This window comes from Crocodylus siamensis, chromosome 8 (assembly GCF_052110815.1).
Source record: "Crocodylus siamensis isolate JL-2025a chromosome 8, ASM5211081v1, whole genome shotgun sequence".
NCBI classification, from domain to species: domain Eukaryota; kingdom Metazoa; phylum Chordata; order Crocodylia; family Crocodylidae; genus Crocodylus; species Crocodylus siamensis.
This window is the reverse complement of record NC_143402.1, coordinates 74289245-74361333: the sequence shown is the minus strand read 5'-3', so window position 1 is coordinate 74361333 and position 72089 is coordinate 74289245. Positions and strand designations below refer to the sequence as shown.

The 72089-nt window shown below is 42.7% G+C and overlaps 1 protein-coding gene across 1 annotated transcript; it reads left to right on the top strand.

Annotated features, from left to right (window-relative positions):
• The first annotated feature begins 13837 nt into the window (after positions 1–13837).
• On the top strand, positions 13838–71832 carry CACNG4 (calcium voltage-gated channel auxiliary subunit gamma 4). Its single transcript, XM_090061063.1, has 4 exons — positions 13838–14373; positions 52713–52796; positions 64693–64833; positions 67379–71832. Exons 1-4 carry the CDS (start codon positions 14151–14153, stop codon positions 67912–67914), a joined length of 984 nt encoding a protein of 327 aa, XP_089917189.1. The 5' UTR covers positions 13838–14150; the 3' UTR covers positions 67915–71832.
• The last annotated feature ends 257 nt before the right edge of the window (positions 71833–72089 follow it).

Below are 72089 nucleotides of genomic sequence, written 5' to 3'. Positions count from 1 at the left end.
TGGTCTTTTAATCAGGCGCAAAAATCCTGGTATCTCAACAGATTATTTTAAGAAGAATTCCAGCTCAATTCTGCAAAACCAAGATGATCAGAGAGCTGGGAAGACCTTGGATCAGGATCCAGCCTCTTGAGTTTGAACTCAATCTCTGATCACTTCAATGTCGCCTGCTTGCTAACCAGCACAGAAATAATGACCACTTTTCTTTTACCTTCCAATTTCCTACTTTAATGGACTAAGTACTTATAGGGCTTTTCAAAGTGAGTTACAGGGGTGTGCTCCCTAAAGAACACATCTCTGATGAATAATTGGTTAGAGCTCTAATAAAAAAAATCATTTTACCTCTCAACCTGTGCAGCAGAATTTCTATTCCACTGTATTATTATCCACTCAAGATATTCAGACTTTGCTTTAGGAAAGTTATTTTAGATGGATTAAAAGATAAAATATGTAGAATTTTATCATGATTGGTTTCAATATTTAAGACATCCTAAAAACATGCCTCTTTCAATCTCCTCTCTATGTTCATTTTGAAGGACTTTTTAGGTGAAGATGCAGTGTATGTGCAGCAAATTATTTCGTCTCAATGGTCTAGGTAATTCTCCAGTCTCTAGACATACCAGTGATGCATTGTTTTTAAAAACAATAAGCTCTACAACAGATTGGCTCATTTTATACTTCGTGTGATTTCAGTAAGCATCATGATGCTGTGCTGCAAAAGGCTTTCCCTTAGGTCTAGGGAGAAAGGAACATTTGTTGGAAACAGGATTTTTTAAAAGACATTAAAGACACTGATAGTCTTTGTTTGTGTGGAATGACAGAAAATGGTTCTTTTGACTCATCTTCAGAACGCTGAGGATTCTGGAAGTAAATGTACATTCACACATGGATGCATGGGTGCACACATGTACATGCACACATTTCTTTCTATTTTGTGCATTCCCAGCATGATGTGAGAGCTGAAAAGGCACCTTGTTCTTTCCACTCTGCACACAATGCTGCATTGCAAGAATTCAGTGTGTGCATAGAGGAGATTGAGAGGAAACAGAGTCGCAAACCATATGACCCTCCATAAACTTTGGTTATTTCCTGCAGACATTTCTGTGGAAGTGAATGCTCCTGGTTCCTGTATATCTCGCATTCTGTACCTGGCTACATTTGCTTCAGGCTGAATTGGACTAAACCTAAGTCAGCTCATCCTTATGATTTTCCATCATCATAAAGGCACTGTCATGGTGCAGGGTCCCCAGGAATGGCTGTGATGCCCTAGGGCTCCGTGACCATGCCAGCTTTGCCCTGCAGGCACCTTCTAGTCTCGCCTGCCATGTCTTGTTGATTAAGATAATAAGTAAGGAGGCTGCCCACGAGTTTCTGTGGCCACAGTCCTTTCGAACCCCACTAAACCTTGTGTCTCCCTAGATCCCTTGCCAGGTCCCACTCCAAGTCAGTGTTTCACAAAATACCCTAACCTTAACCTTAATAGCTAGATGCATGGCTCAAAAACCTCCCCTTTACCACACCCCATGCCTCGCAGGTAGTATATATAAATATTGTCCCTCTAATGAGGTCTTGGATGAACTCAACCTCCAGCTGACACTGGGCCCCTGGCCCCTGTCGCTGTGCCTCTGGCACTGGGCTCTCTGTGCTCCTATCATTGCACCCATCTGGCACTGGAGCTCTACACAACAGTGTGCCCCAATGAGCTCTCCTCCTCCCCTATTAGCCTCATCCTGGTCCACTGGTACAAACTGACAACAGAAACACAAGCTCCTGAACTACAACATAACAATAACAATGGAGGCCACACTTTGCCCCTTGAAAAAGGTAAACTCTTCCCTTATTATTGTGTGCCTCCTAGCCCCAGATACCTTATAAGCTCCTGAAGCCCTATTAATCTTGCAGGCAGCAGATCAGGCAATCAAACATCCCCAGGTAGCTCTTTCACGCAGCAGCTGCTTTCCCTGGTGGATGCCAGAGAACTCACCCCCCTGCCAGCCCTAGCTCTGGGGCTTATTCGTGCCCAGGGACCTGCTTTCTTCTGGTCAGTTGACCATGTGCAGGTGCCAGCTAATTTCCTCATTACCCTGATGCCCAGGCAACCTGTAGCTGTGGAGCTTTGCCTTGCTCAGAGGGCTCTCTAGCTAGGCTGCCTCTGCCCTTAAAGGGGCAGGTGTGTGGCACCTGCACACAGTCAGCTTAGCACTCTGCAACAGATACAAAGTTTGTTGCCTCACTCCAGTACTTGCCTCCCACTGTAGTCTCATCTGTGTACCACATACCTGTGCCCACTGAAGCTCATCGCAGGACTCAGAACAAACTTGTTAACTTGATGCTTCTCCCACACTGCCTTGCCCTTTTCTGTGTCCTTCCAATAACTTTAAGAGTTTTAACTTATCCTCCTGACAGGTTTTTAAATGTAGCATTTAAGTTTGCAGTTAATTTTCCAGCCATGAATGCCTACAGTCAAATTGACTTAATAAGGGGTAAATTATTATGAATTAAGGAAAGCAATTATGTATGATGCATAAAAGGCACAATGACCCTTAGACTTACAGGTCCGTACAAGGTAAGCCATATTAGTGCATTCTTCGTTTTAACATAAATTTGATTTGTATTTAATGTATTAATTGCGAGGCCAACAATGACCTGTCATATGTTAAAACATGATCAAGCAAATACATGAACAATATCTTCCCCTTCTTGTAGCTATTATAGCAAAGATACACCTACATACTGTAACATATTCAGATTCCTCTATGCATTTTGTAAAGGAATACTGTAAATGGCACATTCTCTACATAGAGTTTTTCAAACACAGCATATTTAATGTTTTTAATGTGCAAGTCTCCAACAAAATTTTGTAAAGAATTTGTTAGTATATAAAAAACTATATACTTGGACTTAATTATAGGGAAACAGCATTATTATCAAACCTGTCTCGTCACATCAGTCTTGGATATCAATTTCTAGGCTCAGATGACAAACAGTGGAAGCTATTTTTCCAAGAGCAGCATCTGGCTTCTTGGCAAGCTTGTAATGCTGTTATCTTTAAAGCTTCAGAGTTGCTTTTGAGCACATTTTATTTATTATAAAGCAATTGCGTTGTCTTACTTCCCATAACTAAAGTCTGATAATATTTAATATCCTAAAGGAAATAATAAAATTGAGAGCATGATGTTGCCTGTAAAATGGTGAATGAATAACTTTTTCCAGTACAAAATTGTTTCTTTACGTTAAAAGATAGTCAGAAACAATGAATAGTCACCCAAGTATTATTCTGGAAATGACAAAACAAAGATTTGCACCTCATCACTCTTCCAACAAAATCAAGGTCACTTTGTCTTTCCAAGCTATTCAATTATATAATGTGGTGAAGACCTTCCTGTCCATAGTTCAGTGATGGATGACATGAACCCTTTGTACAGATTGCAATCTCCTCAGATAAAAGGCATTATATCCCAGCAAGACATTATGAATACAATAACACAAGAAAGAGAATAATTAGGTGGCTTAAGGCACTGTCTTGGGAGTCAGGAAACCTGAGTTCCACCTTTGGTTTTGCCAGAGGTCCTCTATGTGACCCTGGGCAAGTCATTTGAGCCCATTTCAATGATATCCTTACGGAGTTAATTGAACAAATCATTCTGAAAACCTGGGCCTTAGGGCCCTGATTGTGCAATGTGAACAATTTTGCTGCGTTTACCATTTAATTATGCCGGTTACACCATGGTAAGAGTAGGTGCAAAAGCAAAGTGGTTAAAGGTTTGAGTTAGAGCCTTCATCTGGATTTGTGCCAAGGGCTGCCCCTCACCTGACCCACCTGTAAATGGATATCTGCACAAAGATAGCTAGATGTGAGGCTAGACACATTCTCTCCTTGTTGGCTCCTGGAACTAGCTTGCATTAACCATGCTAGTCTCAAAAAGACCTTTAACCTACATATTATGTATCTGATTTTTTTTCACGATGATCTGCTTCCATAGTTCATTCCTCAGATTTCCTCACTTTAGAGATCTGTGCAGAAATGAATTTCCATTTCTCATTTGGGAGCTGAATCCCACCATTATTCCGGGTATAAAAGAAAAAGATGCCTGACATTGCACAAGATGCAGTGTGTGATACATAACAATCTACATGATACATAAAACCTATTTTGCATATACGTATGAAAATACATAAGGTTTATCGGCAATAACAATAGCCAATTACACCGATCTACTTATAGTTTCAGAGTATTCTCAGAAATGCATTCTAACACAGACAGAAGGCAGTCGTATAGCTAAAAGCTTGGAAATGGCAAGGGAAAATAAGAAGAAAAGACTGTTTTAGGATGTAATGTTGGTCAGACTATAGCTACATCAAAAGCTTTATTTGATGAAGCAATACTTTTCATTTAGAAAAAGTCATGCAGTCTTTTCTCAAACCATTTGCAAAAAATATGTTTAAGGAACAGTTTGGAATGATCTTAGGCTGCGTCCACATGATGATGGAGGTTTGTTGCCCTGGGGACAAGTAGCAGTGGCACTACTTGTCCCCAGGAAACACCCATACCATGCACCCTCTAGCACATGGCAGGTTACCCTGGGAGAGGTAGCGAAGGCTGGGTCCAGCAACTGTGATGGCCTCAGCAGTCTTACCCAGGGTCCCAGGGGCTAGGAAAGATGCAGCTGTGGTGCTCCTGCAGCTGGGAGCCTGGCCAGCAGTTGGGGTAAGAAAAAACCCCCTGTGATGCAAGGTAGCAGCACAGGGAATGCCTGAATGTGCAGTGTGTGGCACCACAGATGGGTTTGCAGCAAGAGAAGGATATGATTCAGGAGTCTGATTTTGAACACTGTGACATTTGAAGGTATTCATATTCAAGTTTACACATCTATAGTGGGACAAATATTTTGTGTCTGGACATCACTCCCTAGGTTGTAAATCTGTTGGCATTAAATGAAATGGTGAGTTTTACAGTCAGAGGGTATGGATGCCTTTGTCTGTGCAGTGCTTACTAACATTTGGACCCTGATCCTGATTGGGGACTTAGGATGCTACTGCAGTACAAATAATAACGGGTCTACTGCATGCATTCAGAGTTTTAGCACTGAGTTAGTGGCGTTATTATATGGCTCAGTCTTAGTGATCTTGTAAGCAACATTTTCTAGCCAGAGATGTACATAACAGGTAGGCACCCTTTTTTACATGTGCAGTTCATAGGGCTTTTACATCAGCAAAATCTATATGTTTTTGATATTGAGAAATTTAAGTACTTCTGCCATGCTCCCACCAAGAATGGAGATTATTCAATGGCTGGTCTTAATGAATACAAAATCCTTAGAAAATCACTAGAGCCAGGCTTCAATGTAAAACACTCCACCAGCTTTCAATAGTAGAATACAATATTAGCTGCCATACAATCTACTTCATGCATTTCAAAAGAATACAAAATGTTTTTAAACTACAAAAAAAAAAATAGCTTGGAGAGAAAATTAATGTCTGCCTTGGATGCATCTCAGCGTAACCCTTAGTGGGTCTCAGGCTCTAAAATAAGGCCTTGCCTAGCAGAAAACAGTAGCTTTCCATGTGAAGGGGCAAAACCCCCAAGACTCACATATTGCACAAAGGATTTTGAATGTTTCCTTTCCTTAACCAAATGCTATTTATTTCAACGTTCCTTGAGCCATATTCCTTTCTAGTCTTCTGAGTAACTGAGCCACAAACTGAATCTCCATTCTGAGATCACAGAAGGACAGCAGAAGTTTTCAGTGATACCCTGCGGCTGCTACATTTCACCCTTTTGTGGGGAGATTGGCTGGTGGATTCACTTGGTTTGGAAACCAACCAGGCTCGTGGTGCCCTGCCTCAATTCCACATTTGCCGCAGGCGCACAACTCCCTGGGCCGCAGGCGTTCGGTACCTCTCCAGAGCTCTCTGAACACTTACCCTGATTTCTGCAGCTGATGCTAAATACACAATACTAGGCATGGCCAGGTTGAAAATACTATAAAAAACAGCCTCTATTCTGTTGCATCCATGTTTTATTCTCCTGCTCTGCCTAAGCCCATGAAGCATGTGTTTATGTGGCCACATTTTAAATAAAGATTTTATTGAACTTTCTCAAATAGTTGGTTCAATCTCAGCAAAGCCCTACTACAGGCACAAGCATCCTCTTAGCAAGGGAAACCCTCCTAGCCCCAAGCCTAGCTCTAGTGCTAGGAGTTCGATCACCTCAACATGAAACCTAGTTGGGGAGCCCTAGAATCCAACCCACAATCCTCAGCACCCCCAACCCGCATCCAAGCAAGGGAAACACTATTGGCCCAAAAACCTAATCCTACTGGGACCCCTGACCCTAACCCTAGTCTAGGGAGCCTGCCTGCCACTAGTTGGCATTTCATTTTCCCTGCACAGGGTCTACCATCCTTAGGAAAAAGCTATTCCTTTAGGGGAGTATACCTTGCTTACCTTGCTTCCACTGAAATTCAAAGTACATCTCGCTGATCCATTTGATTTTGAAAACCTTCATTATCTGTATTTGTTTATGGGCATATCTGTAGCACTTCCAGATGCTTCAGTGTCAGAAAATTCATGATTTTTTCCCATTCTGAGACAGGAGAACATGAATTCTTCTTCTAGTTGAGGCCTGAAGTCCTAATTTAGCTTACTTAGGAAGTCTGACAAAGCTGGGTCTAGAACTCAGGGCACCTGATTCACAAATACACACCCAAATCCTATATGCTATATTAAATTTTTGTTCAGAAAAAAGGGATATGATTTTTTTTCCAAAAAAAGACAGAGTCAAAATGGAGTGGGGATTTCAGGATGTTACCTATGGCTATGGGGATAGTAACACATCCTACTTGAGAAGTTGTTAGGAGGCTCCATTAGTTAGTATCTGTAAACAAAGCTTTAAAGAAGAAAAGTGCTAAATAAGTGCTGAGTTAGTAATATTGTTGGAATATGAAAATTACATTTTAATTCATATTCCCAATTCCTTCTTCCATGAGCTGAAATGTTTTTGTTTGTTAGCAACGGTGCAAATATAACTTATTAACATGAATTGATATAGGTCAATCTTTTATTCTTTCCCATTTTTCTTCTCATTTAGATTATCTTCTACAGGCAAGTTTTTCTGGTGAGCTGCATCTTCTTGTCTAACTGTCACGTAGCTTGATCTTTAAAATTTCATTGTTGAGCTTAAATGTCACAGTGTTTATGCAGATGAGTTTTAAGATTGTTCTGTTTTTCCTCCCACAATTCCACTTCCATTGCTTCCAAATTATAAACCCTTTCATTTAGTGACAGTGAAAATTTTGTTGTATTTATCCAGCTCCTTTGAAATAAATTTCAGTGTCTTCAGGTGATTTGTATTTTAAAAAGAGATCAGGGACCATCTGATATTCAAGCTCTGACTTCATACGTACTCGGGCAAAACTCCATTGAATTCAACAGAAAATGCACCTCACACCTTCAGATACTATTTAAACTTCAGCTGACTGATAACAGCAATCTGGTCATGTAAAGGCACACAACAAGTGTTGAAAATAGTTTCTGCCTTCAGGTCTTACACTGAAATCTTGTCCACACAGATGGTTGCATTCAGGAACAGTTTCTCCTCATTAACACTTTGAGGACACTTATTCTGGAAGAAGAATATATTGGCTGTGTCCAGATGAGCATGGTCGTGCGGTATGCAGACTCAATTGCAGCACCACACACCACGCATTCAGGCATCCCCTGCACTGCTACCTTACAGCATGGGGAAGGGCTTTTGACCCTGGGAGATCCTGGGGTCGAAAAAGCCGGGCAGTGCATGCAGCAGCATCACACGCCGCCCAAAACCAGAGCCTGGCCCACCAGAGCCATGCTTCAGCTACTGGCCAGGCTCCCACCTGCAGATGCATCTAACCCAGCCCCCAGGATCCCAGGTAAGGTTGCTGGCCCCAGCCTCCCCTACTGCACCCAGGACAACCTGCTGCACACCACAGTGTGTGCGGCACAGGCATTCCCCGGGGACAAGTAGCAGCGGTACAAGGTGTCCTGCTGCCACTTGTCCCCAAGAAACCAAACATCCATGCTTGTCTGAACATGGCCATTGGTTCTGTTTAGCTGAAGTTAGGCCTTGCCTACCCTTAAACAGGCTTGCTGATACACTTACACTGTATTACCAACCTCCCTCCCTGGTGGAGAGAGTTCCTACCACCAAATTGGTTCTTCTGCTATTATACATTTTGCCAGCTCCCCAACAAACCAGCAGAAGGACTTTTTTCTAGCATGGCTATCTCAGTTGTACTGGCAAAATGTATGTGTAGAGGATGTCCCACTGAGTTAAGTGAAACCGGAAAAAGACTTTCTTACTCCTATCCCTACATGGCTAACCCATGTAGACAAGCCCAAAGCCCACCAAACCATATGTCTCCAGTGTATGTTCATTCTAATGAGGCTATAAAGAAGAGAACATTCAAAGATGATACTACTGAATTAGCAGGTAGATAGATATTCTGGGGCAAATATATGCACACCAAGATGAAACAAAGATGATCCTTTGTCAGGTGGAACAGTGACAGGTAGACCATATTGACCAAGGCTAGTAAGTTAGGGTGCCTGCTTTTTCAAAGCCCAACTTCTTAGACCTTAGGGCCCTGATTTGCAGGGGGTAGATGCTTTGTACTTTCTGAAAATTGGACAATTTGAAGCATCTCAAGTTGAGAACCTGAAAATTGGGACGTCCAAAACCAGCAGTCACTTTTGAGAAGTGTAACCCAAGTTTTCTCTCCGCTTACGTGTTGAATATTTGATACTGAAAGCCAAGGCAAAGATCAGAAACCTGATACAAGAAAATCAAGCTTGAAATAGAGAGAGAAACACAGAAAGACTAACAGTAAATAAACAGGAAAGCAAACAAAACAAGCAAATAAAGTAAGATGCCATGAAGCTGGCCGTGTCCTGAGTACCAGAATTGAAATGTTGAATCAAAAGGGTGGAATTTCTGTCTTTTAATTTTGCTTTTTTAAAAAACCTGGGAAACGAAATATATACAGATGTGTGAAAAATATTATTATGGTTCTAAAGTCAAGTATGCAATCACGTAAATGAAGATTTTTATCGTGATGTACATGTCCGAAAGAGCAAATAAAGGCTGCAGAGTCAATCTTAATTTTGGCATTTCTTAGCTTCCAATCGCTTCATGTTACAACCTTCATTAAGGTTCTACTAAGATATTTTGTGTATGTAATGTAACTATTATGTCTTTTCTTCTCTCTACTGACCCTTTAAATTTCCTAGGACTCTGCCATCTGCACAGAAGACAGACACTCTTTTCAACTTTTCTGTTCAGTGTAAAACTTGCCCTTACATTTTTTTTTATTCAAACTCTCCTTCATTTCCTTGTGGGTATCAGAAAGGGAGGCAGAATACTGGAGCAGGAATAACTCATGGAATTAAGTATTTGGTGATGAACATTTTTATTTGGTGATGAACATTTTAAGCAAAAACTGGCTCTGAAGGAACTATAATATCTAGGTAGATTAAGAAACAGATTTTTAATTTGTCTTTTAAAAAAGGGAGCAGCATTTGAAATCTGTTTAAAGTTGGAATACTGAACGATGAAGTCAAAACAGTCCCTGCACTCATCTACACAAACTGCACTGAGAAGTGTTATATTCCTGGCAGTTTGTAGCTCCGGTCCTCCCACTCCTTAACTCCAACACATTCACTGTCACTTTTACTCAATGCAAATGCATTAGCGATCAGCACAGATTTCCAGTCATCTGACTGTAATGAAGACAAAAGAGGGGCAGGACTGCCTTGTTAACTTACAGTCAGAACCAGGGAAGTGAAGTAGTGGTGACATGGTAAAAATTGTTTAGACATTTCTCCCATTGGTTGTGCCTCAATTTCAGATCCTGATCCACACGCCTTGTCTCTAAAAGAAATTAGGACCCAGACCTCCTGCCTAGAAGACTGTTCCACAGTGTCTTTACCTAATTTCTATGCCAGGGAGCAGCACTTTTTACTCCTTTCCCCTGTTAACTAGCAGCTAAATCTTATTTGAATATAATTTCTCTTCCTCCAGTACACATGAGTTCATGGATAGCATCCTTTGGATCAATTTGATGCAAGTTGATGTGCAGCTGAAATTGAAGCAACACTCCCCAACAAAGCCTAAGCCACTGTAGGGAAAACACGTCTTTTAAAAGCTTCAGTTTTGAAAAAAATGCATTCTCCACTTGCAACAGATACTGAGAAGGTTAATGGATTACAGATACATCTGGGAACTAACACATCAAAACTTATTTTTGCACAGAAACTCCATTGTGGCTTTTGGAAGCATTGCAGATCTCAGCTGCCTGCAAGAATCTCAAAGTTCATTGCATAAATCCAGAGTATTTGTGCCAGTGGATGTTTCTTCACCAAGCTGCCTGTCTTCTAATATTTTGCTACACTAATATTTTGCTCTTGTAATTCTGTGTTTCTTCAGTGAAAACTGAACAGCTTATAGTGCTCCTCCAGGTGATAAAAATCTATCTTCAGGTAAGTGTGGCATTATCCAAAGCAACAGAAAAGATGACTTCAATTCTTTTCTGGATTAATTTTACAGTTTGTCTTTGGCCTTGAAATCAAACATCCCCTTTCTGGCTTGTACCCTAAGTAGTTTCTGTGGACGACTAGCTTTGAATTTCCAGCTAATCAGCCAGTTCCTTAGCACTACCAAGACACTTACAAATCTTTTATCAGTATGGTAAATTCCTTCAAGGTTTTTAGCTGATGTATATTTGTTCAGTACATATGTCAACAATTTGAAACACATTACTTGCAATGCTGACTTTGTAAAATGTGAAGTTTTGGTTCCTCGCAGTCCCTTTAGGTTTCCCTGCTGGCAACTGAAAGTAAAAGCATCATAGACTTCCAACCTTGGTACCAAAATAGATGGATTGCACCAATTTGGCCTCCCCCTTTTGTTTCAGTTAGGGTTTTTAGTAACAAGCTGTACACATGTTGGTGTAGCGCATCCTAGTGCTGCAAAAAGGCTGCAAAAACAAGTATGGACTCTTCGAAGCACATCAGAGTACCACGGTGTAGTACAGCATCTCACCACTTTATCGACTATGAGATTCAAACCATTTATGTTGCAGAGGATGAAAAATGTTCTCTCATTAAGCTACCAAATTCTTTTCTGAACTGCACCGTTTGCTTTTTTTGTATTCGCCCTATTGTCAAAACTCAGAGTGAGGCTCCCATTTCTTTTAACCATTCAAAGACAGCTTCTATCATTCGAGAGCTGGTAGAAACTGGCATGTTAGAAAACCCAACAAAATATTCTTGGATTGTAACTTGGCTTTTGTGACCTCACTTGCTGCTTCGGCAGAAACAAATCAGACAATCATTATCCTCTGTTCTTGTTTACTTCTGTCTTGGGAGCAGTCGAGTATAATAGAATAATACCTGGGAGCTTTCAAAGCCGGAATAATTTCCGTCTTGATCCTATTCAAATTCTTGGGAACACTTTTATTTTGAGTATTTTTGTCCAGAATTATGACAATGAATTTCCTTCCAGGGAATTCATCAGACGCATTCGTTCACCATGAAGTCAGGTTCTCCAAGAAGCTCCACCAGTTTCAAACATTTCCCACTGTGGCATGAATAGAGCTTGTCTGCTAAACCCCATAAGGAAATGTTTTCTATTCTGTACAGTTTGATCCAGTCACAAAGCCTTTGCAAAACCACTTGTTGTGTAAGAGAATTCGTTTGGTGCTAACTTTCTTTATTAATCATATGATCTTGCTGCCATCCCATTCTCTATGCGTATATGACAGCTGTTAATGTGGGGTGCTCATTTCTCATGTTTCATTACGATACTCAGCATAGTTTTCAGTCCTGAATGCCAGTCCTGGTGAAAGCAAAACCTACAGTTAAAACACCTTGCAGCAAAAGCAATAAACAGAATCAACTGAACTGGAATAAAGAAGCCAATCTGGCTTCACGTTTGCTGTTTGAAAGCTGTAGAAAATGGAAAGATGAGTTGTATCACTGCCCAATGGAAACTCCTTATGGCTCTTTTGCACTAGCCCAGCATTCACAAGCAAGTGACAAGCTCTGTCACTGACTACCAGGCACAAAGCAATACCTTGGAGAACATCAGTGCTTAGAGTTTCCCACTTTTGCAGGTTCCTCTGTATTCCTTCAGTAACTGTGCAGTCACTTTTTAAGCCAGATGCATCCACAGATGGACCAGCCTCAGCCAGTGACTTTGTTCTTGTTCCCTTCTTCCATGAATAAAAGCTATTGGAAAAAATGATGCCTTCTTTATTTAAGAAGGTTACTTTTAGAGACAGGAGCACTGATGTCCTGGTCAAATTCACTATTCACAACTGAAAGTCAAACAGTTCACATCAGAAATCTTAAATGTACACACACACACACACACACACACACACAATTTTTATCACACTGTTGGCATCTCCTTCAGCTTTTCTCCTGTGCATCCAGCTCCAGAAAAATGTGTCCTTTTTTTAATGAAGTGATAGTGGTCAAAGCTGAAAGTGACAGTAACAATGATTCACACTGTCACTGAAGACGACTCGCCAACCGCACGTGTACGGCTCATCTAGGAACTTCTAAACAGGTGACACAAATGCCCTCGTTCAAAAAGAAGGCACCACCTGTTGTCTGGTGTTGCCTAACCGGCAAGTTCTGCATCATAGCCAATTTACCAATTTTGACAAAAAAACCAATTACTGCCAGAATAAATATTTCACATTTGCCAATTTGCTTTTTTTGATGCCCCTAATTTCCCTTTAGTGTACGTGGCTCTCTACTTGTCCTGTTCTTAAAGTCAACTAAGTTACTTAACCTTCATATTTGAAACATATTACACCTGCAAATCAAATACCCGCTTCCATTGCCCACTCCCATGGTTGTCATATACCACCCTCCACTAAAAGCCTCTACTTGAAAAGGACCATACCTTGAGACCCCAGGAAGAGCATTTTGTGCCCAGACATTTTGTTGTCTAACATCTCTCCCAACTGAATAGCTGGACCAATAAAATATATTACCAAATAAACCTTGCTTCTGAGATGAAATGGTCAGAAGTGGAAAACAGGACAAGAAGGCAAACTGCTGAAGAAACATTCTAGGCCAATGTAGCAAAACCGCTGCATCTTGGCTTGGTCAGACCAATTATTTTGTTAGCCTAAACAGTTCTCCGTCTTGTTTTTCAGGGCATTCTGTTAGTTCCTTCTGTTTTAAAGAAATCCCATTTCTAGGACTTTCACTATTAAGCAGCTGACCCAAAGCCAATTGGGTCAGTCTTTCCATCTTCTTCAATGGGTTTTGGATCAGACTCAGCATCAATAACCTACATGGCCATTTGAGGGATCTGGGCCAAACCCTTGCACTGAGCTCTGAGGCTTTTTTGCTTACACTCTCCTGCACTGCTTCTGCCAGGAAGGTGGCTGTCAGCAGCGGGCAATTGCTCTGTGGGGAAGCGTCCTGTCTTTCCTCCCTGTGTGGGCTCTGGGTGAGGTGCGTTTCACATGCCTTTGCCCCTTTCCTTGCAAGGACAACATCAAGCATTGAGGCGAGGTGGCTGCCAAGATGGTGCGGGAGAGGTGCTAAAGGCAAGGGCGATATTTTGTATGGCTGGGACAGACCCCGGCAAGCTTCGGGTATGGCACCGCCCTGCATCTCTTCTTTGCTCCTTTCTCTCCTGCCCCTTCCTGCACAGGAGACCTCCCCCTCGCCTCGCACACGACCCGCCCGGGGCTCCTTTCCCAATGGCCCCCTCGCCCTTCCCGCGGAGGCAGGCTGAACAGCCCATAGGAGCCCCTCCGCCTCGCCTTGCACATGAGCAGCCCCTTGCACAGGTGGGGGGCAGCGCTCTCCCTCTCCCCCCGCCCGGGCTCTTCCTCCAGCAGCCACAGCCTCCCCTGGCTTGTCCCCACCCACCGCCCTGCCTCCCTGCCTGCCTCCAGCCTCCGGCCGGCCGGCCGGCCGTCCCTGCCGGCGGCGCGGGCGGGTCCCGCGGGCTGCGGCGGCGGCGCGGAGGGCCGGGGCCGCCCCGCCTGTGCCCGGGGGGCAGGTGGGGGCCGCCCCCGGCGCGAGGCGGAGCCCGGCGGGGCAGGCTCCTGTCGCTGCCCCCGAGCCCGGGCGGGGGACTATGAAGCACCATGGTGTGGTGTGACCGGGGGGTCCAGATGCTGCTGACCACGGTGGGCGCCTTCGCCGCCTTCAGCCTCATGACCATCGCCATCGGCACCGACTACTGGCTCTACTCCAGCGCGCACATCTGCAACGGCACCAACGTGAGCATGGACGAGGCGCCGGGGCAGCCCAAGAAGGCGAGGGGCGACCTCACGCACTCCGGGCTCTGGCGGATCTGCTGCATCGAAGGTAGCGGCCGGGCGGCGGCGGCTCCCGCGGGGGGAAAGTAACTTCCCGGCGGGGCCGCCCGCCCCGGGCAGCCGGACCGCGCGGGCGGGGAGCAGGATGCCGCTGTTGCCGCGGCAACCGGCATCGCCGCGATTGCTATGGGAACCGGACCCCCGGCGGGGAGGCCTGGCCCTGCGCGGGGCGCCCGCCAGGGAAGCGGGACCCGAGTTCTCCCTCCGCCTGCCTGTGCGCGGAGCGCCCGTCGGGCCCCGGCCCGCCCGGTCCTCGCTCCCGGAGCCGGCAGCCCTCCCCCGGGCGGCTCCAGGGGTGTCCCTCCGGAACAGTCATGGGCCGGGGGGGTTCTGATCTCGATAAATAAGAGTATCCGAATAACAGTCATGGGGGGGAGGGGGATAAGAGCATCTGATGTTGATAAATAAGGGTATCTGAATAAAAGTCATGACGAGGAAGGGGGATGCAAGTATCTGATCTCAGTAAATAAGTGTATTTGAATATTGGTCATGGTGTGGACGGGGATAAGAGCATCTGATGTTGATCAATAAGAGTATCGGAATAATGGTTATGGTGGGGAGTGGGGGGTGAGAGTATCTGAACTCGATAAATAAGAGTATCTGAATAAAAGTCATAGTGGGGGGGATGAGCGTATCTGAACTCAGTGAATAAGAGTATCTGAATAGAAGTCATGGTGGGGAGGGGGGATGGGAGTATCTGAACTGATAAATAAGAGTATTTGAATATTAGTCATGGTGGGGAGGGGGATAAGAGCATCTGAAATTGATAAATAAGAGTATCTGAATAAAAGTCATGGTGGGGAGAGGGGTGAGAGTATCTGAACCCAATAAATAAGAGTATTTGAATAAAAGTCATGGGGGGAGGGGGGATGCAAGTATCTGATCTTGATAAATAAGGGTATTTGAATAAAAGTCATGGTGGGGAGGGGGATGACAATCCAAGCACTAACAATGGTGCCAGCCTGGCCTCATCTCCCTCTGTCAGGGGGGTTTGTCTGGAAACAACCTGGGAAGGGGGAGGTGGTTATTATAATGAAGGCACCCATGGGTGTTTAGAGGATTTGGCACAACAGACAAAAGCTCCACAGAAGGGAGACAACATCTGTCAGCCAAGTGCGCTAAGCATCTGGCTGTAGGGAATCAGTACATCTGAGGGGATGCCATGCACAGTGCATCACAGGGCTAAGGCATCTCAGCTGCCTGGTTAATACTCCAGCCTGTGGGGAGTTCATGTAGCCTCAACGGCAGCAGATAAGAGTGAAGCTTAGAGGAAAGCTGTTGATTTATTCTTATTTTTATTTTATTTTTTGCTCATGCTTCTTTTTGGCTCTTGGGGGTGGGGGAATAAAACCGAAGCTTAGAAGAAAGCTGTTGATTTTTTTTTTTCTTGCTAGTGCTTCTTTCTGGCTGTTGGGGTTGGGGGTGTGCTGGAGTCTTGCTTTCCAGAGGAATGCACTTGGCATATCAGCTTCAGTGAACCTAATTCAATCAGCACAACTTAGCACACATGAACTTTACAAACCTGGTTTTCTGGCTTATCCTAAATGACAGACAGCTCGGTACAGACAAGCCCAGCAATAGTTCAGAGGCTTGCGGTTATACTGTAGACATTTTTTTTTCCTCCTCAAAGCAGCCGTGGCATACTACAAGCACCTCTGACTCTCTGAGCTGTTATAATCTTCCCCTCCGATTAACTGATATAAGGCTACAGAGTGATGATGATTTTTCTCTAGCAAATGAAAGGCCTGCTACATGGTAATAGTCTGCACAAGTGCCCAAGAAGAAAAATGCTTTTCATACAAATATAAATAGACGGAAGAACAATAAAAGTTTGAATCAATATTTCTAGGATACCAATACTAGAAATAGCAATGCTTTGTCTTAGAAGTCATTAAAGAACCCCGAGATGTACCCCAACGATTATTATTATTAGTGGCTGATTACATCTGGAAAGCATGGGTCCGATCCTGAGCTTGTGTAGGACGTGCTGAGCACTCCCACGTCCCCTGAACACAGCGAGCCAAACCTCGGGATCCTTTCCAAGTTTGGTCTAAAGACCTCAGTGCACATTCAGTGAAAAATAAGGTGGACCAGACCTCCCGGGAGTCTGCAGGATGAGACGACTTTGCAAGACTGGCTCTGTCAGGTCTGCAGTGAAACGCTGGCCCCCTACAGTCACTGTAGTTTTACCACTGACTTCTGTGGGATCAGGATTTCACCTTCTTCATTAAGCAATCTCATTATTAGGAGCCTAAAACTCTTCCCTTTGAAACTGATAGGAAACATTAACTTCAACTAGACCTACAGTAGACCCTGTAGAAAACTGAAGAATTCAACAAGCTCATGGGAGCGGGGCAAATATGGCAAATAACTGTCTGCTAATATTTGTTCCCACTGTGCTGTGACAATACTTTTGCCTTTTTGGGCTGGGTTTAGACATCTGATCAATCAGACTTTACTTCTACAAGTGGTTAGAAAGAAAATTTCACATCTGTGAGTTGTATTTGAATCCTGAACTCTGCCAATGCAGTGAATATAAATGACACCAGATGACTTATCTGACCAATCACAACAGGACAACAAGATGACAATGAAATTAGAATATTCATAAATAACAAAGCTAAAATTTAAAAAAGATGTGTCAAATAAATTGAAAGGCCAAATAAATCTAAAAAATATATTACCTAGTCAGGTATAAATAGAAAGGACAGTGTATTCTTCAAATAATTATTGACACATTAATCATTCTGCTCTAACTCTTCTTGAAAAAATATTTTAGGTATATGAAAAGACTTGATTAAAGTCCTATCATGTTGTTTGCATTGCCGTATTGTAGATTTTTGTTTGATAAAATGAGAATTACTGAAGAGAAATCTAAAGAAGCTTTGTTGGCTCTGAACGTCAGTCAACCTGCTGGGTCGTTCTTTTCAGCATCGTAACGCAACACGTACCGTTCTGATGAGCCTGACACTGGAAAACATTGTCGGGTTATGAATGTTTATGTATAATTTAACAAGCCTGACTTGAAGACCTATTTTTAGGTCTGTGTGTTTTAATAACAATAAAAATCTACTTCATTTTTACGGCTTTACCGCTATCTTGCTCTTATCTCAAAAAGACAAATATAAGATACAAATATTCAGAAGCTGGAAACACCTAAATGAACAGTGCTATGAATAAACCATTACGTTTTGAGTTCAGCTAAAATGTGTCCTCTAAACTGTCTTTAAATTCTGACCATAAAAATTTACACTCAATTTTTGAACTGTTACTTATTCATACCTCAGCCTCCAAATTTGCAAGTTGAAAAGACTGAAACAATATGAGCAGTGATCGCATCTTCCCTGACCTGTATAACTTCTTCAGCATTTGCTGACTTCCCACAAAGTGTAACGCTTTTTAGTACAAATTGACAATGTAATAATAGATTTTAGGACTCCAGCAAAGTCTTTTTTGGTTCTGTAAGTTGAGGTACATGTAGTTCTAATCGATACTGTAGAACTGTCTAGAGGACAGATCCTTTGCACTATGAAAATTTACACCAACTGAAGATCTGCCCCTAGAAGCTGATGCGTCCAACCCTGCCAAGAATGCTTTCTATTACAAATAATCTACTGGAAGTCAAATTATGTTCAATTAGGCAGATGCCAAAACTACTCGTAATTTTTGACAGCTTTTATCATCTTAATGGTGCATGTATCACACAGAAAACCTTACAAAATTTTACTTTAGAAGAGTAGCCACAGTTTAATGTATGTATTTAGCACTAACCTGGAAAAATGGGTATACTGTATATTTTAAAACCATTACCACCTTCTCCCATGAAAATTCTTCTCTCTCTGAAGAGTCACAGTGAAATCAGTGGAGCTGTTCACAGTGGACTGATCCCCTACTGAGCCCTCTGACATGAGGATTGGAAATGGAAGATCTTATTTGCTATCGCAGAGGGCTTTAGTGAATGTTGAGGTTATGAACAGCCTTTGAACTATTCCCTCTGGCCACTGTGCTATGTTTCTCAGTCATGATCCATACTGTGGAATTAGTTGCTTAACTCTCAAGGTATTGTTTTGTGCTCCATGACAAGATAACAGGAAAAAGAATTAAACCAATCACTTATAGTTCAAACAGTAATATAAATAGATATTCACGACACTTCTGGTACAGAGAAATGAACATGCACATGGGTATTGTTGAATGTACATGTTCTGCTTCCACTGATAATCTTCCAAACAAGAGAGAAATGGCTTGAACAAGCATTGGAGGCAAGCAGATAAAGGAGGCTGCCACCCAAGGTGAATATTGTAAAATCAAGTTTGTGTTTCTCATTTAAAAAGATGCATCATGAGCACTTTTCTGGATTCACACAGTGCCACCCACAACCGTGATGTCCCAGGAAAACACAGCCAGAAGCTACTTGCAGTACCAAGGGTTGTATCTTCCAATTCAAATGCCTAGCACAAATTTATTATTTAGCCTTTTGCCTAAGATCAAGTGGTGTTTGCTTTAATTTAGTATCAGGCATTCACTCGCTTGAGGATCACATCAGTGGACTTAAGAATACAAGAGGTGCTTCCAGTCTCTGAATTCTGCTGTCATATGAACCTATATACATGCTGGACAAATAGCTGAATATGGAAAACATATGGATGTGTGCCTGCCTTTGAAGTACTTCCTTTCTGTATGCTATTACCTGTTTCTTGGGCACTGTGCATATTCTGCAGGTATGGCTTTAGCCCTGGGGCTTGCAAATTTAGCACTAAATCTTTTCAAACAAAACAAAATGCATTTGAAAAATTCTCCCTAAAACATCAGCCCAGATTTCATTGAACTCCATCACTTCTCCTTTTTCTTATGACTAACATACATGCTTACTTCCTCCCATGTTAAGAAAGAGTTTGGGATGAACAGATCATTTTTAACCACTTCCATGGATCCAGGATCATCTTTGTCACAGCATTTGGTGCAGTGAGAATTGGTTGAATGGTATTGGTTGTGTTTTGATGGGTTTTTCTTTGTCTGGGCAGTCTTTTTAAGCTCATTCGTTCATTTTATGGAATTTAATTTGCCGTTGTGGTTTTTCAATAACTGGGGGAAACTTTACAGAAACTGTAAGCAGAACCTACACCCATCTGATTTCTAGAGAGCATAATTATCTGAACGCATCTCTTTCTACATTTGTGAAAAATGTCAGAATACATCACGGAATTAAATAAATCTTAGTTGTCCTATACTACTCTACGAAATGTGGCTTTTGAGTAATTGCGTAATTGATTGGGTAGACTGGTTGGGTAATTACTGATGGTTTGCTTTACTCCCCAACATAATCAGATGTATATTCAATAGGAAACTCTCAGGTTACAAAAGCAGATTTAGGACCTAAAGCCATTCTGTAAGTTAAGCACGCTTCCTAGAAGTCATAAACCAAACACGTATGTTTGCAATCCAGATGTTAAGCTTTTTTCATCTGTTGGAGATATAATATGGATGATTTCCATTTTGCTTAACTCTTTCATAACATAGCATTATGCTAAGAGTCAAGAGCCACAACAGAACATGTTGGCTATGCTATATTCATGTGATATTCAGTATATAGCCATATTCCCTGCTTTATTTTATGGCAATCTCACAGAGGAACCGCAAAAGCAGACAAATCTAAAACTGCATTTTTCTGGTCCTGCATACGGCTCAGTGACCATGAGCATCTTGTATTTTGTATGGTCCTGGTCATAGCTACAGTGTTAATCTTTTATGTTTGGTAAGGCACTAGTTGGAGAAGCCATTTTAAGTTGGCCAGCCAGAAGGGAAGACAAATTGGTACAATAAGCTTAACTAAATAGACTCCTCTACTGTTATCCGAAGTTAAATGCATAGATCAAACACTGACATTGTGGCATCTTGACACTGGCATCTTGTACAATCTTGTCTAAATCTACCACATTAACAAAAGAAACACCTAGGGGAGGGGAGCTGGGGTCAGAGCATCTCTCTCCTGAGATGCACCAACTTCTATGTAAACTGAACATGAAAAATGAAGAGCATGAGGCAGGGACTCGTCCTTCTCATCTTCTTCTCAACCCAGTAATTGCACATGTGCCCTTAGCAGCATTTCAGATCTACTGCTAATATCTTTCAGCACCAAAAATCTACTAGGTACCCCACAGAGATGATATATTATGTACTATCTGTGTGCCAGAGAGCTGGCCAGCTACTCTCACACATGATATAACAAGAAGTCCAAGCAACAGGATGAAGGATGGTGTCAATGTTAAAGTACTCAGCAGATTTATCACTTGTGATTTTAGTAGTTTTGTATATGATGATGGGCAAGTCACTATCTTTTTCTGCCACCGTTTCCCATCCGTATAACAAAGGTGATACTGCTTCCTTTCTCCACCCCTGCTCTTCTACCCCACACCCTGCAACAGTGCTTTGTTTAGTCTGGTTAGAAGGTGAGGTCTCTAGGGCAAGACCTGTTACGATGCATGAGCACCTAGAACAAGAGCTTTCCTGATTTGAGTGGGGACTTCTAGGGAAGACCGTCATAACGTGAGGGAATGCAAGGGGTGACAGATGGTGTCACAATGACAAGCTGCACAGGTGCCCAGCTGGGGCATGTTCAATGGTGATAAATTATACACATCCTATAAACCAGCTGTTATAATGGTTGTTCCATCATTTTATCAATGTGGAGCCCTAAGCATTAGGTCTGATTCTCCTCTTTAGTTAGTCAATTTGGAGCATTTTCCTCTAAGTCAGTGAAGTTATTTCAGTAGAAAATTCATGTAGCAAGAGAATGGGCCCTACCTGTTCACTGGATCTTTTCCTCATAGTTGCTGCTTTTCGAAGCCAGGTGTCATCTCATTGAATAAATCTTTTTTTCTATCATTCTTGGCACACTGAAATGCTGGCTGTCTGTCAGAATTCACTTTTGCTTTGTACTCATCTTCATTTTAAATTCCCCTTTTATTTTCCTGTATTATGTCAGAGTTGTAGTTTAGCATCCAAATGGTTGCAAATAGATGCTGAGTTAGGATACAAATGAGCAGCAGAATAAACAAGATAAACATGCTCATGCCAGCATGTCTGAGAAACTGGAACAACTGTACAAGCTCAGTGCAAAAAAATGATTCCTAGTAGACAGGGAGCCAGATTCACCAGTCTGATGTGGCTACTGTGCATCTTCCAGCAACACAAAGTAGGTGCAACCCCAGCTTCACTGAGCATTTAAACTGGGGCAGGAAAATTCACAATAGTTGGAATGAAAGGTTTTAAGACTCTAGCCAAGTCTTTTTTGGTTGGGGTTGGGATTCTCTGAACTGAAGTGCACATCATTTTAACCGACACCTCGGTGAATCTTGCCCAGGTACTTTTCCAAACATACATACCATATGAAGAAAGGCACAGGCTCAGTGCTGCAACCTCACTCCATAAACCATCCAACCACTGAAGGCCCCGAGTTGTTAAGGGCCGGCCCCTTCCGCTTCGGTCAGAATGACAACTCAAGCACAACCAAAAGGTATTTTGTGCCTGGAAGTTGTGATGCTATTGTAGTATCTTTTCATCAAGATTCATCTATCTTGTGTCAGAGTTCTTCCATGCATTTTGATCCATCAAAACACTATTCCTTTAGTCTAACTTTTCACTTTCTAGGTTACTGTGATCAATATTTTCCTTTATCTGTTCCAAGAGATTTTTTTCCTCCTACCCCAAAATACCTCCAGTTGTTTTACTTTGATAAAAGGCACTCAAAGTCTAGAAGAAAGGATGGCTTTGGTCCAAATATTTTTCATTGTGGTCTTGCACTTGTCTGTACGTAATTTTTTCCTAAGTGTACCTGCCGTAGCATAACAAGGGCTGGGGACCAACTTTGGACTGTGTGGATGCTGCCACTGCATCCACAGTCTTGCTGCAGCACAGTGGTAGTCAGTCAGAAGTCACTGCTACCCCACCTGTGTCCTGCCGCCCTGGACACCTGGCTGCCTCTGTGACCTCAAATCGATCCCCTTTCAGCGGCGAGTTCTGGGGTTGTTTCTGTTAGTGTTAGCAGGCTTTGGATTAAATCCAGTGAATTTATCCCACTTATTCTGGCAGGGGATCTAGTCCTATTTCTCCCATATCTTCCAGCATGCTGCAGTATGAACCCCATTGTTCTGCCTTGCTGTATTCCTTCTCCTCATTGCCAAGTTTTCTCCTGTGAAAAGGGTACCTTCTAAATTAACTTTCACTGACTGTGCAAAATTCTTTCACTGGAAAACCAACCGAGACTGAACGTTCGGCCCCAGGCAGAAACTGAAGAAATCGGTAGCTCCTCTCTGTTTTTGAGCATCTTTCATCTTCTGTGCTAGCCAGAAGAGTTATGATCACAAATTTATCAAAAAGATATAAATTCTTGGTGATTCTTCTCCACCCATTTTGGTTTTCTCTCTCCTACATTTATATAGGCTTCTGTTTATATACATTCAAATATTTTTCAGCGTGAGTTGCCATTAATCCAATTTCACGTATAAAGGATCCAACAGCAATATAAGCTTGTCATCATCATAGGAAGGGGATGACAAAAGAAGAAAGGAGCTATCTGGAATTAATTGCATTTCCCTTACAGATTGTCAGGCCTGATGGAAATTAACCTCCTTTTATTGTTTTTCAGGCATTCGCCCATTTAATTGCTATTTTGGAATCGTGCCATCTAGCTATGCCCGTTGAATGATTCTCACTTAACTGATCCCATTAGCTTCACAGCGCCAAATATTTCAAAGATATACAGGAGATGCAAACCTTCCCCACTGAACTGAGGCTTCATCCTCACTTCATGTTACCTTTTATATAAGCATTCTGGAGATTTCACATCACTTTCCTTCTATTCATAAACCGTAAAAGACATATTTTGGTACAGGAAATGGATGGCTAAACATACTCCTTTGTCCCAAAGTACAATGTTCAATAATATAATGTTCAATTGTTGTTTGCTCAAATTTGGTTCCTAGAGGCATAGTTTATGCATGGTTGTTGTGAGACATCAAAGAGAAGCCATGTCATGTCACAATTATGACTTTAAATAGATACTGCCTGAAGGAACAATGCCCAAGTGTAATCAAATCTAAAATATAACTTATCATATACGCCTATTTCACAGCTCACTGAATAACGTTCATTGTATTCTCCACAAATTCTAGGTAATTTTGTGTGAGATTTCCCTTGTTTTGGGTTGTATCCCATTTTCCAAAATATGCACACACACACGTCATGTAATAAGACTGTAAGCTTCATGGAGCTGGGAGATTTCATATATATTATATACTTCTAATAGCACACAACCAGTAATAGCAGGCATGCAAAGAGTTATGTGCAGTTGTCCAGGAATGCAAGTACCGCATAAAGCGTGGGAAATCTGTAGTATATAAGTGGACTCCTACAGTGTTTAGCATGATGGGGGCTTTGAGACCAGGGGTAAGTTTTTTAATTAAGTGGTTTAGGATTTCAAAGAAAACTTTCAGAGGTGACTTGGGCATTCCAGAGCCCATCGTTTCATTGTAAATTTTGGTCTTCTAAATCACTTGATTTTTTAAAAGATTTTCTGAGATGTAAGGTCTTTAGATTTTATCTGCCACACACAGGGGTGGAAGATCCTGTAGCACTTCCCAGAACGGCAAGGTTTCCCTCTGAGCACTCGGTCCCCGCTTTGTGCTATGTATCCAGTCTGTCACTGTCTTGCTGCACTGATTCTTTTTTTAATTGGTGACAGACATAGTTGACGTACTTGTAGTGAAGTACTAGGATTTTTTAAAGATGGCCTGTCTGAGCCTTGAGGCCCATCTGGCTAGCATGGATCAAGCATGCCAACTTCTGTAAACCAACAGCACACAACTGGCTAGCATTGGCTAGTGTTCCTATCCCTTGAAGATGAATATTCCTCAAAATCCGTATCATGGAAGAATATGACAAATGCAGCGTTCAGAGTAACATGGCTAATTAGAACCACTCAGATGATTCAGTTGGAATGTGCTGCTTCAACATTGCTTTTTATTAACATGAAGCCTAATTTATAGCTTGACAGAGAACAAGGGGAGAAAAAACCCCAGCTGCCATTGTTGATCCATCCGCTCTGCTTTGAAGGAGATTTACCCTAATAGCCTGCTTTCTAGGACATTCTCACTCAGTTTCTAATTGCCGCCTTGTCCTGATTTTTTTTTTTTTTTTAAGATAGACGTTGTGTCTTTGGGGACCAATTTCCAATGACCCTTTCCTTGTTTCCTTGTTTCATCTAAATTACCTTCTATAAAGGGCAACGTTCTGGCTGGAAAGGCAGGCCAGAAATTATCCACCTGCATTCCAAATCCTATCCAAGGCCCTGATCTTGCAAAAGAGTCAGCACATGCCTCGCATTGTTTGATCAGCAGAACTGCTTGGCTGTATAAAATTCAAGCACACACATAAATCGTTTCAGGACCAGAGCGTAAATCTGTGCTATGCAGTTGAAGATACTTTGAGGCGATCTGGATGGGACCTAATCATCAAGTGAAGTGGTTTAAATCTTTCATCACAAACTACCCCCACAGGTTATTCCTGTCCCTGGCAAGAACAGTCAGCCCTGGGAGGGCTTTGCAACTGGCAGCAGCTGGCTGGATTATGGGAACACAGTGACTGATGCTGATTTTCAAGCACTAGTGTGCACCTGTGATGGCGACAAACCTGCAGGGGATTTAGCCCCAAATACATATGCAAACCCAATAATAAATAGTTTTAAGAATTAGGTACCTCTCATATGCTGGGCATGTGCCTGGTAGGTATTATGCAAGATAATGAACATGATTACAATAGCAAATTGATAATTGACATTTATTTTCTATACATATGCACACTTAAAACAGGATGAGAACTAAGTGACATTTGTGTCACCAGTTTATAATTAAAATGCAGTGCTTGAATGAAATGTAAGCTTCAATTAGCCAGCACGACCCTGCTTCTGGCTTTACTTCCCACTGAAAAGCAATGATAACAAGCTCACATTTATTATCAGAGTTTTTCCTGGAGCTGTGCACTGAAACATGCTCACATCTGAGCCCTTTCACTGAAGACATTTTTTCGCTTCAGCAGTTTGGCATGCTTTACAAAGCCTCTCTGATTTTGGTGATGTTCACTACCTCTTACATAAAAAATGTTTTCTGTTGCACTATCTGTAGATATTATTTGCTTTTAGTTAAAGTCCAGGTGCATGGGATATTGAAAAGTCAAAGGGGTAAGTTGACTATTGTTATCCTACGACAATAGATATTGTTGGCTCCCACTGTAGTACACACATAACCATGTTTTTCTTAAAGCTAAGCATCATGGACATTAAAGACAGAAAACATCTACCTATAATCTAACTCAAAACCTGGCCAATCAAAGGGTATGTTAGAAAGAATATTCTTGCTACAGTCTAGTATTTGTGTACCACCAGATGGTACTTCCACCCTTTAATCTCCTCATTATGAAGATTTTTTTTCTTAAAAGCAGTCTAATTTTTCTTATCTTAATTTCATCTCATTGTTCATCCTTTGGTATAAGAATGGGTGTATAGTGGAATCTGCATCCCCAGTGAGTAGACCAGTAGTTCTCAACCTTTTTATACTCGAGGCACACCTCAGTAGATTGAAGACATCCCTCAGTAGATTCAAGGCCCCCCCTTGGAAAATACCAGCTCTTAGTTTTTACTCTTTTTTTGACTATGGAAAAATAATTAAAAAATTCTTCTGGTACAAAAAACTCAGAAAGGACACAAAGGGTGCTTCCTGGTGAGCCCGCACATGCAAGGGAACGTGTTTCCCATGGGACAAACAGCAGCAGCATATATTTGTGCCACTGCTATTTGTCCCCAGGCACGCCCCTGCATGCATGCTCCAGTGTGCAGCAAAGTGATCCAGGTGGGGTAAGGGAGGCTAGGGCTGGCACCTATGCTGGCCTCAGCAGCCTTACCTGGGGTCCTGGGGCCTCCTGGGGCAGCATTGGCACTGTGAACCGGTCATTCAGAGCCTAGCTGGGAGCCAGAGTGTGATTCTGGTCGGCCAGGCTCCAGTTCTAGCAGTGCACACTACTGCCACATGCGCCACGCCACATTTTTCAGAGGCGGGGTTTTTTTGACACTGTCATCTCCCAGTATCAAAAAAACCTGCCACACTGCAAATTAGCAGTGCATCAAATGAGTGAAAATGCACAGTGTGCAGTTTGCAGAGCCTCAGACTCAGCAGAAACTGCTTGAGGCACTGCAAATCACAGATGCATGCTCATCAGGATGTGCCCAAGAAGTCACAATGTTTTCAGCACCCTGGATTCCTATTTGAAAACTCTTGGTTTATTTTGAGAATCATGTTTTCACTCATAACAGTGCTAATACTGGATGGCATCCCACAACACCCTTGAAAAGATCTCAAGGCATGCCAGGGTGCCTTGGCATCCTGGCTGAGAATCACTGTAGCAGATAGTTAATACAATTCCTGGAGATAAGTAGGCCCTTAAAGATGGAAAACAAACAATCTACATTTGGAAGCTGCCTAAGCAGTTACTGTATACTACCTGCACACACGTTTTCTACAGTGATTATTAAAATATGTTACATCATAGCACATGAGGGGAAAGACTCACAACTAGTCGCTATGGGGCAGGACTGGAAGACAGAGTTCCTGTTATGCGTTCTGTCTCTGACCCCAGTACTATCTCTTTGTTTCTCAGGGTTGCATCTACATGGGTACGTTTACTGTGCAGTAATTCAGGTTACTGTGCAATAACTGAAAATTACTGCGTAGTACAAGTGCACATCTACACATGCACACCCATACTGTGTAGTAACTATGGCGACTTGTGCCAACTTGACATATGCCTAATTAGTTACTGCACAGTAACACTGTGTGTGTGGACTGACCTGGGACTAACTTTAGTCCCAAGTCAGTCCACACGCAGCATTAGTGTGCTTTAACGCCTGCATGTGTAGACACCAGCCTATTCCCACTTACTGCACAGTAAATTTAAGCTGGCATAAATGCACATGTAGACACATGCAGTTTATCTATATCTAAAATCAGGGTGAAGAAAAATTATATTCATCTCCTCTATGAAGTTCTATTCATTTAGATGCTTTCAGACTTTGAAGAAATTGTTGCTGAAAATGTAAAGTAGTAGTGGTGGTGGTGCTTTTTAAAGTTGTACTAACTTGAACATCCCTCCGTAGCTCTAAATGCCTTTAAAAATCTATTCCTAATTAGAATGCCAAAGGCCATACAGGGATTGCGTGACAGAGTTAGGAATTTAATCCATCTACATCCCTATTTAGTATCTCAACTTTGCCTCTGTTGTACCTTTATACACCTTCTATCCAATGATCTTGCAAACTGTGAGTGTACTCACCCTTCCAGAAGCATTAATAGAACCCTTTGTACTCCAGGGTTTCAGACACGGGCACTGACACCCACAACTGTTTCAAATTATTTGGACCCAGCTTGCTCCAGATGTCCGTGGTACAGATGGGACTGAACCTCCACATTTTATCTCCCAGTCTGGACTTTAACCAGTAGCCTATGTTCCTTTTTGTCAAGAAACTTTATAATCCTAGCGATATCACACAAAAGAAGTATGGGCCATATCTGCAACTGTACTATGAATTCCACAACTGTAAATTGCACGTGCTTTTCATTGGGACTGCACACAAGTTCTGCATGATTTGAAGATGTAAATGCGTACACAGCACTTCAAGAATATAATTAGCTTGACTGGAAGTCTCCTCCAGCCAAGGTAATTTGTGGTTTCCAGCATTTATGCAATTGTTATAAGCAGGACTTGAGAAATGTAAAAGCAGAAGTAGTATGGAAGATCTGAACTTATAGTAAACCTTTGCTCCCAGATTTGGTTCAGTGACTGATACATGGTTTAGGGTAGAGCCTTGAGGGAGGACTTGTTAATTTTTAAGTTGTAAAACTACAACTTAAAACCCCCTTCTATCCAATGACCCTCTAGTATTCTTTGGTGCTGTTCATGTGGGAGAGGATGACCTCCTCAGCATGGCATCCTGACCATAGAAGTGATCTTTCTCAATTGCATTTTAACAACTGTTCATGGAGCAAATTACACTTTGCTTAAAAGGCCAAAATCATCCTTGGTTTAGCTTTATTGACTTGGGTAGAATTACACTATAAATGAATTTGGGCCAGTGTAATTTCCATACTCCTGCTTAGCAGCCTGGCTAAAAATCCATTTTAGAAGCAAATTAAACAAATCTGAATGAAAATTAAAAGAATATTTCACCATTCACACATGCTATTTTAGCTACAGTTTGGAACATGGCTCTAGTAAAGTGTTACAGAGGAATCTCTTTATTTATGCAGCATCAATATGTACAATATGTAATGTTCATATGTTTTTAATGACACATTTTCTTTCAGAATTAGCCACCAAGTAATCTTTTTCTATATTTTTTTATTACATACTGTATTTATGCTGCCGTGGGATTTTTTTGTACTCTGGAACAATGAAGATGTCAAAGTGAGACCCAGGGGCATTGTGGAAATCTAATTCTTGGAACACCAATCCTGTTGCCATGGAGGAAATGCACTCAATAGTGTGTACTGTGCTTCTTTGCAGGCCAAAGGAATTAAAGACCCCGTTCTGTCGATATGCCATGTCAGTTCACTAGGGTTGTTAGAAGTGAAGCTGCTCATTTAGATAATCTTGGTTCACATTATCAGAGAAAAATGCTTAAGTACAAATTGAGGAAACAGTTGAAGTCACAAAAGTCATAGGTGTATCTGTGTGTGTGTGTGTGTGTATGTGCATGTGTGTGTGCATGCGCAAGGAGAGAGGTTTCACGTTTGACACGCTCTCTCTGAAATCAGTTGAAGTAGGAAGTGTATTTGTTATAGATGCTCTGGCATTTCCTTTCCTGTGTCTATCCATTATTTCTTCTTTTAAATGTATCTGTTGACACTACTTCCAGTTTTGTTAACATCAAAAGGGCAGTGCCTCCATTTATTGCTGATGGCTGGCTCCTCATTCAGGCAAAACCCTGTTGTCTAAGTAAGGAATAAGCAGAGATGTTGGCCCAAGCTTCAACAGGACTACCTATCCTATCCTGGGCAACAGTGTCTTGGGCCATTTTGAATCAAGCCATGGTACATCTGGATTACTGCTGTAGTGTTTTCTGAGATGGCTGCCCAGGGTGTGCTTTCATAGTCTCCTTTTCACTACAAGGATTATCTTAAGCTGTTGGCTGAATGTTAATAGTCTCCACTTACTCGCCAGACACACCCCACCAGACACCAGGAGAGCAGTAGCAAGCAAAATACAGTGCACCCAGCAGATGGAAGAGAAGAGGCACCCAGTACACAGCCATGTTGCAGCTCCCAATAGACCAATACCATGGAACAGTTTCCTCTCTACAACACAGTCACTGGATGAAACATGGACAGACACACAAATAAAAATGTGGCAGTCATGACTATAGATGACCTAGGAAGGAGTTCGGATGAATATTAAAACAGTCAGGCATCTCTCTACAGGTGCAGAGCTTGACTGACCAACATGAGAAGCTTGAACTGCCTCTAAACAGGGGTCAGTCAGATTGAAATTAAAACATGCAATTGTGGGGATACTCTAATGAAACAAACACCAACTACGAATGTGGAGGAAACTTTCAGACTATAGAACGTCAGGTGGCCTGCCTACATGTGGAGGAGCCATAGAGCAACGAGGATTTCACTAAGTCTACAGATTGAGCAATAGTAGAAATGGACTCCAGTTTGAATGTGATGATAGGATACGAGAAAGAGGCAGCACAAAAAGCTAATGAGCCTAGAGACTGGAGCTGTATCCAACTTCCTTTATGAAACAAATGGACCAATGTCTATAAGGGAACAGATAGATAGGAAAGGGGACTGCTCTCATGTACAAGACAATCCTTCAGCAAGTTTGGGGCTTGGTCAGAACATTTCTCTGTTATGCTCCCATTGAAGAGAATAGCTCAAGTCCTCACTACACGATGGGACCTGAACCTGTTCAGCCTCCACAAGAGAAGGCTGAGGGGGATCTAGTGGCCTGTTACAGACTAGTCAGGGGGGGCCAGCAGGTACTGGGGGAGTCCCTGTTCCCCCGAGCACCGCCAGGAGTGACCAGGAATAACGGTCACAAGCTGGCAGAGGGTAAATTCAGACTAGACATCAGGAGGCGCTGCTTCACGATCAGGGCGGCTAGGATCTGGGACCAACTTCCAAGAGAGTGGTGCTGGCTCCTACCCTGAGGGTCTTTAAGAGGAGGCTGGATGTACACCTTGCTGGGGTCGTTTGACCCCAGTACTCTTTCCTGCCATGGCAGGGGGTCGGACTTGATGATCTGCTCAGGTCCCTTCTGACCTAACCAACTATGAAATTATTTCATTGAAACTGTTCTGCTGTTTCAACCCGTTTTGAAATTTCACCCATAGACTATAATGGGGAATCACAAAATTGTCATTTCTTGCCTGATTCAGATGACAATTTTAAGGATGGTAGCCCCTTCTGAGGGCATAAAGCCTGCCAAGTCTCAAAGAGATAGGTCCAGGGGGTTTTGTGAAACTGCACCTCAAACTGTTCAAAGCAAAACTCGTGTCACTTGCCAGCAGTGGCAGCCTGCTGAAACCCTGTGTGCAAATTGGGGACCTGCACCCCCCAGGAAGAGCTGGGGAAATGATCAGAGAACTGGGGGAATCGAACCAGGACCTATGTGAATATCAGAGCAGTCCTTCCCCCCTCTTCCCCCCAGTTTCTATTTACCTGCAAGCAAACCCGGCTTTGAAACATTTAAGGAAGAGAAGCAGTGAGCTAAGCAAGGGTTTTCTTTGTCTCTAAAGTCAGTCACTTAAAAACACTGCTAAATGTATCCCTGGCATAACTCCCAGCAAGTAACTGAGGTTATATCTAAGGTAAATTTGGCTCAGAAGTACCTGTGCCTATTTATTACAAGGTTGATTTAAGTTCCCTGCATGTACAAAGAAAAAGAACTGATTCTGAAAATGGCTTGTACAACATCGATTTTCTACGACACTTCAATTCCCATAGTAGTGCAATATGTACACATTATTTTATTAAGGAAATGCTGGGCTTTCCATTATAATTCCTATTTTTGAACAAAGAAATTGAGTTGTAGAGGCCACCTGCCCTAAAACCTCCAAGTCTGAGTATCCCAAAGTTGTTTCAACTTCATTGTGGTACTGTATTCAGAACCAATTTCCAAAGCACAGGGGGTTTAATAGACCTGGGAGTTTTGGATCAGGCCAAAATGTGGTTTACATGGTTCAGAAAAGCTGTAGGCTTTAGAAAGTCTCTAGTGAAAGCAGTAATCACACTAGCAATAAACAGACTTTCAATTAAACCACTTTGGTCCCATCCTGGAACAGAGTCTGTTTTTTCTAAAATTAAGATTGCATAAGAAACTTTAGTCCAAGTTACAAAGTATAGATCTAATCCTTTCCCTCCAATACAAAAAAAAGTTCCTGTATTCTATAAGCTGTTCATCTACATCTTTTGTATTTATGATCCACATCCCCCAAAATGGTTCATATTGAATCAAAGTGCAAAATCTAGTTCATGTAGTGAAGCAAGAATCTAGTGCTCCAAGAGCTACAAGTCTGTCACAATCAAGGCTTGCATGCTTTCTTTTTTTCTTATTTTTTATTTATTTTTACACCTGCATGGAAGCAGATAGATAATACCTACCCCGGTGTAATTTACTATAGATTTTTCTTGGGGTAACCTCATTGACTTAAGTTACAGAGATGTAATCAGCTCTTACAAGTGTAACCGTGTGGCATCCAAGCTGTTAGATCAAAGAGCCAGTTTTGCCTTCGTGGGGTATGGTTCACTGCCCCTAGTGACTCAAGACAGAAGATTCTCCTTTACTACTCATTCCCCATCCACAGTCACCTTGAATTAGTCAAGAGTAGCTGAGGACTGAGTTTGACTCTCAAGATTTTCTTATCTACACAGTCAGAACCAGATACCAGTTAAACCTGACCTGTCAAAACGCAAGAAATAAAAGAAAAAGAAAAATGATTTAAAACCGAAGCAGTAGCTGTGGAATAAATTCATTCATTTATCATTTCAGTTCCCAATATTCCTGTCTCTTGTTCCAGAAGACACAAAATATTAGATTAAAAAATATATATGCTTTCAAATCTAATAATAGAATACTATATACACAAGCAAGATAATATGACTGAAAAAGCATTTACCTTTAACATACTTGCTCATAATGTACCCTACTTAAGCATGCTAGTCAGACTGACTTTTAAATTTCCAGAGTCTTAATTCATGTTGGCAAATAAATTAATTTAACATCTAGGAACTGCTTTCAAAATCCCCAAAACAAGCAAGTCTGCTGCTGGAGCCTTGCTTTAAGAAATATTCTGCACTTCAATATCTAGTGCAAGATTTTATCTAGTCCAATTTAAAACCAGATTTTCCCAAACACTTACTTATGCAAATAGTCCTATTAACTTGAGAAATCAGGTTATTTGCAAGAGAATAGGTACTAATGTGAATAAAGGTTTGCAGGATCCATGTCTGAATTTGTGATAAACAGATTTAAGGACCTGAATAAAAATCAAATTCAGTAATTGCACAGTGTAACATTTATATATTTTCAAGCTTCCAAGGCACAGGTTAACTTTAAATGAGAATTCCTACCTTACACACAACACACACACACACACACACACACACACACACACACACTCTCTCTCTTTCTAATGTTTATTGACTGGCTCAGAAATAGCAATGAGAGTCTGATTCATAACATATTCACATAGGGATAGATGATGAGCTAGACTTCAAGCAAAGGGAATAAGAACACCTCTTCCACTGCAGCATTCCCCAGCCAAAGCTTAGATTGGGGCAGGAAAAACTATGCACATTTACTCCCTTTCTTTTATACCAGTTGGCAGAGATGGGGGTCTAGCCACACCCTGTGTAGAGCTAAGCCAAAGTACAAGATGTCATATTTTACTGCTGGCCTGATGAGCTGCAAATTACTGGGTGCTACCAAGGCAAGAACCATGACTCAGAGGTGAATTTGAGTCACGAAGACTCTGGTGACTTCTTCAGCGATGGAGCATTAAACACTGGCACCAAACTTCATGTGTTGCTGGAGGCCTCAAAACAAAATGAATGTGCAGTGTAATACTGTTTATGTTCAATAGATGCAAGATAATGCACCGCACATAAGTAGAATCCAGTCTGAACAGGATTAACGCAGCTGGCTTTTCTTACGAAAGAGTTTTAGGCCAGTGTGCATAACATGCACGCTCACCAGTATCCAGTGTGTACAAATATACATTCAAACCACAATGGAAAAAAATCATCCTGGATAGATTTCCCCTGAGATCAATAGCATACTGATCTTTTTTAGGTAGCTAAATGTCTGAAGAAGGATTCTTTTATTTATTTGTAGCATAGAAAAGTGCGCAGATTTATGACAAGAACAAAGATAGGAAAAGTATTATATGTTCATATCCCAGGAATCAGACTGTGCTCCATGCTACAGAGGAAAGTGAACCTGCCTACCCCACCACTAGTCTTAACCAATCTGACCTGGGAGAAGTCCTTCCCAACCTCAGTTCAGGTGATTGATTTAACTCTAAACTGAGAAACAAGACCCTCTAACACAGATGCCTGAGGACATACTAGTAGCAGCACCTCAGTCAGATCTTGCCATTTAGGGGTGGCCAATGTCAAGCATTTCAAGGAATGTGAGAAAAACTCAGGCTCTTATAAGGAGACAAGGTTCTTTGGGTGACTCCGATATCTTGTATTAGACCAACTTAAATAGCTGGAAAAAAATTTTCTTAGCAAGTTTTATAAGAGTCTTATAAAGCATTCATGGGCGGGGGGGGGGGGGGCTTCCTCGGCCCCTACAAACAACCAGCAGAAGACTTGGTGGCAGCTTATAAGTACATAAGGGGTGTGCACTCAGATCTGGGAGAACATCTGTTCACCAAGGCACCCCATGGGAAGACAAAGTCTAATGGTCACAAACTGCTGAAAGACCATTTTCGACTGGACATAAAGAAAAACTTTTTTCCCATCCAAGTCTCCAGAGTCTGGAATAGACTGCCGCTGGAAGTGGTGCAAGCACCTACTCTGGATACCTTCAAGAAACGCCTGGGCACTTATCTTGCTGGGGTCATCTGACCACAGCTGGCTTCCTGCCCTTGGGGCAGGGGGCTGGACCTGATGATTTTGCAAGGTCCCTTCCAGCCTTAACATCTATGAAATCTATGGAAAAAACCCTCAAGTGTGAGATTACCACATACTTCCCATATGAAGAAAAAGTTTCCTCTCACCCTAGGAGGATTGCAGACACCTGAATCAACTCACTGCATGTACTGACCATTGACTCAAGAATCCCCAACCTCACCATGCTAGCCCCTCCATATACTGACACACATGACTGCAGTTCAGGTGCTTTGTCCCATATACATTGCTCAGAAACCCATTCCAAAACTTCACTTTCCTAAGCCTTAGTTTAAATATTTCTAAGATATTGCAAGTTGCTAAAATCTTCCAGCCATGTAAGAGACCAATTCACCTTGCCAGTAGTTGGAGAAAGGAGTTTTCACGTCCCCTGTATGGTATTGTCACAGACCAGTTCAGAGCAGCTGTGAGGGCAGCCTGAAGTAACAGCAGCCTAAGCGCCTGTGCTACCTAAGTTTATCAAAGGCACAGCAGTCCCCTAGACTGCCCCTCCTGCAACAGAAAGATGTCACTCTAATGCTTTTAGGCATTGGTGCATGAATCTCAAGACCTAGGGCTTTTTAAAGCCCTAGCTCCTTAATTCATCATATTATACGAGAATCTCAGTTTTCACTTGAAAGTAAGTTTCTACTCCTCAGAGGCACTAAAAACTTTGAAATGTTTAAAAAGTCAGTAAATAAAAATTCTGTGTGCACTCTCACACACTCCTAATTACTCATCATTTGAAACTGGCCTCTAAGTTTCTGATGCATGATATCTGAATGCTTGGAGTCGAGTGCCTGAAGCTGTTATAACTTTAGAGATGGACCAAAGATTACTGTAGGACAATTGGATTTATTAAGACAACAGAGAACCAATCTCAGGAAACTTGGCTTAGGGAGATGTGAATTGCAGCTCTGTGCCAGCAGTTGTAGGAGAAATCAGCCTGCATGAGATTTTCAAAGTGATTTATGAGAAAAGTTGTATCAAAATTCAGTTGATTTGTATTGCTATGTCACTCCCAGTTCGTGCCAGAGGGCAGGCAGTGTAAGGCCAAATCCGTACTCTCTTAAGGAACTTCTGGGAATCTTGTGGGTGGAAGTCACTGTGGGCAGGTGAGGAGGCAACATATACTGGATACACACTGCATCCTTTTCACAGAGCCCGTATCTTGTTGGAACAGCTACATTTTCCACTGGCAAGCTCAAGAAAAGGATGAAGTCAAAGGGTACCAACCAACTCATCCTCCCAACCTGACAAATAGTTTGCTGCTGCACACCCCAGCAAACCCAGCCTGTAAAGTGTTAGAGACCCAAGGATCACTGGGAAAACTTTCTTCTGAGTTTGTGTTTCAGGGACAAAAGCCTGATGTTTCTGTAGCACAGTGGGTGAGAGAGAAGAGGACCATTCACAGTTTATATTCTTCATGACAGAAATATTTCTAGAGCAGCCCTATGGTGCAGAACTTTTTAAGTTTATATCTTATAGTCCTTCAAGCCTGGCAAACTATCATTAACATTTGACATCTTGAAGTCATGCAGTGTCTGGGAAAAACTCACACTTTTTTTGGAATTTGTGATGCCACAAAGTTGCTAAAGACCTAAAGAAAATCCTTTTCCCCCTCCACTCTCTGTTTGATGTAGATGGAGCACACAAAAAGTAGCCAGGACTCCAAAGCATTACTTTACAGGAGGTTTTTTGTTTTGTTTTGTTTTGTTCTTAAACTAAAATCAGTATTTTAAAACATTTAACATTTCCTAGCTACTCGCCTAGAGTGGCTGTGCCTCAAATATTCTTCAGACACGGCCATCTGTACGACAAAAAGGGTACACGACTTTCCCCTTACAAAGATAGCAAAGTATATTGCATATACGATTATGGATCCCAGAGTGATTTATAAAGGATTATTAACGTCATTTTACATGTATAGAAACTTAGGCAGAGAGCGGTTAAGTATCTGCCAGCACCACAGCACTGAGCAAAACCAGATGTGCACGTATACCACTCACTACAATGTGCACATAGTCACTACAAAAAAAGATCCTCTCCTGCTAGGTATACAGTAAGTACGCTACGAAGGCAGCACCAGACTGAGACATATTCAGTTCATAAGGAAGCAAGAAATTCTAACAAAATATACTGAGATATGAGTTGTTTCTTTCTTTGGTTAGGAGAGAGAAGCTTATAACAGAGGAGAGGCACACACATACTCATACAACCCCTTTGCACAAGTGTGGCACTTTCCAGAGGTTTCAGGGTAGGGAGAAGAGACATATTTTTGTCTCAACTCTTTGGTCAAATATTGTCAACACATCACAGAATGGGACCCCTTTAAGAAAGCCAGGATTTTGTCATTCAATCCTTTTTTTGTTGTCTGGACCCAGTCAAGCTGATTACCAAGACAATCACGGAGCCTGAGTGAGGGAGCTCTGCCCTGCAAGAGTGTGCACTGCAGCAAGAACCTGAAAGCCCAATGCAACCTTAATGAAAGAGGGTAAATGTGTCACATACTAGACCTAGAGCCATTTTGTACCATGTGGAATAAGATGCATGGGGCAAGGGAACTGCTGTCAAAGCTCGTCTCCGCCTAGCAGTCTTCCTGGTTAGTCATTCCTCCTATTCACCTCTCAGGCTGGCCTTTCTGGAGCACTCTCCAAGGTGTTAATGAGCTCTTCTTCTGCTACTGAAAGGAGGAAAAGTGGAGTTGTTGCAAGAGCTAGGAATCCAAGCACCACAGGAGCAATACTGAGAAGCACTGAAATGAGCTAAAAGAAATAATAAGAATCAGATTCAGAGACTTATCAAGCAGCCACAAACGCCTTCCAACTGTGGCAGCCCCAACTCTGGAGGCCAAGCTACCTTATGCAGATCCCATTTTTTTATTTTGTATTTCTTCTTTCCTGGAGATGCCTGCTCTAGTGGCCCCTTGCTTCCAGTGGGCCAGGTTTCAGGTCCAGCCCTGGAAGGCAGATGGGGTTGAAGTATGGCACCATCCTACTGTGCTTGGATGCCTCCCCGTGAAAAAGCCACAGCCTAAAGGGACTCTGTAAGACACTTGGAGGGAGAATGGGCCTCTCAAATTTATGATTTACCTCCAAACCTAAAAATCAGATTAGTTGGTCTATAGCCATGACCAAAATCATCATCTTCTTGGCATTTCATAGTGGATGCTATTCTGGAAGTAAAAAAGTGATAGAAGGACATGAACTCAAAATTCTCGTCAATAAAATATTTATGCACCCTGCATTTGCGTACAGCATTCTTGAATTAAATGGCTTGAATCTTTGTGACTGAATAGCATTGATGAAGGCATTTCTGATTCAATAACCAGATTTTTCCTAGAGTTACTTTGGGAAATGTTCTTGGGAGGGTGTATTTTTTAGTGGGTATAACAAAGAAGTTACATCTACTGTAAACTTAAGAGCAGTCTGCATAAATGTGTTGCTTGAATCCCAGCAGAGAGGAAAATGCTTCTAATGAATAATTAAAACTAAAGAGAGCTCTTGCTGCACTTGCAGTCTCATTTTTATGTGTATGTAGCTGGCATTAGAAAATAGAAAGTTTCGATGGAGGACCCATACGATATCCCTTCTTCTCCTACTCCTTCACAGACATCTTGTTGGTAATTGGTCTACATTTTGATTTATTGTTGTTTCATTTGTTAGCTTTAACCACTTAAATTAATCTGGGAATGGTTTCAATTGTAGACTCTTAATTATCATCAGCCAGCCACTTTATACATCAACTTATAGCCTAGTGATTCATATTGCTATACCAGCAGCGATTGTTAAGAAACAATGGAGAGGTACATGCACACACATATTCAGAGCAAGAATGCAAATACAAGGAAAACAAAGATGAGTATCCATAAAAAGACTTAGGGTCAGCATCTGGTCCCCGTCTCTACAGACAGCCAAGCTGTCATGCTTTTCCTCTCCTCCCCTCCAGCCATCCACAGTTCATCCTCCCCAACCACCTCCTCATCATTTCCCCAAATTCTTTCCTTCAACTCTAGTCCCTCTCACTTTCTTTCATGGCTCCCTTCCTCTGCAGCAATCAGCTTTCTCCACCATTTCTCTCCCTGAGCTTTCCATTCATCCTCCTTCATCACGCTACTCTCTTCCCCCATTCTTCTTCCTCCTCCTAAGCACTATCCTTCACTCCTTAAACTCTCTCCTTAGTTTTGCTAGGAACCAGCCCCGAGTCTGCCAAGTTTGTCCACAGCCACAGCTTTTTGCTCTCCTTTAATGGTGTTCTTTGGTCTCTACAGTAATCCCAAGCAACAATGTGCTGGGGAGTAGGGGTGTGCAAAGCGGGCCCTAATTGTTTTGGATTCAGCCCAAATCAGGGACACTGATTCGAGTTGTTGATTCGGATCGCTGTCCCTGATTCGATTCGGCCGAATCTGAATCGGAAGATTCAATGCTGATTCAGAGAATCAGTGTTTCAGCCATAGACACAGCTTTAAAAGATTTTTCTACATACCTTGAGGTAGCAGCATGGCTTGTGATCGCTCTGATGCTGGGGCACATGGAGCACCCCACAGAAGCGGGGAGACGACCCACCATGTGCTCACTGGGGAAACTGGAAGTGGACCAGAAGTACTTCCAGCCCACTTCCAGGTCTGCCAGGGAGCATGCTGGGGGACCCCCTGCACCTCCCTGGCTTGGTGATCAGCTGTGGGGGGACCCCAGGTGCCCCCCAGACCCAGGAGGCACCAATCACCAAGCCAAGAGAGTGCAGGGACCCCAGCGTGCTCCCTGGTGGACCAGGAGGTGGACCGGAAATGCTTCTGGTCCACTTCCAGGTCTGCTGCCAAGCGTGCTGGGGAGCCCCCTGTGCTTCTGTGGGACACTTCATGTGCCCCAGCATTGCAGCATTCACGAGCTGCCTGGTACCTAGAGGTATGTAGAAAAAACATGTAAAGCTGTGTCTAGGTCTGAATGGCCAAATCTTTCCGAATCTCTCCAAATCAATTTGGAGGGTTCCAATTCGATTCAGAGAGATTAAAGGGTCCTCTGATTCGATTCTGAGTCAAAGATTTGGCCACCAAATCAGTCCAGATCTCTGCTGAATCGAATCAGGGACCAAAGCTTCGCACAGCCCTACTAGGGAGCAGAGCCCCTTGTTTTTCCAGTCTATCTCAGTGCCAGCTGGAATCACTGCTACCTCCATCTCTGCCATCCACCTTCATTATCTCCTCTCCCTATAATTGGGTATGATTTGTCATGGGACTGATCTGTACCACCTTTTTCAAGCCCTAACTATACCACGTCAAATTACTGACAATGAAACCAATAACCCAGGGACACCGTGGGATCATGATTTTACAGGCCTTTCCAGTTGACATGCTTTATATTTTCTTTCCAGGATTCATTTTGTTCACTGAACTTTTTGGTTCTTTTTTTTTTCTACCTTGGGTCCTGTTTCTGTTTGGCATTCCCCAACTGTGTATCTTCAAGGTTAGGCATAACCACTGAGCATTCAACTATGCGACAGAGTCCCTCAGGAGATTGTGCAAATCACTCTAAGTGACCGGTCCCTTCTGCTAATGTAGCTTCCCAGTGGTCTCCAAACCTTCGGCTCAGGTTCTCCAAAGTCCAGCAGCAGGCTCTGGGCTTGGAAGAGTCAGTCACATCCCTTCTTCCTAACCTTTTGATTCCCTGTTGTCATTTGTCTCGTTTCTGTCCCGCATCACTGATTGTGCATGATCAATCTCTGGAGATTGTTTCTATGAATAACTCTCAACAATCTGGCATAGAAATGTGGAAGTCATGCTCCAAAATGAATGAGGACCAGAATCAAGGTCGTTGCATTATAAAGCTAGACATATTGCAAGAATCCCTTCAATTAAAATGATTTATGAAGTCATGTTTCTCTATTGCTTCTTCAATACCCAATTTTTTTCAAAATGCCATTAAAGGGCCAGAGTTTGGTGATGGATAACCAGAGACTGAAAAGATGCATGGGAATTTTATATGATGCCAGGAATGTCAAAATACCCCACACATTCCTAATCAATTGATTAATGTGGTTTTACATCGCACCTTCCACATTTAACAGCTTTCCTTTGAAATGTTTCTTGCGTTATTGGCACATAAGCTTGTAAACTTTTACCTGGGTTTTTACCTGTATAGTTTTGAGCTGTGGTGCAAGCAACCAACTAGACATTGTAATCTTTCCTGGACATTTTCCGGCACTATTAAAATAAACATCTACATTGTCTTGTATTATGTCAGGTTTTACTGCTGGCATTAGCTGGTACCTGTTATCACATGTATGTAACATAAGCATCTGAGTTTGATCCACGGAGCTCTTACCCTGTAAATCATCTTGCTTAGCAAACAAAACTGACTCTTCTCTTGCTTACTTAAAATGTACACTGCTATGGCTCCATGGACTTTCACCAGTGTAAGTGAAAGGAGTGTCATATCCTGTGCCATTAGCACCGCCATACGGAACGTGTCAGCTTGCTTTCAGATTTCATACAAAAAGCCCAACTGACCTGTTCTTAACACACAAATGTGAACTCAAAGGACAAAGACATTTAGAACTTAAGAAGTCACAGTGATGCTTCCCTTTGCCATAATTTCACTTCTCTCAAGGTAAAGCTGTTCTTCACTGTTGCAACAGACTGAACAATTGGGTCTGCATAGAGAAATAGGTGACGTGATGACATATAAGCTTCTGACTCATCATGAGCTCTCACAAGGGAGTAGCATTAGTGCGAGCTACTTGTCTATTTGGGGGTAATCATACCATTAATGCATGTGACAAATGTGTGGGGAATATGCTTTCTTCCAGAAAAGCTCCATTCCAGCTTTTGCTGACTCCTAAGTAGTAAGTATGAAAACCAGAAAGTCATCTTGTAACAGAGAGCCAGGGGCTCCTGTTAATTTTAGAGGAAAAGGTAGCAGGCTGAGCTGACTCCAAAGGGGTGGAGGGCTAACTGCTAGGGAATCGGCAGGCTTGCAGCCATCCAGATACAGGCTGGGTGCAGGGAGAGTAACTCTCCCCAGGAAATGAGGGGCAGAGCAGTACGCTGCACCAGGGCTGGCATCTTGCTTGCTCGGAATAGCAGAGCACCAAGCAGCTGAGTGAAGCAGCAGCTAGAAAACAGGTGGGTTATCAGGCCCAGAATGGAAACTCCTGTGTGTGGCTATAGGGTCACTTGACCGGAAGGGACTGAGCTTAGGAGGCACATAAAGCAAGTGCCTGAGACTGGCAGGCAGCCAGTCTGGTCCTGCAGGCAGCAGGGAGAGAGGCTCTACAGCCAGATGGTTGTAGGGGACCAGCCATACTGATCCAGCCTGGGACTGCACATATGGTGCTTAGAGCTGGTGGGGGAGTATGACCCTGCATGGGGAGAGTTTTGTCGTATAGCCAGTGGGCTGGAGTTTATGTTCAGACCCAGTCTGGGAATAGTTTTTGTTGTAGACCATGGGCTTACATATTGGTTTTAGTTTAAACCGGTGGACTGGATTGTGACTATCAAGGGAGGATACAAGCAGACTAGCCAGGGGTCAGGGCTCAAGACACGGACAGGGAGAGGCTGAAAGAGAGAGAGACAGAGGAGGTGGCCTGAGGCCAAGAAGGCTAGGCCTGCAGCCCAAGAGAGCAAAGACCATGGCCGGGGCCCCACAGGCTGAGCGGGATCATAACTTCCTTGCTACTTTGGAACAAGATATTTCAGGAAATGTGAAGTAGGGAGGCTTTGTAGATAAGAAGGGCTACAAGGAGAAAAAAAAGTTAGAAGGGAGAAGCAAGTCACTTGAAATCATGAGACAATGTAAGAAAAAACCCTACTATAACAGATACGCTAGATATGTTTACTTCACAGAATAGCAATCATGCTCTGGATATGGTCAAATCCATGCTTTTAAATATAAAATGACAAGGGACTGTGGAAGGACACAAGTGTCAGTTCTCTTATCTTTACTCCCAAGGAAGTGATAGACCATGATACAGGCTTTAGAAACGTGCAGTGAATGCAAAAGAGGGACCCATCAAGTCTGGGTGGATCACCATGTTAATGAGGAAGACTTGGTGACAGTCTGGAGCACAGGAAACCAGACAACTTCCCCTTAAGGGAGACTTAATCCCAAAAGTGCCAGTGTGGGGTGGGGGGAAAAGCAGTGCTTGACAATGTGAAAATAAATATGGTTTGTCACTCGCAGCATGTGAATGCCTCAAACAGAATGACTCTTTCAAAATCTGCATCAGACAAAGTCTGGTATTTCGGGCCTCTCAAATGACTGATGGACTGGCAGCAACCGCTGTGCCCTGGAGAAGGACAATCAGTGTTTGCAGGGGCCAAGATAAAGAGCTGAGAAAGAAGTAGCTGTTGTTCTGGATGGAGGTGAATCTGAATTCTAGCAGGGATACTGTCCAATCAGTGCCACCCTCTCATCCCCCCATGCCCCAGTATTTGTTTTAGGTTGCCTTCAAAGGAGTTCCTGTGAATATGAACCTCATAAAGTTACAGCAGTCAAAGATAAAATAGAACAGTCTTTGCAGCTGTTTGTAGAACACAGTAATAATTTGCCAAAATGCAAGAGATCTCAGTGAAAAGAGGCACTATTAATCAAAGGGGCAAGAGATTCCCTGGGCCAGGGACAGAAGTTTCACATAAACTGGTTTAAGTGTTTGGAAACTGGTTTAAGCCTGTAACAGAATGGAAGGCCAGTGCACATAAACCAGTTTCAAAAGGCCTGACACTGGTTTAGAATAAACCCGGCTGAATGTAGTATCAGCCTTAACTGATTTGCGTCAAACTGGTTTATAAAACTTCTGTCCCAGACCCCTTCCTGGCTCAAGTTAAATCAGAGTCCCCCAGCATCCCAGCATGCTTTTCAGCCCTGGGCTGGGCCATGCTGCCTGCTCCAGAAAGCAGGGCTGGTTCCACCGCTCTGCTCCCCACCCCGGGGCAAACCCCAGCTGGGGTCTGCGGACAGCAAGGGGAATTAAACTCACCTTCCCCTGACTACAGAACTGCACTGCCATGCTGGCTTACTCAGTGCTGGCTGCAGCTGTGGACTGCAAATCCCAGAGGTACCTGGAAGCAGGAAGAGGAAGTGATGAGCAACTGTGCAGAGTCCTGTTGTTGTAATTGTGGACTGCAAATCCCAGAGACCTCGGGGGCAGCAGGAAGAGGAAGTGAACACACAGCCCATGTTGGTTACATGCCAGAGAGCCGTGTTCTAGTGCTCCCTGGCCTCTGGTTTGAGCCAGTGCAGGCATGTGGCTGCATTTCCCAAATCAAAAGTCAAATGTCTGTTCATTTGCTTATTGGTTCGATCTTTGTAGCTTAGACTAAACCTTGGGCTTTTTTACTGTCTGTACTTAGCCCTGATGATCAGCATGCATTTGCAAACTGCTTCTTTCAGTGTTGAAACATGAAGTGACACACCAAGAAGGGAGACGGACTCAATCGGAATTGGACTGGTTTCAGAAAGGATAGAAAACTGAGCTGTAAAACTCTGAGATGTGTCCACCAGACTCTGAGTTTGGGTGGTATTTTAAAAGCAGCAAAACAATCATGAGAACCCTTGAGAAACAGCTTGGGGAAAACGTTACAGGGAATGGGTGTTGAGAAATATTATGTTAAGGAAATGCCAAGTGAGATGGGGGCAAAATGAAGTGTTATGGTGGGAGATGAAAACTGTGGACCTTTCTAGCACACAAAAGAGCACAAGTATATACCAGTAAAAAGGAGCAGTTAGAAATGCTGACTTGCTTTTGGGCTACAGCCAACCTAGAAAGCTCCAAGTACCTGGTTTACATTCAGCTTTCATTTAAAATAAAATCTGGTGTGATCAGCATAGCACTGCTGATGCCAACGGAGCCATCACGCCTTACCAAAAAAGGTCTAAATTCCTTGCCTGGTTCACCGTGAAAGTAACATATAAAATACAAAACGCTCACAAGGGCTGGAAGTTCTGAGGAAGAAGCACTGAGGGAAAACCACAGGTTCCTTCATATTCCCCACCATGGGCACTGTCACCCTCAGCAGTGGTAAAGTAGAGCAAAAAGAGAATCCACAGAAGCTCTGAAAACTATCCAAGTGGATTCCTGTAGTTTCCCTATCCGAAGATCTGATTAATCATTGTATGTTAACGAGAACATTTTCAGCACTGCACAAGACATATGAGGCTCTAGGGACATCTGAGGAATGGCTAGGTAATTAATGCAGGACACCGTTCAATCCATTTCTTGGCTAAGTAACAGGCAACTGAAGAAAAAAATGTGGGAATTGCCAAATGACCTCACTGTCAGCCTCCACTAGCAACGCCCGACTGTTGGTTCGAATTCCAGAAGGTAGCGGTTAAGTAGCAACAAACAGGTTATCACATAAAATCAGACCATATCTACTTTGCTGCTGGCCTATATTTCTCTAATGCCAATGATACTCACTGTAGCACGAGGACTCCTACTACGTTTGGCAGCGTTTGGAAGTATAAGCTTTCGAATGATATAAAATGACATAAGCCCACAATTGTGGATTTGTTTTATCAGCTCCCTGAAGTGCAGGGGACATAAATCTTTCCAAGGTAGTGGAGTTCATTTCCACTATCTTGGAATTGCTAGCATTGCTCAAAAGCATTGGTTGGAGCCTTAAAAAGGAACCCTGGTCTGTACTTGTACTCGTATTTCAAAGAGCTGTTTGCCAAACTGCGGCATTTCTCTGTATCTGCCCAACTCTTACACAAATGCTACTTCTAGTGTGTCGTTAGGCCAGGTGAAAGCTGAGAACCATATTAACCCAAACAAATAGTAACTTTTTTTGGTGGAGCTACTCTGGATTTATTCTGGTAGAAGTGAAATCAGAATCATAATGCAGCCGACTTCAACGCCTGCTTTAAGTCGCTTGTTCTCCAAACTGCCTGAAATCCTTTCCATGGAGACCAATCAGTGGCACCTACTGGGATCTGCTAGGATGGCACATTCCAACCTTGTAAAATTAGAGAGCATTTGAAGAAAAAAGGGTGTGTCAATGACAAGAAGGTCAAACTTCCCAACTATTAGCCTGTTCCTATTTACGGCCGCAAAAGCTGCATGCTCAAGTCAGCAGAGATGGCACTTTTGAAATGCAGAGTGCTAGCCATACAATGTGCTAAGAGTATTATGGAAAATAAGCAATGCAAAGCACAGAGCAATGCAATTTTTATGCCATTGGCAAAGGGCAGGGCAAGAAGATGATGCTTTAGTTATTTAGATTTCTATCAAAGAAATACAGAGACAGAGCATATGGAAGGCTACCATCTGGAGCGTGTGCACACTGTATGGGAAAACAAGACTAGACACAATGTAAAAGAAGGGGGGGGAATCAGTGAAAGATGACCTCAAAAATAGGCAGCAGCAGTGAACACTGGTAAATAGTGATATAAAGCACATCCTCCCCTCCTAGACAATACATGATAAATAGACGGGAGCGTTGAGTGGTATAGTGAGATAAGAGAATTAATAAACAGAGCTAAAGTTAACTGCAAGAATCAGGCTGATAGGAATAAGCATGTAGAGAGACTGAGTAATCTGAAAAGTATCCTAAAGAAGAACATGTTTCTGCCAGACTTGCGGGAAAGGGAGGCAGCTAAGAATAAAGCCTTGTTTAAGAGCAGACCACAGCCCCCTGCTAGCATCTGCTAATTTGCAACTGTGCTGGCTGAGGGAAGGTGACAGCTGTGGCCTGTATATAGGCCGAGAGCCACCTTGGAGTATAGTTCATCAGGCTGGCATGAGATCAATGTGGTCAGAGTCATGGGGAGGTGTTAAAAGTACTGGGAGAATACTTAATATTTAAAAAACTAGTGAGAGCAGGACAGAATGAGAGTCAGAGAAGATTGATGGTTATTTAGTCTGTACTGCAGGGAATGAGAAAAAGCACTCAAGCAGCGGAGCAGAAAGGGTCCGCAGGAGGGGTTCTCGCCACTGCAACAGGCAGGAAAATGAGAGACTCAAAGAGAAGTTTTATTTTCCCACCAGGTTAAATTGGATTTAAAAAATGAATACTGAATGATAAGGGTTTGTTAGAGCCGACTGCTCTTGAGGAAAGCAGGTGGGGCTCATTTTAGTAAATTAACACCAGCATTTTAAAACAAGGAATTTCTTCACAGAGAGGACAGGGAGAATATGGTGGTGATACAAGGCCAGACTGGGATCCCATTTATGCTGGAGCTGAACTGGGGTTCTGCCAGCACAACCAGTAGCAGACTGCCATCTCTTGTTTCCACCACTTGACATTAAGCAGTCCGGACCAGGTGAATCACCTGGTTATGGAATGACAGAGAGGAAGGGGTGCAAGCATGAAAGGCAGAATAGAGGTCGTTGTCCCATTGTCTAGAAGAAACTTTGATGACTGTAGAGAAAAAAGAGCCAGACCAGTATACAACCTTTTTAAAGAAAGTACAAAATCTGCTCAAGTGGTTGAAGACACGCAGAGGGGGATGTTGATTGAAGTTGAGAGCAAAGAAGGCTAAATATAATGAGTCAGTCAATGCTGACCATGGTACACTTTTGGAGAGGGTAGAGTGAGCACTAAGAATTTTTGGACAAGGAAATGGTGGATAGGATAGATATAATGATTTTTCCTCTTTGCACACAAATGTTTATTTTAGCATGGAGACGTGCTAAAATAAAAGCTTGCTGAATGCCCTAATGGAGAAAAGGACAGTGCCTCTAACATACGTCTTCTGACGTAGTGACTTTTTACTAGCCAGTGTAAGGTTAACATTACGTTTATAATATATCTGAGGTTCAACCTCTAATGAGAGAAGCAGATGATGCCATTGAACTGCTCTTCATTCATAAAATATATGTAGAGTCTGAAATCCAACAATTAGTATCTTGTAATCATAATTTAGGGCACATGCTGTTCACCCATTAGGGTGCAGTCCAGAGTTATTTGCCTCTCAACCCAGCATAGCCAAAGAGAGCAGAAACATCAGTAGTCCCCACCAGCTCCCATATTCTGCTACCAAGCTAAGCAATACCCAATTTGATACAGCTCACTTCAGTTAGAGTATTTGAGCAGTGAAACACAACTTGAAATGAGTAGCAAATTTCTCCTAGCTGAATCTGACCTCACGTTAGGTTTTTTGGAAAAGGGGACTGCCTTAAAATTTAGGTGATTTATTTTTACAATTGGGATTATTCATAATGTGAGATCTCATTCCCTAATAAAACAATGCATGGATGTTATGGGTCCTGTGATACAGGAACCACCATAAAATGTCTCCCAATTTAGGAAAAACATTTCTTAGCACTCAAGTAGCTCCTGAAGCATATTCTGAAATAAAGACCTTTATTTACAAAAGGTGTGACTGTCGCCCTGTGCAGTAACTGCACACTTTGTGACGCTCACCCTTAAGAAGGAGCAAACGCAAAAACAAACCGGCATACGAACACATGCTCGGTTGAGCATCAGGACTCAAAGGAGTGTCAGATAGCATCTGCCTCTGCCATCAGCAGCAACTTTCGAAAGCAAGCTGCAGTTTCCGTCTTGAAGCTCCATGCAGATCACAGAACAACCAGACCGCTCTCAAAACCAGACACCCAATAAATCTGTGTTTTACCTCCCAAGGTTTCTTTCTCCACTAGCTTTTCTCTCTCCCACAATGAAGCCAGTGTTCGAGCAGCAGTGGGAGATGGCAAATTCACATGTGGAATGTTCTGCACGCTGCCTGCATTTGCGACTGCACGATTTCCTTTATAATGACAGCATTAAACATCATCTGGCAGAGGCTTACAAGATCTGTACTTGTTTCAGTCAGTTAAATAAAAGCCTGTGAAATTCGTAGAGAACAGCGAGAGAGAAACAATTGACCTCTGGTCCTATTAATGTAGGAAGTGCCAAGTCAAGACAATTCTAATTCTACCAAGTCAAGAAAAATCTAATTCTAACATGAGAGGGAATCCAGACAGAGAAAAACTCCACACTGGAACATACATAACATGCAACAAATTTGGAAAGCAAAATGACTTCCCTTTCTTAATTGGTTATTTCTAATTAGAAAAATGAAAAGAGGGAAATAAAGTAACTCTCTGAATCTGATTCTCCATCATGTTTCCTGCTGGTGAATCAAGTTCAATGTAGTTTTGCCAGTGTCAAACCAGAGCACCAAAGGCAGTTCACATTTAGGCTTAGTAACTTCAAATCTTGCTGGCCTGAAGTGCATGATCTCTTCTATTCACCCAGCCTCAAATCACTCTACAAAAGGTTTCACAATTGTCAACACCAGACACTGGGCAGAGATATTAAGGAAAAATATATGTGTCCAGTTTGCCCAGATATAATCCATCTATTCTTGGCATTTCTCTCTTGTTACTGGAGGGATTTGTCACTTTCCTCTAAGAATAAATGCAGAAATATTGTGTTTAAAAATATTAAAAGTTAAATCTACATAAAACTTTTGCCTGCTTGGGCCTTGTGCATCCAGCTTCCCCTTAACCTAACCTTTTGTGTCTTGTCATGATGTTATCCTCCATTCAGCCTTCTCTGTGCTAATGAGCCACAGAAGATATTTCATTTACCCGTTTGGCTTTTCAAGTTTTACCTGTAAAATAGGCTTCTGGTCAGCCCTGGGAACTGAAATGATCTCTTTAACCAAGGAACAGGGACAGCAAACAGGCTTTCTTATGTTGTTCCACCAATTTGCCTTAACCTTCTCTTCGCTCACTGCCCAGCCTTGTGCAAATTATGCACATCACGCCTGGCAGACTCTGCAGGGAAGAATCTTTAAAATCAATTCCCAACACTCCTGCAATGCCTCCCTCAAGACCTCCTGCTGCGGATGCTGGAAGAAATCAGTCAATGATGTTTAGGCGGTGCCGCCTAAGGGAGAACTTAATTTTTTTATACTAATGTATTTATTTACCTGATAAATGATTTTCTAATTAAAACTGAAGGCAGCTTTTGATGGTACAAAAATCATGCATCAGCTAATTGATGTAACCACTTGATCTGGCTTTTGCTGTCCATCGTTCCTCTCATTCTGTCAATATTGCATGACGAGATGACTACCACCGCACCAAAACCTAAAGTCTTCATTCAAAACTCTCACTAATATCATTTGTATTATATCGTTCGTATTATTTGGGCAAAGTCCATTGTTTGAAAGTGACCCATTAAGATGTAGCTTTGTGAACGTTCAAGGAACAGAAGAGTTTTCCTATGTGGCGCGTTGTACCTTACCTCACAGGTATACAGAATTGCTGTTCAGTAAGGAGCTACAACCATTAGTTTGCTTTTGTTTTCATTGGTTGCAGCAAGTAAAAGACTCGGGAGCTGTACTAGTCAGAGACAGTTTTATGGCACCATGTCTCTGAGTTCATCATGTTTTTTACAGCTTCCCCATGAGCTGGTTTGAATTTTGCACACATCAAATTTAAAAGTTTACTCCTATTAAAATATTGGTTGCATTTTGGGGTCAGTTTTGCTACCAATTTTATTACTTGCACTAATCAATGCAAAAAGAGAGTGAAAACACTGATATTTTCACTCTGGGTGTGCATCCCAGCACCCAACACAGAGTCCTTGATAGCAAGGGTCAAGCCAAAGCAGGATTTTAACAAGCTCCTGAGCTACACTGCACCTAGTAGGTTTATGGAATAAATGTATCCAGCCTGTTGCTGTTATGTGCTGTCAAATACCACAGACATTAAAGATAAGCCTGAACAAATACCCTTGATCTGAACCACAGGGTTTCCCCTGAGGGAGGTTTTAGGATCTAGATACTGAATCAGATCCAAATCTCCAGTTATCAATATCCATGAAAGTTGGAAACAGATATGAAATCCTAAAATAATCAAGAATCCTGGCATGGTGCCATTTCTAGTGGGCATATCTGTCCATCACGTTTGTATTCTTTTGAATTAATTTAGTACTGGTGAAAGGTTTTCAGAGAAAGAGTGCTAAAAAATGAAGGTCTCCCTTCATAAACCAGGAAAAGCACAAGCGGCAGCAGTGCAGTATTCCCACACTGTCCTGAAGATATGGCTCAACCTGGTCACAAAAAAGAGCACCTTTAAAGATGAGAAGGAAATCCAGGCTTCTGTTATTTCTTCAGTTTCTGCCCCTTTGCTAGTGCAGCTAAAAATGGCCTGATCATAAAATAAGTTTTTGTAAAGAGAGAGATGTCTTTCAGGAACAAAACTGAGATCGTGCATCACTCTGAATACAACCCTTTTGCCCTTTATTTGAAGTAAATGGCTCCAGTGTGAATCCCCTATCTGACTGCTCTGCATGCTCTTGTTGCTGGTAAATAGTCAACACTTATCAGCAGTTACAACATTTTGCTATCTGTGATACCACAGTTGTTCCCCATTCATGTGTAGGGTGATTGGATGTTAATTCAGGTGTCCTATGGGAGGAAACTTGGAAAATTTGATTTAAAAAATAATTGAGAGGAAAAAATAATTTCTGCATACAATAGATACCTCTTAATTGCCATAGCCACAGTCAAGTATCTCAAAAGAAATGGCCACTGCTGTCTCAGAAAGTATTTTCTGCTGGTAGAGATTCACCTTTATTTAATCAACTGTTGTAAAAAGTAGCATTAAGGTATTTAAAAATGGTGTTTCAGGCAGATTGGCTCATTTAAGATCCATAAAAGAGCAGTAAACAAAGGGTAAGCACGGAAAATATAGCAGACGCTAATTCACAACTCTAAACTGCTGTGATTCAGCTTGCAGACGTACAGGTGTGTCATTTACACGCGCAGCATGAGCTCTTCAGTCATTATTTAGAGCCTTTTGAAATGCTTTATAGAGAACATTCCCAGGCAGTTATCACAATTAAAGTAGCCATGCCACTTATCACAAGAGAGATTAAATGGGCTGTCTAATAGTAATAGCAAACCCATATTTGAAACCCACAGAGCATCATTAAAATCCACTGGATTAGTAATTCTTTTTGGAAGATCCTTGTCATCATTAATACCATTAGCAAAGTAAATCCGCATACCGTATCCTAGAACGTACAGCTGTGCTTCTGCTAAAATGGTATTAACTGATGACTTTCAAATACCTCCTTTGCCGGCTAGAGCTGTAGGCAACAAGCACTTGCACACAAAAGATAACCTGCTCTCGATGAAATTTGTTCCTGAGCGGAAGAGCCCAGTTTAATGAGTAACAAAGGAATGAAGACTGAACCATGCCTTTGGTCCTTGCATCTAGGACAAATAGACAGAAACCCCTGTGCCCACAGGAGGCTGGCTCACCGTAGGGCTGATGTCACGGAGACCAAATTGCTGCCAGGCTCAGTTGCTGCCATTTATAATCACAATATAACTAAATAAGAAACAACAACAAATGATAACAAATAAAGAAACAATATAATTACCAGAAATCTTAATCCGGATGTACCACCTTATTGAATCCAAAACCTGAAGTAGGTTTTAAAGTCTACCTCTGACGTGTTCAGCTTCTATTTAGAAGACACTGAAAAAAGAAGAAATTCAGTGAGAATGGTTAATAGAATAGAAGGGAAAATTTCTCATGAAAAATATTATTTTAACACACAGGCAGATACAGGCTACCTGTTAGCTAGAAAATTATGTCCTTTAACAACTGAAACATCCTTGAAGGAGGACACATGAGTAAATTTTTTTTTAAATGTATGGGCTCAGACTAGTTTAGCAACCCTAAAATGTAAATTGGGCAGATCAAAGACAAGCAGTTCAGGAATGGGTGATCAAAATTCCTGTTTATTCTTCTTTTTTATTTATTAGAGTCTTAGAGTGAATCCATTGTCCTAGGTATTTAGCTATGAAAATGCAGACAAATATGTTGAGCCTATGAAATGGGCAGGTAATTATTATCATTCCCACTGCACTGATGGGTAAAATAAAGCACAGAAATGATGGTGGCAGTCATGAATAGAGCCCCTTGTCTAACCTGTGGTGCAAATTGCCTAAAATTTGTGACATAAAAGAAAACAGTTTCTTTTTGGTATCAGAAAAGTGCTGGCCAACTCTCATAGGGGGAAAATGACCTCATTTTACATAAGGGTATGATGAAGTGATGCAGAAATAGCAGGAGACCATTTACAAAGGTCCTTTCCACGTGTGTGATTCAAGGCTTTGTTTCTTTTGTTCTCACTTAGGGATCTACAAAGGACATTGCTTCCGAATCAACCACTTCCCTGAAGACAACGACTATGACCATGACAGCTCGGAGTACCTTCTCCGTAAGTGGAAAGTTCTGTCTCCTTAACAGAATTGAAGGATTAGGCTAAGCAACCCTATAGGTATCTGTTTTGTAAATCTAAATCCAAGGAGTTTACTCATCCCAAGACATCATCCCAAAGCAGCACCCTGGATCCCAAGAACCCCAAACTTTAGACATGTTTGACCAAACCAAAACCCGATAGCCACTCTGCTTAGAATGGACCTCTGATCCAACATGAGGCCATGGCAGCATACCCCAGAGACCCAAGGCAGCTATTTACTGCTCCATAATCTTCATGCACATGCAAGTGCAAGCTCTCCAAGCCTGAATTAAACATGAGAAAGATGCTTGAGGGAAGCCAGTCCCCTGCCTTCCTTTCCCAAAATCTTCAGTGTCAGCACATCTCACCAGACCCCTTGGAAGCACTTAAGACCTCTGGATATAGATGATAAAGGGGAAATGAGGGAGGATCAATTTGACGCAAATTATGGAAGAGCCAATCAAATTGTCAGCCAGCAGTGACCAGCTCATGAGAACAGACAAGACGGCAGTAGGGGATGGAGACGCTGGGGGCAGGCAGAGTTTAGGAGTTCGTGAACTTAGTCTAGGATTTACTCCTGGGGAAAGACTCAGAGGAGGGTGATTTTTCACACAACTTTACTCCCTCCATTTTGTCATGGCTCAGAGTGTAACACAAAAATAAATGTGCTGTTCCCAATGAATGGCGGTAACCCAGCGCTAGGAATGGCAGCTTGAGTGTGTCCTCTCCTACTCCTGCCCTCCATGCACCAGGTTGGCAGATCTCATGGGAGCTGCCGTAGACTATTGGAGCAGTCAGCAGGGGCTTAAGAGTATCTGTTGCAGTGAGAGTGGTACCCTACCCACCAAGGGAAATAAGGGTGGGAGGGATGTTTTCTAGACCTGCGTGAAGCAGCTAGTATTCGCTTTGGATTCAGCTGATTTGAGGGACAGTGATTCGATTCACTGATTTGAATCACTGCCCCGAATCCATTCGGTCGAATCTCCAAATCTCCATATCAGCCAGGCCCATGCCCCACAGCCCCGAGGCCGCTGCAGGAGCGGTGAGTCCTGGGGGGTTTTTCTTAGAGCCAGTGCCGTGGTGGGTGGTGCAGCCTTGGGGGGGGCTCATGCAGAGCCCCCCATGCAGTGTGCAGCAGTGGGGGAGAGCAGGGATTGCCCCCCTGCCTAGCAGCACCCAGTGAGTGAGGACTTTTTCTTAAAGGGCTGGGAGCTGGGGCAGGCAGGGCAGCCATGGAGGGGCTGGGGGAGCAGACGGAGGTCAGGCGGAGCTGGCAGGGGTCCCCCCCATGGTCCCCTCTTCCCTCCCCCAGTGTCCCCCTCCTCTGCCCCTAGTACTTACCAGCTCAAAGTCAGATACAGCTCTCTGCTGCAGCCACCAGGGACTGCCCGAATCATCAAAGCTCTCCAAATCTTTTCCAGAGATTCAGAGAGCTTTAAATCGATTCAGACCTTTTAATTGGTCCCCTGATTCAATTCGGATTTGGAGATTTGGCCACCGAATCGGGCCAAATTTCCTCCGAATCAAATCATCACCCGAAGCTTCACACAGCCCTAATGTTTCCTTTGTTCCATAATAACACTCCTCCTGTCAGTTATCTTCCAATAGAAGATTAAGCCTTACATAATAGCCCCTTCAGGTAGCCTGGGAGAAAGGATGCAAGACCAGTTCTCCACGTTTCAAAGGTCTAGTCCCGGTAAACATGATAAGCAATCCTTAAACATAGGACTTGCTTGAGTTAGCACTGCCAACACAACTAGGCATGCACTGGTGTTTACATCTAACATTGCAAGGATGCCGGTGTTTTTACCGCTGTTTTGTCTAAACCTGCTCAGAGCAGGGCTAAGAAAAGTGGTGGTTGAAAGATGTGAGCCCTGTCGACACAAGACCCTGCCTCTGGAGTAGAACAACTGCAGCTTGTGAGGAAGAGGAACTCTCTGTGAAAGACACTCGTGGCTCAGCCTGAAAGCAGAGGATGGCCCCAAAGGTCTTCAATGAACAATCCCTGCTCTGCGGGCAGTGCACAAAGCTTTACACAGGCTGGTGCAGATGTTGGGAAGAAGCTGCAAATCATGAGTGTTTGTTTCCTCTCTTCTTCTGAAGCCCACTCTCCCAACAGACACAGGGCCCTGGAACAGGACCCTATCCTTCAAGCAAGTCTACAGGGTTAGCACGATATGCACCTGCTCTCCAACAAAGTGTTTCCTTTGTGCAAAACAAATTTCTGTCCTGAGCAGGTAGCAGCAGCTCTGAAACACTGGAATTGAGTGTTGTGGGTGAGGGTTTCAGCTCAATGAACAGAATCTACTGGTTGATACATACAGCTGGCAAAGATGCTGTATTATTACACTACCACTAATGACCTGAACATTCACTTAAAGACCCCATGCTTATTTCTAGGAAGAAACTTCTATTTTCGAAGGCAAAAAAAAAGGAAAAATGAACCTTTTAGAAAATTACAGTTACCAGAAGACGCAAATATTTTTCTTCATTCATGTCAGTTTACATCAGCCACAGTGATTGTGTGACATGATTTCAAGACTCAAGCTGAGACAGACTGGATGTGTATATGCAAGGCTACATTTATCTTTCATACTTAATCTTGAAACTAATGTTTTTAATGAAACTGATGCCAAGTCACCTTTAAAAAAGGTGTCATTAGAAAAAGGAAGAGGTGTAATAGCCATTACAGAGGATTTTGATAAGTGCATATTATGTCATACCTATTTGAAGAAGATTACTGACTGCTCTATGTTGAAAACAGGGTCTAGGTCCTCATTGCGTGCATCTGCTCCCATATAACTTCTATAGGACTGCCGGAGTGACTCAGGAGCATAAGTCACATTTTCAAAAGTGGCTTAGGCACTTGGATCCAGACCTTTAATGATATCTAGGCAACTAAAGATGCACAGAAGGGTCTAATGTATGCAACAGAGATGTTAGCTGCCACCTGCCTAATCATACTTACCCTGCCTTGATGATTTTCTGCGTGGAAGAGTCTCCCACAGAGACATGAGCAGGGCACTTGTCAGCTGTGGCCCACCTGCCACATTGTCCAGTCTCTCTGCGTGGGCTGAGCTTAGTGTAGGCAACCACCATGCGTGCCAGGGTCCTCATCTGTTCTCAGGTGAAATAACACAATCTCCGACTCCTTTTGCAGCCACCCTATGGCTTGCAGGTTTTAGCAGTCCAAGCCCTTCCATGGCTCATCATTTCTGGCACTCAGGAAATGGAGACAGGAGGATCCAGGCCCTCCCAACTCAACCAGGCCTAGCACCCTGTCTGGCTTCATGCTTGTACCCTGCAGACTGTGCTCTGCCAGTGCAATTCCTTGGCCTTCTTTCAGATTTGGACGTGGACACCTCCTGCCATGCTTCCTGCACATAGTCACCACTATACTGACTTGCCTGTTCAGATCATTGACCCTCTCCACTTTGTCCCCTGCTCTTTCTCCATGCAGCCATCAGGCTTGCGGCTCCAGCTTGCTGCTCCGCTCCACCCTCTCCTGGGATGCGCTCTGGAGCTGCCCAGCACCAGCCCAGATGCTCCTTTACCCTGTGCTGGTTTGGAGCCAAGTGTCTTGGCTGTTTTACCCTGCTCCTCTAAAGTTGATGAAGCTGATTTCCCTTAAAGGGCCAACCTCCCCACTGTTACTTTCCTCCTAAGCAATAGGGAAAGGGGACCCCATTATGCTGGCAATTACACGGGTGCCTCTGCAGTTTAGGTACAGAGTTTCCAGCAGACTTGGAACTGAACACTTCTGTAAATCCTGGTAGGCATCTGTTTGCATTTTCAGGTATGTACACACAGGCGGTTAATCTGGCCTTTGACAATCTAAATTCTATTTAAAGTCAGTGAAGCTACAGCTCCTACAGCCCAAATATTAAAGTGATTTAGGACCCTAATATGCATTCAAACCAATTTTGAAAATGGGACTTAGGAGCCAAAGGCTCCTGACTCATTCACTTTAAAATATAATGGGAATCTGTGATCCCAACAACCACACCTCCTGCCACATCACATGTGCATGGCAGTACATGTGATTCTGGGATCAGGGATTATCTCCCAACTGTGCCTTATTTGCTGGTGTAGGGGGAACCCAGGGTCATAAGTTCAGGCACCCCTTGTACTGGCAAAATGAAACTGGGAGGTGTACAATCAGCTGATCTCCAGTTAAGATTGGGAACCAAACTCATCCCTAGCCCCCACTGCCGATCAGCTGATTGTCAAAACCCCAGCTGGGAGGCACAGGGACCCTGGGAACTGGGGCGCACATGTGCTTTTAAGTCTTGGCACATGGGCTCTCTAGGCACCAGGAGCCTTATAAACCCTATTGCTGCCCAGCTGGGCTGCACATGGGATTTTTACTCATCCCCAGGCCCAGGGGTCCCTAGGAATGGGTTGAAGCAGCAGTCTCTGGATTCCCCTGCTCCAAGACCCAAAAAGCCATATGTGTTGCCCAGCTGGGTGGGACACAGTGTTTTGAAAGTTATGGGGCACAAATGACCACACATTCAGTTTAAGGCATAATACAAACAAGCCTCAAAGTTAATCTGCATCATTATATATTATATGTGGAATAAGTGTATGGCTTCTTATCGTGCTTTAAATTGACTTGCACATGGGGCCAGGTTACTATTTAAGGCATGATTAACTTGTAACATGTGTCAGGGGCCTAAGTGACCAATATATTTTTGAAAATGTTATCCTATATTTGTCTAAAGATATTTCCAGCTCAGACCTTTGGCAGAATTAGCTATTTGACTGCAATATCTGGCATATACAACAGGCAACTGTATGGCTGGATTACTAAGACGTGCAGAAGCAAGTATCTTTCCCAGTATTTAAAAGGAAACATTGACTCTAACTTAACATCTTTGTCCCTTTCTGAAACCACTTCCTGCTCCATAATGCCCATATAATTAAACCGTTTTTTCTCCTCAATTTCTTCTCATTACAACATAAGCACTTTTCAGTAACGATGGAGGCAGGAAGTGCTTTGTAGATTTTGTGTTCCTCAATTACAGAGCGGAGGAGTCACCCTAATCTGAGCGTATTAAACTCTGAAGGGTTCACAGGATTTTTGAGGGTTCAGACATTGGCAAAAGCTGGTGCACAGCCTGCTTCACTATGACCAGCACACTGTAAGCAGGCAAAAGGCAAAATAAAGGTTTCAGATTCTTATGAGTGTAAGGCCTTGATCCGAAGCTCACTGCAGTCAACAGAAAGACTAACCCGTTCGCATCAGGCCTATGGGGATGTATGTGACAGGAAAAAATCCTGTGCAATAAAGAGATTTATATATACTTCAATTTTCCTATTTTATCACTTAGGCTTTCCACTGACTAACAAACAAATGACAGGTGCAATTACCGCAGATATATGCACAGAAGCATAAATACAAGTCACATTCAATCTTTCATGGAGAAAGTATACTCCATTCTGTATGTGTATTAAAATAGCCCCTTCCCATGGCTACAGAGAAACTGCACAAGCAGCAAAGACTTACTGCTGTGCTGCACTTGTACCAAGTAGAACATAACACAATTCCTGGCCCTGCCACTGCGCATCACCTGAACAGCACGGGCCCTGGACACTACAGCTTTATCTTGCCAGTCGTGTCTGGTGAAACCACACTGAAATCAATGGAGTTGCATCTGTGGAAGAACTGAATTTTATTTTGCTCTTTGGACAATCTGCACTTGCACCTTGTCCTTTAAGCTAGCTTTAAAGGTTAAATGTGGTCAAACAGATTTCCCTGTTGCTGTTTTGTGACATGCATATTTACAAAAGGAATCCTGAAAAGTTTGTAATTTTAACCTCACATATGGCGATTAGGATAAACCAAAGAGACATATCACCTGGTTTAAGACTTGAGAACTGTTAAATATATTCAATCCTGGATCATTTTTATAAGCCCAATACTTGACAAACCATCAGATTTACGAAAAATAATGTCAAATACCAATGGAGCCCAAGAAAAACAGGGATTTTTCTCATTCCGCTATATAAGGCATTAATGAAAGTTTGCGAATGATGTCACTCAGAAATCAAATCTAGTGTACAATGTTTCTGTGTTTGATAAATGTATTAGTTCTGGTTTTCTGTCCCACTATGGTTCTTTTTGAGTGGGATTCCTTTAGTTATTGTGCCTACAGCTTAGGAAGGCAAGCTGAAGAAGTAAGGTGTTATGAAACTGGGACCAATTATTTCAGCCAAAACACTGTAAACATTAACAGAAACTTTTCCTCAGAGCCCATGCCATGAACAAACCATGTGCCCACGCAGCAGAACAAGGAGATTTTGTTGGCATAGACTGATTGTATTGCTCATAGGCGCTGACTTTTATTTTTGCCGGATGGGGACTAAGATGATGGACACATGGAAACCACATGCAGGATGCTTTCTTCCACACCCTGTAATTACAGCACATTGGAGCAGACTCAATTAATATGCAATTAATACGAACTCGATTAATCAAGTCTGCTGAAGCATGCTAATTAGCATGCTCCCGCAGCCTTGGCATCTCATGTATTCAGCATCCCCGCAGTTCAAAGTCCTTTAACTAAAGCTCCTCAGCTTGGGCCCTGACACCCTCTTCCTGAGGTGGGGCCAGGACCCTCAGGCCCCATGTACTCAGAGCCGATGGTATTGCTCATTCATATAATTTATGCCTCATTATTTCAGCAGTTTGGCCAGAATAACTCAGAAAAGCAAGTAAGTGAAAAGGAAGTGCCCACCTTTCCCAAAAAGAAGGTCCAGAATCTCAAAAGTGCATCTGCAGCTCATGTGAAGTTACTGCAATTGCTGGCATGCATCAGGAAGGTATACATGTTAGTGATAAGTTAGGCATTTAGAGGAGCTGATTTACAAAGGTCCTTTGGCACCTACAGATGCAGATAGGGACCTAACATAATTTGCAGAAGTGCCTAAATTAGGCAGGCACATCTCCTCTCAATGGACATTGAATGCCAAGTCTGCTTAGGTACCTATTTGAATCTTTAGATGCAGAAATATTGTTTGAAACTATGGCCTCTAGGCTTTGACATTGCAAACTGCACCAGGCAGGTACACCCCAGTGCTTGGCCACCTGCATTCATTAAACCAACCCCCTTGAGGACTATATATGAGCAGATGCTTAATTTTAATTGAAGTCAAAGGGACTTGAGTATGTGCTTAATTGCTGTGTTAAACTGGAAATCCTTTGGGCTCCACTGAAGCTCTCATGCAGCTCCATAGTGGCACAGAAGTGCATCCGTATGAAGCAGCTCGCAGCAGTGGACCCTTGAGCAATTGTACAAATACTTTCTTACTTTATCAGCACAGCAATGAGAGTGGCCTGAGCAACCAGAGAAGCATTTTCCACAAGGCTTTGTAAATTCTGTTTTTGAAAATACAGCTCCCACTGTTTGCCCAGCTTTAGCCTTTGAGACGTCATAGATTTCATAGACATTAGGGCTGGAAGGGACCTCGGAAGATCATCAAGTCCAGCCACCTGCCCGAGGGGCAGGAAGTCAGCAGGGTTCATAGGATCCCAGCAAGATAAACATCCAAATGTCTCTTGAAGGTGTTCAAAGTAGGTGCTTGAACCACCTTCGGTGGCAGTCTATTCCAGACCTTGGGGGCTCAGACAGTAAAGAAATTTTTCCTTATGTCCAGCCTGAAATGGTCACGGAGGAGTTTGTGACCATTCGACCATGTCATCCCTTGGGGCACTGTGGTGAACAGACGTTCCCGCAGATCCTGGTGAACACCCCTTATGTACTTATAGGTGGCCACCAGATCACCCCTGAGCCTGCACTTTTCCAGGCTGAAGAGTCCCATGGCTCTCAGCCTCTCATCATATGGTCTGTTTTCCTGACCTCTGACCATGCGCGTGGCTCTTCTCTGGACTCTCTCGAGCTTCTCCACATCCTTTATGAATTGTGGAGCCCAAAACTGGACGCAGTACTCCAGCTGCGGCCTCACCAAGGCTGAGTACAAGGGGAGAAGGATGTCCTGGGATTTTCTTGAGAAGCATCTATGGATGCAAGCCAGTGTTTTGGTCGCTTTACTAGCTGCAGCATCACATTGCAGGCTCATGTTCATCTTGTGGTCAATGATGACCCCCAAGTCTCTTTCTTCCATAGTGCTAGCCAGCATAGCACTGCCGAGCCTATAAGGATGCTGCAGGTTTTTCCTCCCAAGGTGGAGAACCTTGCATTTTTCAGTGTTAACACCATCAGGTTTTTGTCCGCCCATTTGCTGAGCCTGTCCAGGTCAGCCTGGATCATCCTCCTGTCCTCAGGTGTGGGTGCTTTACCGCAAAGTTTGGTGTCATTGGTGAACTTGGCCAGTCCACTCCTGACTCCAGTGTCCACATCATTAATGATGATGTTGAACAATACAGGTGCAAGAACAGAGCCTTGGGGGACCCCACTGGTCACAGGGCACCACGATGATTGACTTCCATCAACTACCACCCTCTGGGTCCGACCACAGAGCCAATTCCCCAGCCAGTGGATCATGGTGTGGCCGAGGCCACAATTGGCCAATTTTGCCAAGAGGTGATCATGGGATACCAGATCGAAGGCTTTTTTGAAGTCAAGATATATGACATCTTCTCCCTTGTCCAGGTGATAGGTCACCTGGTCGTAGAAGGAAATGAGACTGGTCAAGCAAGACCTACCCACAACAAACCCGTGATGGCTATCCCTTAGGATGTTGGCATCAGCCAGTCCATTAAGGATGGCCTCTTTAATAAACTTTTCTAAGAGCTTCCCCGGGATAGAAGTCAGGCTGATGGGCCTGTAGTTTGCAGGATCCACTTTCCTCCCTTTCTTGAAGATCAGCACCATATTGGCCTTCTTCCAGTCTTTGGGCACTTCACCAGAGCGCCAGGAGTTCTCAAAGACCCGTGCCAGGGGCTGGGCTATGATGCTCGCCAGCCCCTTGAGTACCCTGGGGTGCAGACTGTCAGGGCCGGCTGACTTGAAGGTGTCCAGCCTCGCAAGGTGTTCCTTCACGAGGTCAGCATTGATCTGACTTTCAGGGAAAGTAAAGCCCAAAATAAAAAGCTTCTTTACCACTAGGGGTGTCATAATGGGTAGTGGTGCAGAAAATTGTATGCAGACAGGAGAGTAAAGGGAAAAGTATATGTATGAGGGAAGGCAAGGGGAACCCAAGCTGGATTTCCTTCATGTTGATGCACTGACATTTTATTACCAGTAGGGGCAGGCTGTGCATAATATACAGAAGCTGCTTTTAAATTTCAAACCAAAAATACACACAGTAGAAGCAGAACTCTGTAAGTATTATGTGGAAAGAAATTACATATCCTTGCATTAATTAATAAAAATATTATCTCCAGAGCTGCTTGCTAGGAGAACAGCCAGCTCTTTTTATTTGCTATGTCTAGCATGCTCCTCCAAGTAAAACCATTGCAGCATTACAAAGAAAGGCTTTTAGTTTAGGTGTAATTAATATGAAAGACAAACAAAAAGCCTACCTAATCAGAATTTGCTGTCTTTGTCCAAGATATTGATGAGTAAGGAATTATTCTTGGTGATTTTTTGTTACCCAGTCTTAAGAACTTTAAAGGATTTGCTGGTCCAAGGATGCGTGCTTAGGACTTCTGAATAAGCGGTCTCTTTGAGGACCACCCAAAAGTGATGTACCTGAAGTCAATCCCTGCTTTTGAAAATCCTGGCCCTTAATCATTATATTGTATGCTTTATTATAGTACAAGGAAATGTCAGTAGAGTGGAATCCCAGCATTCAGGATGTCCTGCTGAATGGCCTTATGTCTCCATTAAAGGACTTGCTGTTTAACAAAAGACACCGTCTGAATAGTAATGCCTCTGTCTGGACAGCTGCGGAGTTTACCATCTGACCCGTAGAGTTGAGCAGAGACCCCGTCTGTGATACCAACAGAGCTTGCTTGTCTGCTTGAGCAGCAAGGACTGCTCTGAGACTCAAGGAATGAGAGCAGAGAAAGTGCAGCGGTCGTGTGAGCAGCAAACGAAGTCAGCAGCAGGCTGTGATGAAGCAGCCCATACATTTTCTGCACAGATCCCAGCTAGAGCTGTGCAAATAGTGGAGAAATATTTTCCACGCACATTCATCCTGAGACAGGTTCTGGCTGCCTTTAGCTGCTTAAACCACCATGTTGCAAATGTGGCCAGTTTGAAAAGAAGTTGATCTGAACTCATTCTCTAATGGGTTAGGAAAATACCCCAGACAGCAGGTCTGATAGGAAGTAAAATGCCTTGTATGTCAGACTAGGTGCTTTTCACACTACTACAATTCAGAACAGTTGTAAGCTGTTTGGGCACAAACTGTGTTTATACAGCATCAGTAGGGTCTGGCTCTGTAATTGGGGCTTGAAGAAACAACTGCAGTGCAAATATAATAATAAGGGTGGCGTGAAGTGCCCAGTCGTGTTCCTTTGGCAATCAGAGCACATTTGGTATTAATTGCCAGGATGGGGCTCTGCCTGGTAAACAGCCAGGTTCGAGTGTGGTTTGCTAAATTGGGAAAACCGCTGTCCTCAAAAACAAAACAAGAAACATCAGAGATGACATCTGGCAATTTCTCCTAGAGAAATGGGCATTGCTCATTCAGATTTCACCCAAGAGAAAACACATCGCGGATAGCACCATATTGTCGAACCAGAGAATTGGAACGCATCCCTGTCAGCATGTTTAACCCCCTGCCTCCCCAATACCAACAGTTAGCCAAGTCCTGTCGTGTCCTCAGCCCTCTCTGGATCCTCTTTGGGAGGTGGCACTAACCCACTACTAATGCCATTCCTAGTATCCTTAAGACTTTTTGTTTTCATGATGGTTTCTCTTTCTCCCTTCAGTTCCTTTACTTTGGTACGCCTGTTAAAAAAACACTTGCCCCTTTATCTTTGTTAAACAATTCTCAGTTTTGGCATGAGTTTAAAGTGCATTTTTCTACCCTAATCTCCAGGTTCCTATTTTTTTAATTTTTGGTCTGGATCACCCCTTGCAGGTCTTCCTGCCATACTTCTTCCCCCTCCATTCTCACTTGTACCCTGCATTTTTCCCCACCCCATTTATTCTTTGTTCCCACTCATTTAATTTCTTCCTCTTCTCATTCCTTTCTGTTCCTGTCTCACCTAACTCTGCCTTGGTTTTGAAAGCTGGCTAATGTTTTATTTATTCTCCCGGGGTATCAGACAGGCCATGTTGATGAGTAATCTGAAAGCACTTAAAATATTCCCCAAAACAGAGCGATAACTGGCCTGACTTACCCTTCACTAATATTTCAGACACTCTGTTCTAAATTTCTGCATTTGTAAAAGTCAGAGAACGAACTCCAACTCTGTTCCTATTCCACAGGAGACAGGGATGCAGGAAGCGTTGTCATGAGGCAGTGGATTAAATTATCTAAAGGCTGTTGACATCACGCATGGGCATCTCATAAAGCCGTAGACCTGGCATTATACAGTTAATAGTCTATGGATAATAAATACAGTTAATAAATCTATGGATTTTTTCAATGGTTTTCCCTTTGGGAGTTATTCTCTATCCTCCTTGGCTGGTGGATTGTCACAAATGTTCCCCATGCAGTTGCATCACAAGGCAGATTATGATAACAACCCCAAACTTTCCAGTGAAAATTTCAAACATTTAGAAAAAGCAGATGGCAAGTACACGCAGTCACAATCGCTTGGTGCCAGTCACATCCGCTGTCTGTCCATGACCTTGGGTCTAAAAAACCTGCATCCAAATACCACCTCAGTTATGATTCTAGTAGAAGTTGAGGGTCACCCTATGGAAATGTGTCTTGTAATCTCCATGCTAGCACTGGAAAAGGCATCTGGACTAATTACTGTCTGTCATGTTTTTTTCTCTTATCTTTCCCCCAGGCATTGTCCGTGCCTCCAGCGTGTTTCCCATCCTAAGCACTGTATTACTACTGCTGGGAGGACTCTGTGTTGGAGCAGGAAGGATTTACAGCAGCAAAAACAACATTATTCTCAGTGCTGGGATTCTTTTTGTTGCAGCAGGTATGTTCTTGCCTGAAATTTAGTTATTTAGTAGCATTTCCTTTCTAAATTGGAAATGCAAAAGCACAGACAAGGCTCAGCCGATAAGAAACTCCTACAGCTACAAGTCTACATGAAATACGCATCTATGATGTGCTGAGAAGATAGGGGCAGGTTTGCTGAAAGAGTCCATGTTCGCAGATGAACTTGAACTCCTCTCCGCTGCATTCACTCTCCACTGACCGTGAAAGAGGAGGAAAGACAGGCCAGCAGCTACAGTGCTAAACGACAGTGCTAAATTGAGTCTTTAGTAATGTGTGGCTCAATTCCCTGTTGATCACACTCTTGCTGTAACTTGGGCCCAGATTCTTAAAGATATTCAGGTTTCAATAAACTTATGAAACTGGATCCAAATTTTGTAGCCTCAGATCATCTCTGAAGATGACTGGGCGAGAGATTTTAGAAGTAAAATGCACACAAGTAGCTGAAACAAGTTATTGGGAGCAGCCCTGAATAACCCAGTTGTGCATTTTACAAACAATGCTAGTGGATTTCTAAGAGGACAGCAGCGATATGAACATGCTGTGGGCGGGTGTGAATGTCCTCTCAGACAGCCGGGGACTTGAGAAAGCTCCCTAGATACTTACATAACTTCCAGATCTTTGCTGCAGTTGCTGACACACATAAAGGAGTGCATTGATCTTCATCATCCCCGGCAAGGTGTCTGCATTTCGGTTTGCCGTTCCCCCTGTGGTTTGGTTTACTGTAGTTTCCAAACAGAGCAGATGGCAAGCTTCACATCAGTCTCTTTGGTCTGTTGCATGGATTTTCTTCCAATATATTAGGCTCTTTTGACTCCTTCTACATGGGGAAGGGCATCTCTGAACCTTTCCTGAAAATATTCCATGGGATTAAATCACACTCGCCTTTCTTGCCCCCGACGTAAACTGAAAACAGGTGAGGAAAGTTTACCAGGATCTAGCTCCCAAGCAGCGCACAGACTTTCAGGGGTCCTGTCAGAAGACCCACAGGGCCTATCTTACTGCTCCAATGCCTAGCATTTGAAAGGAATCAGAAACTCCCTCTTAGGCAAATATTATGCAACCAAGTATTTCCTAGACATGCTACAATATCAAAATTCTGGAAAGGCATTTAGCTAATGAGTTTTTCTGGAAAGGTTTCTATGTCCTTCAGCAAAGGCCAGAAATCCCAATGTTTTATACTTTTTAAAGACATTAAAATGAGATGACAGTATGAAATCTGAAATAGGTGTCTTTCATAGATAAGGCCTTGTTCCCCCTCTCCCCCCAAGTATTGTGACTTGAAAAAGCTGCCTGGGATATGCTAGCACATTTTTCATGCTAGAAATATCACAGAGCATTAGGCACATTGCTAGTATCTTTCCACAAACCCACAGATTAAGCATGCAGCATTTAGATGAAAGTTTAGCAAAGTGGAAAGCATCTTATCTTGCTCAAAGTGAACCGAGATCAAAATGTATTTTTATTACCAGGTCTGAATGTTAGCTATCTACTAAATAGAAACTAAATTCCTGAATACCACCGTTCTCTGTCGCTAAACAAAGAATTACAGCCTGGTCTTGCCAGCTGCGTAAGCAATGTGTAAGTCAGCGTGACTCGGTGGGTAAGGGCTCTGCTGGTGTCCAGAGGCCTGGGTTCCTGTCCTAGGCTTCCTAGTATCCTGCAGTGAGATCTTGAGGAAGCCACATAACTTCTTTATAGCCGTTTTCTCCACTGGTAAAACAATGCTCGTCTCCTTTCGTGAAGAATTGTGAGATCCATGTCTGAAAAGTACATCATATCCCTGGATCCAACTTACACTGAAGCAGGTCCAAATATTTCCACCAACTTCAAAGAAAGTTGTCTCAGGCCTTTTAAGAGCAAACTAATATAAATTATTCAATGAGATCAGGCCTTTAGTTTCCAATATGCACTTTTATTTCATCCCCCAGACAAGGCACCATATTTGGCTTTGCTCTTGTGATTTGTTAATGCTGTTTTAAGGCAAATACATTAAATCTTGCATGGTAATAACTAAGTTGTTTTGGATCTAGAGCAGGGGTTGGCAACCTATAGCCTATGGGCCAGATCCAGCCTGCAAAATGATTGGATCTGGCTTGTGGCAGCATGGGATCTGCAGCATGCAGCTCAGCCTGGTGTGTACCTCTTCTCTGCACTACACCAGGCCACTGATCCTGACCCCTTCGCAGTGTCCCCCACCCCCGAGCCTTCCCAGCTGCTCTCTTTTACCCTCTGCTTACAACTGCTTGTGCATTTGCTCCCCCCGCACTGCTGTTGGGGATAGACATTGGCAGCAATGGCAAATGGGGGAAGCAGCAGCAGGCAGCTTGGGTGCTGCAGAGGGGAGAGCTGAGGAGAGGAACAATGCCCCCCAGCAGAATCGGTGGCCGCAATGCTAGCTGGGTCTCAAGCGGTGGCTCACCGCTCTAAAAGGTTGATGACTACCCCTAATCTAGAGGATGGTACGGTGTGAGATTTTTGTCTTCCCACCACCATAAAGACTAATTTTTAGTTTTTCTTTCTAGGATTAAGTAATATCATAGGAATCATTGTCTACATATCAAGCAATGCTGGTGACCCAAGTGACAAGCGAGATGAGGACAAAAAGAACCATTACAGCTATGGCTGGTCTTTCTATTTTGGAGCTTTGTCTTTTATTGTGGCTGAAACCATAGGAGTGCTGGCTGTGAACATTTACATTGAAAAAAATAAAGAGCTGAGGTTTAAGACCAGGAGGGAATTCCTTAAGACTTCTTCTTCTCCATATGCCAGGATGCCAAGCTATAGGTACAGGAGGAGGAGGTCCAGATCAAGTTCTAGATCGACAGAGCCTTCTCCGTCTAGGGATGTTTCCCCAGTTGGCCTGAAGATTGCAAGCTCCATCCCCATGAATGAAATTTCCATGTACACTTTATCCAGAGAGCCCCTGAAGGTTACAACTGCAGCCAGTTACAATGCAGAACAAGAAGCCAGTTTTCTGCAGGTCCACAACTTCCTTCAGAAGGAATTTAAAGAAGGACTACATGTCAGCATGGTCAACAGAAGAACAACACCTGTTTGAAGGGTTTTTCCTCCCCCCTCTCTTTTTTAAAATGTGAAACCAGAATGGATCTTAATAGAAGGAGAAGTTTTAAAACCCTCTTTTACTTCTTGAAATAACATGTGCTGGGGCTGGTAAATGAAGACCTTGGAATACTGGAATGACTTAAAGATATTATACATTCATAGTTTGGTTGTTTTTTTTAACACCGTTTCATTCTGGTGTCAAAAAGGTAAAAATTGTTCACGGCCCTGCACTTTGGTTATGCGTACCATGTAGCAGTGAGACTTGAAAAGTTGAGCTGCCATTGTGTTTTAAAGAGATGCATAACAATCTCAGTATGATTTTTAAAAAGTATAATCCCTTAAAATAAACTAAACACATCTCATTTCCAAGCCTGAGGCTGATCACCAATGGAGCCTAATGCTGTCCTTCAAAACTTAACTACCATATGATCCAGTTTCCTTTGACACAGGAAAAAAAGGGAGCTAAGCTCTGTCTCAGAAGCAGCTGCCTGCTGAAGAAAATGAAATACAGGAGGGAAAAGTATTTGCAGCCAGCTTGTGTTACTGGACTGTAGCATGCCAAATGCTGCAGGATGCAAAGGCAGGGTAATTTGCAACAATAAGCCCTGCCTCCCCTCTTAGTCATAGTCTTGTGCAATACAGCCAAGGAGTCTATGGAGGAGGTGCAGAGGCAGGTGTGGAGACAGGATGGATGCATTCTATAATAAGTAAATGGTACAGAATTAAAGTAGAAAGTAGCTCAAGTATATTTGCAAAAATCCTTTCTTGCCTAAAGTTTTAAAAAACTTGAATTGCCTTGCTGCTAACAGCCTAGTGCCTGATCCAGCAAGGGGCTGAGCACTGTGTGTCAGGAGATGGTGTGCCAGACCTCTCAGAATTTGGCCCCGATACCGTCTACATGTTGCAAGAAATGGAAATGGGGCTGGGCCCAATGCAAGTCAAACCAGTGATTCCATAAGGGTCACACTATTATTTTTTCTTACTGTTTCGCAAGTGTGACACTAATGTTAGTGTAATTTAAGGTATCAAAGCTATTTGTATATGAAAACGGAAAGCAAATATATTGATCCATTATTCAGAACAGCAAATATTTCTGCAACAACATGGAGTGCTAGTTGGATGCTGACTGTTTTTTAAAACAGAACAAAAGTGCTCATGGTTTACTAAATATTTATTAAACTTTTTATTATTAATAAGTGCCACATGGCACAATTATAGTTGGTTTGTTTTTGGTTTTTTTTTGCTGAAACAGTGGTTCAAAGCAATTTAATTTATTCCTTAATAATGAAATGCAGAGAGCCCACAGTAGACCCCATGTATCACCTAAGGTGGGGGAAAAAACAGATGTGTCCTTTTTACTTCTTTATGAGGTTTCTGAAAAGGTTTGAAATATTTTCTGAGATTCCTACTCAGCTTTTTATACTAGAAATTTAGGCTGGGATTTTCAGAGTTGCTTAAGGGTTTGGTGGAACAGTAATAGGAGTCAATGGAAGTCTCTTCATCAGCTTCAGTGGATTTTGGACCTGGGCATGTGGGAGTTGGCTAGCCAATTCCTGTTGAATTCCAGCAAGACGTGGACATCAAATGCCTTTAGGCTCCAAGGTTTTATCTGCCCTGGAACTTGAAGGTGACTAAAAAGTACTAATGAAGTGATGATATCACAACAGCCAAGGCAGTGAATGCGAAGTGACTCAGGCCAGGAATCTTTATCTCACTTGTTTTAAATTCTTTGGGGTTTTATTTCCTTCTGTAATACCTATTTCACATAAATGACTGAGTAATTTTTTTGATAAAGGATGTCGCTGTATCCTTCAACCTTACTTACAGTGCAAAATTTTTCCTGTACCTATAAGCAGAGTCTTGCAGTCAAACCTAGGAAGACATACCTTCATATGCCAAAAAGAGCTCGGTAAAATCCTGACTGTCCAGGCCTTCTGTCTCCACCAGCCAAAAAACCCCCAACTGAGAGAAAATCCTGATTTTTTAAATACTGTTTTCTTGTAACCTTTACACCCTGCCAGTGCATATCTACACAGATATTTTTGCAGGAAGTCCAGTTCAATTAAACCAAGGCCTTCATCCCTGTATGAGCTACAGCCAGGTTAAAATTTTGATAGCAACCTTGTCCAAACCTTTTGTACTGAGGTATATTTTATTCTGATGGCTAATTAGTATAAAATGGACACACTTATAAAAAGCACCACTGCCATGCTTTTATTTTTACATAAGGGCACTAAGGAAAAGATACTGACAATTTTTTTTGAACTATGGAAGAGAAAAATATCTTACCTGCTTTCCAACAGTGAACTTTCCAGCATGTAAAATAAAAGGAAGGAGGGGCATATGACTAAATTTATTAAATCTCTTGAAGAATTGTTTTTACATATGTCTTTATGCTTTCAAACAATAAATTATTTCCTACTTTTTGAGATTTCTTAATTAAAATAAATTGATTAGTTACAATAGAGGTAGAAAAATACATTTAAAAAAGCATTCTGTCTCAGTGGGTTATACTAAGTGCTTATTAATTTACATCTATGTATTGTATTACACCTATGTATTTCAGGTACAGCTCCCTAGAATTATTGCTTCCTGGTGTGTGTTACTAAAGTAATCATTAGAAATAAGTCCTCGTTTGTGTTTACTGTAATTACAAAACCATTCCCTTTCAAAGCAGGAGCTAGATGTAGGTTGTCTTTCTAAACTTGCCTGTGTTGAAATGAAAGTGGAGAATGTGTGGTTCGGGTTGGGTTGGGTTTTTTTCATCATCATCTTCCAGTGACCGTGTTTAGCCTGGTTCCGGTTAAAAGTGAGCCTTTTTCTAAAGCGTGACTCAAACCTGTGGTTCTGCACGTGTGTATTGTACAGTATGTGTACACTGTGTCCACAGGACTTCTTGGCTAAGTGTTTCAGGATGAGCTGGCCATCCTGAAAAAAGCTAGCAGTTTGTATGTGGATCTTCTCCCCCTAGGACTTAAACCATCGTGCTGACTTTGGTGTTTCATGTGATCTCCATTCTGTGAGTGCAGGGGCAAGGCATCGGTAGGCCTGGTTTATTTGGAGCCACACTCCAGCACGTTTACTCATGTTGAGTAGAAATGCTTAAAAAACTGAGAAGACCGTAGTGCGTCATGGGCTATGCAGTCTGACAAGGAAGCCAGGCTCGTGAAGGAGAACAAGGCCATAAGGGGCAGAGGATCATCTGAAGTGAAATGCACTGTTTTGGGCTGGCAACCTGGAACAAAGCATTTCAGTTCAATTTGATTTTTCCAACGAAAAAATAGTGCCAAAGTCTCTTTTCCTGTGGAAAATAAAATATTTTGACAAAACCCCCAAACTGTCCACCAACCCTATGTGTTGAGTATTTTCTTAGTCCATGGGTCATGACTCTGAAATCATTGTGATTATTCCAGGATTGAGATACTGACTCAACAGCAGAGAGGGTAAGAGGGACGTATGCGCTCTTTTCATCTGTATACAGCACCTGGCATAATGGCGCCCCACTTTCTGAGTTGGTGCTAAAATAATAGTAATAATCTGTCTGTCTGATATTCTCCTATCTGGAAAAGACAACTTCCAAGAATAAAAGCTATAAAAAGAAGCCTCACTGGTATCAGATTTGATTTTCTGAGAAACACAGCTACATATACATTGTCAACCATCTCCTCCTGTTTCTTATACCGAACAGAATAGGGGTAAAACTAGCAGTCATCCATATGCTCGTGCTTTTAGCAACAGAGTAGTCTTGTATTGGTTTTTCTCTCTGTATAGGACATATATCCACAAGGGCTAATCTACCATGTCCCTTGAGGTCACATTTCTGTTTGCAGTCCTCAAAATGTTATTTCCAATGTGCTTCAGTACTGCCCATATAATCACAAGCATGTATATTGTACTCACTCTTCTTTTTTAAATAAACCATTTTAAATGTATTCTTTTGTGTGTGGGGGGGAAGAATATAGATTTTAATTTTTCAGTTTCATGAATTCTTGCAAAGAATGTGAGTTTCTGGCAAAGCTGGGTTTTGTTTTTTAATCCTATCAATGTCCCTTTAAGTATAAAGAGTCTAAAATAGGAGACTATTTCTCAGTGTAATGACACATACCCTTATCAGTTCCAGTCCAAACGGCCACCCAGAACTAATCAAATGTTCAACCTGTCAGAACAGGG

Bases quoted from the DNA above. Each gene is read 5' to 3' on its own strand.
- CACNG4 (XM_090061063.1), top strand. From the start codon at position 14,151: ATGGTGTGGTGTGACCGGGGGGTCCAGATGCTGCTGACCACGGTGGGC. The intron at 52,797-64,692 runs GTAAGTGGAAAG...TCTTTCCCCCAG, and splicing joins CAGCTCGGAGTACCTTCTCC to GCATTGTCCGTGCCTCCAGC. The intron at 64,834-67,378 runs GTATGTTCTTGC...TTTTCTTTCTAG, and splicing joins GATTCTTTTTGTTGCAGCAG to GATTAAGTAATATCATAGGA.